Raw genomic sequence first — 70,652 nt, 5'->3', positions numbered from 1 at the left:
AAGCATGGAACTCTAGGGCTTCAGAGACAGATGAGGACAGCCCTCAACATGCCAAGGTCAGTTGGACCAGTCAGGCAGCCCCCAGGAGGCCAAGCCAAGCAGACCTGTTCTATGCTGGGGCCCTGCAGCACCACAATTGTCCCTTGGTTCCATGAAGCCCCATAGTATCAGAACAGATCTTTGTTTCCATGAGGTCCAGAAATATCACAGTGATCTCCTTGGATCCACAGTGTCACAATGGGCCCTTAATGCATGACACCTGGCAGTGTCACAATGGTTTCCTTGGTTCTATGAGGCCCTCTGATGACACAATGGCCCCTTGGTTCCATGGGGACTCAGAGTTCCAGAATGGTCTCATTGCTCTCATGAGGCCCTGCAGTGTCACAATGGTCTCCTGGGTTCCACAACGTCCTGCAGAGCCCCTTGATTCAATGAGGTCTCAAAGTGCAATAATAGTCTCCAGGATTCCATGAGGCCTTACAGTGTCACAGGGGCACCTTGGATCCCTGAGGCCCTGAAGTATGGAAAGGCCCCTTGATTCCATTGGGCCCCTCACTGTTACATGAGTCCTTAGTTCCATGGAGCCCTGCAGTGTCACAATGGTCTCCTTGGTTCCATGGTGGCACAGTGTCACAATGGTCTCCTTGGTTCTACAAGTCCCCAGAGTGTCACAATGGCCCCTTGCTGCCATGAGGCCATGCAATGTCACAATGGTCTCATTGGTTCCATGAGGCCCTGCAGTTCCACAGGGGCCCTTTAGTGTCACAAGGCCTTGAAGTGTCACAATAGTCTCCGCAGGTTCCCCCACCGGTTCACAACGGTCTCCTTGTTTCCACAGTCAGAATGTCCCTGTGGTCTCATGTAGCCCAACAACATCACTATGATCCCCTTGATTCCATGATGCCTTGCTGTGCTACAATGACCCATTGGTTATACAGGGCCCTACAGTGTCACAATGGACTTTTGGCTCCATGAGCTTTCATACTGCCAACAACAGTCTCCTTGGTTCCACAGTGCCACAAGGGACCCTTTGTTCCATGAGGTTCAGTGGTGTAACATGGACACCGTGATCCCATGAGGTTCTGCAGTGTCACAATGGACTCCTCGGTTCTGCAGCCCTGCTATGTGACAATGGGCCCGTTGTTCCATGAGGTTCCGTAGTGTCACCATGGTCACTTTGGTTCCACAAGGCCTGGCTGTGCCACAATGATCCCTTGGTTCCATGAGGTTCTGTACTGTACACAGATTCTCCTTGGTGTGGGAGGATGGATTTTAAAGAGAATAGAGACAGTGCTGAAGGCAATCTCACCCCTGATAAATTGCAGCTGTACTAATTCCCAAGAGTGGGAACAGCCTTGCCCTTAATAGATCCCAGCTATGTCCAATGAGAGTGAGTGTTATAACACAGTGGGTGAGCTGGTCAAGAGTCTGTTGGAGTCTGCAGGCTGTGTTGTGAGGAAGAAGGGTCAAATATGTGTGTGAGGGACAGAGAGGGTCTGGTGCTCATGCAAGAGACAGGAAAGTGTTAGCCAGTCCTGCAGGAATAAGAGAGGAGTCAGAAGGCTGTGTGGAGCTGCCTGTGGGTAGGTTAAAGAGAGAAAGGTATGAGAGGTTTTAGATAATATGGGACAGACACTTGCATCAGTCATGGCTCCACTGTCAACTGGTGCCCTCTATGAGGACCAAGTGACAATGAATGGTGACCCCAATGTGATCCTGGGAGATGACTACAGGCCTAAGAGCAGTGAGACTGTGGGGCCCAGCCAAACTGAGCCAGGCAGATCAAGAGCCTGAAGAGCCGAAAAGGTGGACCTGAGAGCAAAAGAGGCAGACCTGAGAGCCTAAAAACCCAGATGAGTTGCAGCCAGGTGAACATGAGAGCCTAAGAGCAGTGTAGGCAGACCTGAGAGCCCAAGAGTCCAGATGACTCATGAGACCCCGACCCCAAGTTACGGCTGCAGTTTGCGGGATCCTGGAGCGGCACGTGCCAGTGCTCACGGCAGCACGGCGTAGCTGGAAGCAGCGGCTGAGCGCTGAGAGGCTGAGTTGGAGCTGCAGAAAAGGAATGTAAGAAAAGCTAAAAACTAATGCAAAAAAAAACCCAATAAAGGAGGTGACCATACTAAAAGAGAAGAAACATCAAGAAAATGAGTTTAGAACTACACGAGGAGCAGCATTGAAAAGATCAAGAGGGAGAGGAACAGCAAGAAGAGATGTTTCTTCAGTGGAAGAACAGAAATTGCAGAAGACAAAAGTGATAAGAATTTAAAAATAAACAAGAAAATTTACTAAAGCAGCAGTGGGAGCTAGAGAGAGATTAGTTCTGTTATTCAGTTCAGTGTGTTTATTTACTGTTGAAACATGTATTCTGTTCAAAAGTTAATATTCCATAGGCATAGATATCAATAGGCATAAGTGCAAAAGCTAGTATTTCATAAAAGAGACTGATGTTCTATACTGTTAAAAGCAAAGCAAACGAAGAGAGAGTTCACAATTAATGAGAAAGGAACAGAAAAGGTTGTTATGCCACTGTAAACTTTCTCTGAGTCTACGTTTCAAATACCAGAGGAAGGAGGATTTCTCCTCAGGAGAAATGTCTTTTTGAAACTTTGCTTGGTTGCCACGAGCAGCCTCTGTGCCAGGAGCCTGGCCCAGCTCAGCAGCCCAGCATCAGCAACAGAAGTTTAATGACCCTCCTGTGGATTTGGTGTTGTTTACATTCGACTCAGTCCCTGAGAATGTGTTCAAAAAACTTCTCAAGAATTCCAAAGTTTCTTCAAGTTTTAATGGGTCTCACAGAGCAACCTGACGGAGAAAGTGTCCCCAGGTTCCAGTTGAAGAAGAACACTGCAGGCAGTGATGACAGGTGGGGACAAACAAGGCAAAGATGTCTCTGATGCTGAGCAAATCTTCCTGTGTTTCAGGAATGCAAAGGGCCAAGGCCTGAGCCCCAGCCCCTGCCAAGGCAGATCCTGTCCCTCCCTCAGTGCTCAGGGCTCTTCCTGGGGCACTGGGATGTGGGGATGTGCAATGCCAAGGGCAGCACCATGGGGCGGCCCCTGCCAGGCTGCTGAGCAGGGACAAGGAGGCAATGAGGCCCCAGGCCTGCCAGGGTCACTTGTCTCCTGCTCATGGCTCAGGCCCAGGGCCAGCAGCCATGGCCCAAGTGCTGCAGGAGTTGGCTGTGTCAGGGCCTTTCAGCTGCTGCCCATCCCTGTGCCCTCTCCAGCCCAGGCTGTCCTACGGTGTCCATGCCCTGCACCTCTGTCCCTGCAGGCTGTCGTCATCCCCCGGCTGCCCCACCTCGCTGGCCCCTTCCTTTGCTGACAGCTCTGTGTCCTGCCTGCCTCTGCAAAGCTTTGGGCTTGATACCAAAAGGGTAATTCCATTTCTACCCTGCCTGTGAAGTTTTAGCCGAGAAACAAGTCACGTAAAGGGGCTGCTTTTCATATGAGGATGGTTGGAAGACAAAAAGAAGACATCTGGCTCGAGAGTGTAGTGATAGAAAAACCAAGGAGTGAATCTGGGAAGTTCAAGTGGGTTTTATGGAAATGTGTAACTATAAATACACATTGAGTGACTGTATGTAAGCAACACCCTGGTAGAATTACATGTTCATGTAAGGTTAGGAGTTAACCCTCACTAGACCTGAGGCCTGAATCAAGGATACCCTCCTAAATAGCAATTTAGTGTTGATGTCTTATTCTGATATTTCAGATGTTTGGTGATGGTGGGGCCTCACTGAACCAAGGAGTCTCCTGTGACACTGTGCAGACTCATGGAACAAAGGGTCCATTTGGACAGAGTGGAACCTCATGGAACTAAAATCCATTTTGGCACTTTGGGGCCACACTGAAGCAATGGTTCCCTGTGATACTGCAGTTCCATGGAGACCACTGTGACAATGAGAAACCTCTTGGAACCAAGGAGCCATTTCTGACACAGCAAGGCCTCGTGGAACCATGGGTCCATTGTGACACTGCGGAGCCTCACAGAACCAAGGTGACCATGGTATAGTACAGAACCTCATGGAACCAAGGGTGCATTATTAATGTGTGTGGCCCCATGGAACCATGAGCCACTGTGACACAGTGTGGCCACATGGAACCAAGGGGCCATTGTGACACTGAGGATCCAAGGAGCCCATTGTGACTGAGGAACCTCATGGAACCAAGAATCATTGTTACACTGTGGAGCCAAGGGGACCACAGTGACATTGTGGGGCCTCATGGAACAATGGAGACTCTTCTGACACTTTGGGACCCACTGGAACCAAGGGGACATTATAGCATGGCAGAGCCTACAGCAGTGGCTGGAGAAGAGGATCTTCTGCAAATCAATCCTCAGAGCCTGACACAGGGACAAGGGGCTGGGCTGTGTGACCAGGACACCAAGGACCTGCATTATCCAGGTCACTGTGGCCTGGCTTGGGTTCCCCAGGGCAGGAAAGAGGTCTGGCAGCTGCAGCAGGGTTAGGGAAGGGCCTCAAGGTGGGGCTGGAGCCCTTTGGCTGTGAGCAGAGGCTGAGGGAGCTGGGCTTGTCCAGCCCCGAGCAGGGAAGGCTGAGGGGCTCCTCATGCCAGCCTGGCAGTGCCACCGTGGAGATGATGGAGAACACAGAGCCAGGCTCTTCACCAGGGGCCTGGTGGGAGACAAAAGACAATGGAGAGAAGAGGCAAGAGAGGAGCTTCAGCCAGGAGGGGAAGAGATAAAATGAATCAGGCTGGTTTCTTTTTTCCTCAAGACCAAAAGCAGCCTGATCCCCTTCTCCATCCATGACTGGCACCTTTGCAAATAGGGCACTGTTGGAGCTGTTTTGACCTCCAGTCCAGGCAGAGCATCCTGATACAACACCTTGATTGTTCATATCTATCTGAGCATCATCTTTGTTTTAAAACTGGTGTTGCACAGAAATCCCTTGTGGATGGGGGATGGGGTATGGCGGATGGACATGCAGCTGGGACATTGCACAGAAAGCTGAGGGAAGAATTGTGATGGGTATGAAATAGCATCATGTTCACCTTTTGTAATCTGGCAATGAAGAGAAACTTTCCTCAGCTGCTCTGAGTCCCAGGGATTGGATGAGGGAAATGGTGGGGTGGGGGTAGGGACAAAGTGTGATTGATTGTCAGCCATGAAGGGTCTGGATTTTCAGATCTATTTGGAATGCATTAGGAGGTGCTGGGGATCAATATCAACTGGAGATTGCTGATATCTATCTGTAAACAAGAAAAGAAAACTAAAGAGGACAAAACAATTATTTCTTCATTGTTTTAAATATAGTATATTCACTATGAATACACTTCTGAAATGTGTCTAATTAACCACAGAAGAATTGAAAACCTCAGTTATTCCCAGGGGCTTGTCGTGTTTGGGTGTTTTCAACAAATGTTAATGAGTTTTTTTCAATGAATTTCTCAACTGAAGAACTCACACAAGATGAGGCCTCTGGAAAAGTAAAATTCACCAGCAGCTTCTAAGTAGCTGAAGTTGCATCCTCATTCGAGCAGCAATGAACAGAAATGGGCACAGCCTTCTGGCTGATCCAGCTTTGGGATGGGCTCTGGGCCTGGAGCAGGAACAGTTCCTGAGGACCAGGTATTAGAGATGGGTTGGACTCGATGATCTTGAAGGTCTCTTCCAACTTAAAAATTCTGTGATTCTGTGACCACAAGACCGGGTCTGTTGTGCTGGCCTGGGCAGATGAGATGGCAGCAGGGGCTGCAGAGCTCTCAGGATGTCCTGGAGAGGAGAGCAGGGCACCCAGGGAGCCTCCTTTTCCCTTGGCCAGGCACCTTCCCCCATGGCTGGGGCTGAGCCCTCTCTGAGCTGCAGCTGCTGCTGTGCCCTTCCGAGGGGCTGAGGCCGTGGGGCCCCTGCCCAGAGCAGCCTGCCCTGAGCAGAGCTGTGGGGCCAGAGCCGGCTGGGCTGTGCTGGGGAGAGGCCCTTGGTGCTGCAGAGAGCTCAGGGCAGCTGGCAGAGCTTGGAGGGAGCTGGGCTGGGCTGAGAGAGCCTGGCACAGAAACCATCAGTGTCCATCTCAGCCTGTGTGAGTGTGCAGGGGCAGGACTCAGCCCAGGCCTTGTGGGGCCGGGCTGCGCCTGTGGAAGGCATTGAAAACAGGCAAGTGCCCCAGAGAGGAGACTGCTCTGTGCCCTTGGTGGCATGGACAGAGCAGGGAGGGGGCCCAGGACATTTGTCACTCCCAGCCTCTGTCCCCAGCCATTGCCAGCCCTGGCTGCTCAGCCCAGGTTGGCGGGGCAGTTTGGCTGTGGCCCAGCTCCATCCTCCTGCGGGGCTCAGGGCCTGTTCCCGGCCATGGCCAGCCCTGCCTGGCCTCTCTGCTGGCCCAGAGCCCGGCAGAGCCCGGGGCAGGGCTGTCTGTGCAGCCCCACAGGTGCCACGGGCTGTGCAGGAGCTGGCAGAGGCTGCCCAGCAGGGAGGCCATGGGGCACAGAGCCCCAAGGCTGCTGTGGGCACCACGGCACAGGGGCCGTTCCCACCCGCAATGCTCCTGTCCTGCCCTGGGCCTGCACAGGGGCTGTGGCACCATGGCTGGGCCAGCGCGGCACAAAGGGGCCACGCAGCCGCTGCCGGGGCTGACAGCAAGGCCAGGCACAGACAAGGAATTGCTGGGCATTGCCTGGGCTGGGCAGGGCTGACTGTGGGAGGGGCAGAGCTCAGCCCCTTGCTTCCATGAGGCCCATCGTGTCACAATGGCTCCTTGGTTCCATGAGACCCTGTAGTGTCATAATGATCTCCTTGGCTCTGCAGTGTCACAGTCGGACTCCTGGTTACATGAGACCCCAAAGTGTCACAATGGATCCTTGTTTCCATAAGGTCTCACTGTGTCACCATATTCTCATCAGGTCAATCAGGCCCCACAGTGTCCCAATGGCCTACTTGGCTCTGCAGTTTTAAAATGGCCCTTGGTTCCATGAGGCCCTGCAATCCCGCACTGGCCCTTGGTTATACAAGACCCCACAGTGCCACAAGGATCCCCCTGCTTTCACGAGGCCCTGAAGTGTCACAATGGCCCCTTGCTTCCATGGGGAACCCCAGTGTCACAAGGGTCTCCTTGGTTCCACAGTGTGTCAATGCACCCTTGGTTACAGGAATGTAACCAATGTCACAATGGACACTTGCACGGCTACAACACCTCTGCTCTGGAGCCAGGCTGAGAGAGCTGCAGCTGTTCAGCCTGGCTGTGAGAAGGCTCCAGGGAGACATTAGAGCCCATTCCAGCACCTAAAGGGGCTTTGAGAGAGCTGGAAAGGGACTTTGGACAAAGGCCTGGAGTGACTGGACAAGGGGGAATGGCCATGAGGGGAAGAAGGGCAGGTTTAGATGGGATATTGAGAAGAAATTCTTCCCAGTGAGGGTGGTGAGTCCTTGGCACAGGTTACCCAGAGAGGCTGCAGACTCCCCACCTCTGGAGGTGTTCAAGGCCAGGTTGCATGGAGCAATCTGGTCCAGTGGAAGGTGTCCCTGCCCATGGCAGGAGATTGGAACTGGATGATCTTTAGGATTCCAACCCAGGCCATTCCATGATCCTAGATTTGCCCCTCCATTACCTCATTGAGCAGCAGGTTGACATGTTCCTTTTGCAGCCATTTACTGCAAACACAGCAACTGAATTAACTTTGCTCTGGATGTTGCCTGCAGCCTCCATCAGCTCCAGCTGAGCTTTGGCTTTCCTAAACACATGGATACACGTTCCCATCAGATTTCTGAATTCTTCCTCTTCAGCTTGTCCTCATTTTCACCTCCTGGTGGTTGTGTTGTGGCTCATCCCTGTCATTTATCCCTGAGGCAGCACAGTTCCCCTGCCCAGCACAGGCCCCACATTCCCCTCATCAGGCATGGTACAGCACAGGGTGTGTTTTGGGTGGGCAAATGTTCCCCACCAGAGTGTCCACACCAGACCTCAGTGTCGAGTTCCAACACCCACATCCCATGGCAGGGTTCACAGAGAGCCCTGCCCTGGAGTCTGCCAAGGGCTGGGTGAGGAGGGAGCCTGGGACAGGGTGGCTGAAATCATCAGGAGGAAGAAGATAACCACAGAACAAATAGACCAACAAACTAGGGTGAGTTTCCAGGTCTGAAAGAGGCTGCTGGAAGAGGCTGGAGGGATGGTCAAAGCCCTGGGGCACCTTCTCAGACTGGCCATGCCACCAAAGCCACAGACCAACCTCCTCAGCGCTGCACCTGCCTGTGTGAGATCCCTGCCAGGGGACTGGCACAGCCCCACAAACCTGCTGGAATGTGTCCTGGCCCTGCAGAGTCACACAGCTCATCTGACGTGGGTGGGTTTTATCTCCTGGGAATTTCCCAGTCTCGCCCAGCTTCTGTCCAGCTCTGCCCACCTCCCCTGCCCTAACCCCAGTCCAGCTCAGCCCAGCCCAGCCCAGCAGCCAATTCTGAGTGAGCCCCATGGTAATGCCCTCTCTGGGGTGCTCCAGCATTGGGTGCACTTAATATGTGGGACGTAATGGATGTGAAAATTCAAGATTTTAGCAGCAGCTTTTGGTGATTTTGTAGAAGTAAAAACCAGTTTGTACTGATAACACATAGAAGACTAGCTATTAAGCTTGGCTGCTAGGTAGTTACTAGGTAGCTACTAACATATAGCTGGGCTATATGTTAAGATGTATAATGTTGAAACTTAGGAAAGCTGCACCTAGGCATTTGTCAAAAATTGATAAAGAAGAACTTTGTGGCTTGGGAGCCAGCAAGAACAAGGCTCCTGTTTTGGCCAGGGCAAACTGACCTGGGAACTAGCCAAATCCTTACTGTTCCTGCCCAGTCAAGAAGAGGACATTTGGAGGAAGACTATTTACTTCATTAGAAGACCCTGGCCCACGACCACCAGAGGGGACTCTGCAGCTGCGGAAAGGTCTTCTGGCTAATTTTAAAACAAAGTGAGGTTAGGCGGACGTAGGTAATGTATAGGTGTGTTGTGAAATTGAATGCATACACTTCAAATGCATAATACTTCAAAAGATAGATAAGAGAAAGTCACCAGAGCACACACAGTTTGGAGGAAATGTCCCCCTCTGTGTCCCAGCTAGAAATTAAACATACCCACTTTAGAATTTTCTAATTAAAGTCCTTATTCTACTCTTTATTTGGTGTCCTCGATGGGACTTCATCTGGCTGCAGAAGCACTTGGGAGGCTGGACCCCCCAAGGTGCACCCTGGATCTATTCCAGAGGGGAATCTGCTCCCTGCCTGCTCCTGCAGGGAAAAAACAAGGACCTTCCACATGGCAGAGAAGGTATATTTTATTGACTATTAAGGGGACCACCCAAGGTAAGTCTATAAGCTGGAAACATCTGCACAAGGTTAAGTATCTGTCAGAGACATCTGGTATAGTAATTTTGGAAATATGGAAAAAGGGAATTTCTGGTGACCCCACTGGGTGGCCCCTGGCAGATGCAGGTGTAATAGGAGCAGAAACCAAGGTATTATCAGTATTATTTATTACTTGGTTGCTATACCATAAATATCCTGTAAAATTGTGTTTAAGATTTTGTTAATGAGTGGTGGGAAAAAGGCTTTCTGTAAGATGATTTATGTAAGGTGATTTATGTGGGATGAAAAGCCAGTGATATATGCTGTGTGGGATATGTGGTTTTGATGTAGTGCCTTTTGAAAGGAATTTTGGAGTTTTTGCAATAGCTGTATTCATTTTTGTGGAAACACTCCCCTCTTGTGACACCAACTATAACTGCAATTGAGTTACTGTTCCTGTATTTGTGTGACTGTGATTGCTAAGTTTGAACATTTGATTGTGTGAGTGAGACGTGCCAGCAGACACAGAGTGAGTGCAGAGCCCCGAACTGCGTTTCCTTCCCTGGGTGACCGGAACAGCCAGAGACAGGCAAAGCGTGGGAATACAGAGTGGGAGCACAGGAGAGTGTGCAGTGTCTGAGTGTGCTGTGCCTGAGCGTGTGGTGATTACTGTGTGTTTTATTGGGTGTGTTAACTGTGGCTAGATGAGTGGAGAGAACTCTTCTCCCTCAGTGGTTTGGACTTGGCTTGTGGGAATATGTGAATCGAGCACATTGCTGGGTAAAAACCAAAATAAACGAACAGGTTTTATTAGAAGGTGTATGTAAGACCTCTGCAGGAAGGCTGGTAGCCTTGGATTGGAAACAACCTGTAGTAGAGGATCTGGATCTTCCAAGAGAGAGGAACTGGATAACTGGGTTTTGTGGAAAATTCAGGACAATTTCTTTGTTGAGAGAGTGGCATCCTGTGTGGGTGTTAATATATTGCAAGATTTGTGCAAGGTGTTTGTATTATCTTTTTGCAAGGCAACAGAGTGTATGTACTTGGGTGTGAGCAAGAACAGCACCTTAAGCAAGTGGATTTGGAACCCAAGATATTAAAGTTTGTGTGTGGAAAGTCACATTTAGTACCTGAAACCAGGGGGATTCCACCCCTGCAGATCCACTGGTTATAAAAATGAAGCTGGGAAAAGAGGCAGAGAAGGTGAAACTCATGGTGGATACAGGACCAACATATTCAGTTTTAAATAAAGCTTTACTGCCAGCGGGGAATGACTATGTTATAGTGAAGGGGTGTCCTGGTTTAGGGCAAATTTGGGAGGAAACCTCCAAATAGGGTCCCTCTGGGAAGGAAACCCAAACGGCCCCACCTCCAACTGGTCTGAGAAAAAATCTCCTTAGAGAAAAGTAGAAAAAATTATTTATGTAACAAAGTGCCCACAAGCAGAAAGAATGAATAATATAAAACAATAAAACTTCTCACCACTCTGAAGAGATGTTGTAGCTCAGCTGACTCCATCTCTTATCATTCCCTCTGATTCTGGAAAATGCTGTCCTGGGCTCTGGTGGGGTGAAGGTGCTGAGCTCCTGGTGCTTTTCTGGGTTTTTCAGACCAGAGCAGGTTTAAACAAGTCCCAAGAAAAAGGAAAAAAACAGTCCAGGGAACTTCTCTGCCTCTAAAGCGAGCTAAAACTAACTAAAAGCACAGGAGATCTCTGTCCCGCTGTCTGTCCGTGCTTCAGACAAACACAGTCCAGTAGCCGGAATGCAGAGGAGTGAGTGCAGTTTCTGAAAACAAACTCGGCCCTTCTCTGTCTCTCTGCCTCACACTCAGAACCAGGCTTAAAGGTACAGAACACAATATCCAACACAAACAGAACAGACAACTGGAGATACAAGCACCATAAAGTCACCCTAGAACAAGGGGGGCAACTGGCTAATCTAAAATAGCACATTTTTGTAAGCCTTTAAAATATAAATATGGAAAACAATGGGCCATCCATAAGTTTTTATACCTGCCTAACTCCCCAGAGTCACTCCTAAGGAGAGATTTATAAGAAAAAATATAAGCAACCATTTATTTAAAATTTGGGAAATTACACTGGAAGTAAATGAACAAAAATATGTGGCCTAGAGTACAGGCTTCCAATACACCAGGGAGAGCAAAAAATGCATCCCCAATATAATTCAAACCTATGATGGGAAACAACTAGTTAGAATCAAAGAGTATCCCCTGGGAAAAGAGAATAGGGAAAGAATTAACCTGATCATTGAAAACTCCTTACAGCTGGGGTTGCAAAAGGCATGTCAGTCTGATTTTAACACTCCTACCTGTCCAAAAGCCTGGTGGGTCATATCGAGTCGTGCAGAATTTATGAGCTGTCAACAAGATAACTGAGGATCTTTACCCCGTAGTGGCAAACCCATACACCTTATAAATGTGTTTAACACCAGAGTTAACTTGGTTTACCATTCTAGATTTAAAGGATGCCTTATTTTTCTGCCCTCTCCATGAAGCCAGATAGAAAATTTTTGCATTTGAATGCGAAAACTCAGCTCATGTGGATAGTGCTTTAGCACAGGTTCAAAAATTTGCCCACCTTGTTCAGAGAACAACTTGCAAAAGACTTGGAATCCTGGGAAGCAGCACCAGGAGAAGGGAAATTGTTGCAGTATGTAGATGACATCCTAATAGCTACTCCGACAGAAGAGGGGTGTGTGGCCTGGACAGTAAGCCTTTTAAATTTCCTGCGGCTTTAGGGGTACAGAGTATCAAAGAAAAAGGCTCAAGTGGTAAAGCAGAAGAAGGTGATTTACCTGAGTATTGGACAACAGAATTTGGAAAAAGAGCGCACAGAGGTAATATGCCAAACCCTGAAACCCCAGACAATAAAGGATCAGAGAACCTTTTTGGGAATGATGCAGTAGTGCAGATTATGGATCTACAATTACAGACTATTTGTGAAACCTCTGTATGTGCTCACTGCAAACTGAAACAAAGACCTCCAGTGGACAAAGGAAGCCACGTGGGCCTTTGAACAACTAAAGGAAGCTCTCATGTCAGCTCCAGCTCTGGAACTTCCAGACGTGAGTAAACCATTCTTTCTCTTTTCCCATGAGAAACAGGGGATTGCCCTGGGAATACTGGCACAGGGCCTGGGCCCATATCGAAGGGCAGTTGCTTACTTTTCTAAGCAGCTGGATGCAGCAGCCAAAAGACAGCCAGGTTGCCTTAGAGCTGTTGCAGCTGTGGTGCTGAACATCCAAGAGGCATGCAAGTTCACCTTGGGCCAGAAAATGACTGTGCTAGTGTCTCACACAGTGTCTGCAGTGTTGGAAGTAAAGGGTGGCCACTGGCTTTCCCTGTGGGATTGCCTGGCTCTTTCCTGCTCCAAGATCAGGGCAAATAAAACTCAGGAGATGTTTTTGAAGTCTCACTCTGAAATATATTATCCTTATCTATTACAAACACACAAGATGTGAGCTCTCTCTAACGACTCAAGAAAGTGAGCTAAAATGGTGTCTATTCAAGGCTATTTAAGTCCCAGTTATCCAATAAACAGTTGATATCTATACTATTTATTCTTCTAATCCAGTTATTATCACTGAAAACCCACAATATGGATTTCTTTCACCTGATTACAGAAAACCACCCAGATTTGTGAACAAGAAGGAAGAAGAAGGTGAAGAAGGACAAAGACAACACCCCAAATCCTCCATCTTGACTCACATGCACTACTATACACTAAAACCCCAAACTCTAAGTTTCTAGGACTCCCACATTTCCCCTCAGCAGTTCCTGAAATACCAAGCTATCATGATAGAGCAAGATAATGTAGAGATAGTCGTAACTAACATTGTCACCCCGACCTCTTTTCTCAGTGGAAATCAAGGGGAGCCGGTACATCATGACTGCCTGCTGACTATCAAAGCCACTTACTCTAGCTGCCCAGATTTGAAGGACGCCCCTTTGGATGATTGTTTCTGTCCCATCTGGGGTGCCAGTTGTTTCTGTCCCATCTGGGGTGCCAGTTGTTTCTGCCCATCCCAGAGATGCCAGTTGTCTCTGCCCATCCCAGGGACAGCAGTTGTCAGGGGCTCCTTTTAAGGAGCTTAAATTCCCCGGCATTCAGGTGGTTTTAGAGTTCTGGCCCTCTGCAAAGCTCTGTGCCAAACGCAGGAAAAGACAGAGTCCTCAAGGTTACATGCTTCATTTATTAGTCCTTATCTTACAATTTTCTCAGTGTCCAAAAGATGTTTGCCACGGCTCGGACATCTGGTGACTCCCCCCGTCTCTGGGCTGTCCTTATCTTTTATACTAATTGCTACGTATTCTTTATTTACTATTTATTACCAATGTCTATCACTATTACTAAAAAGGTCATCTTTACTCTGACCCAATCCTCACTAACTACTTTGTGCCAACGTCACTGCAGAAATGGAGTGAGGGAACAAGAAGGAAGAAGAAAGAGACAACGCCCCAAATTCTCCATCTTGTCCCCATTCACTTCAATGCCAAAAATCCCAAACCCACTGTTTTTTCACCCTGTGATATACTAAACTATTATTTTTACACTCTTGTGGCCTGCAGTGCTTCCTGCAGTGCAAGAAGCCTCTCCCATGGACTGAAATCAAATCCAGTGTCTCTCTGAGCCCTGGGCTCTGGGCTGGGGTCCCAGACCCCCCTGCCCAGGTCTCTGACCCTCCAGGGCAACCAAAGGAATGCCCTGGACTCCAACATTTTTCTTTATAGCAGGTGCTTTTCACGTTTAGAAACCACAGCGTCCTCTTGGGGACGGGGAAACACTCCCACGTACAGATGAGGGAACAGGCCCCTGAGAGGATGCAGCTGCTTGAACAAGATGTAAAGCAGAAAGTGAATCCAGACCATTTGTCTCCACCTTTGTCTCTCTGTTGGGCAGAACAGCACTCGATGATCTTCACTCGCATCCAGCCATTTCTTAAAACCTTATTGGCTCCAGCAGCCTCCTTAAAAAAAGCAGTTTGTCTGCCAGAGGTGTCCTGTAGCCCCTGCCACGGGGACAAGGTGTCTGTGGTCTCAAAGCTCTGATCAGCCTAGGCTCTTCCTTCCTGTCTGTGCATTGTGCTGGGCTTCCTGCATGGTTCAGAGAAACCAGAGAGTTTGGTGTTGGAGTCCAGGGCATTCCTTTGGTTGCCCTGGAGGGTCAGGGACCTGGGCAGGGGGGTCTGGGACCCCAGCCCAGAGCTCAGAGAGACACTGGCTTTGATTTCAGTCCATGGGAAAAACTTCCTCCACTGAGAGAAGGTTTACAGGCCACAAGAATGTGAAAAATAGTAGTTTAGCTTATCACAGAATGAGAAAATAGTAGTTTTATGTTCCTAGCATTGAAGTGAATGGGGACAAGATGGAGAATCTGGGGCGTTGTCTCCTTCTCCTTCCACCACTCCATTGCTGTATTGACGTGGCACAAAGTAGTTAGTGAGGATTGGGTCAAAGTAAAGATGACCTTTTTAGTAATAGTGATAGACATTGGTAAGAAATAGTAAACAAGAAATACGTAAAAATTAGTATAAAAGATAAGGACAGCCCAGCTCGGGGGGGAGACGTGAGGAATCCATGCAGCTGCGAACATCTTGTCGGACTCTGAGAAAATTGTAAGATAAGAAACAATAAACGAAGTATGCAACCTTGACAAATCTAAACCTGAGAACTCCGTCTCTTCCTTCGGCTCGGCTCGGAGCTGTGCAGGGGAGCAAGGACCCTGAAAACACCTCCATGTTGGGGTAAGCCCCCGACATCTGGCGTCCCTGGGTGGGCTCGAACCACCAACCTTTCGGTTAACAGCCGTAAGCCCCCGACATTTGGGAAACTGGTTCTGGATGTACTGATACTGTTCTGGAAAAAGAGAGAGAGAGAGTCAGAGACTTGCTCTTTTTGTATGTTTCTTTATTATCAAGCTTGGCCTTGGGGGAGAGCTTGCTTGCTCCCTTGGCAACGCAGAGGAGGAGGTACACACAGCTTCGCTTCACAGCAAAGCTGGGGACTCCCACCCCCCCTCACGGGCTTTTTCCCCTTGCCAGGGAGTCCATTTCGCTTCACTGATCAGGGGTCATCCAGCGATGGGGGACTCCTTCTCAGGTCACGGCGACTAAATAAAACTGCTTCGGCGGACCCCCGTACTTTTTGCACTAGTCTAAAGTGCGACTTCAGTCCTGAATTTTACTTTGGTTCTCTGCTTTTTGGAGTCTCTTGTTCTTGAGTCGTTCCCAGAATTCCAGTGTTCTTTTTATTTGCATATTCAGACACCATCCAGCGAATGGGAGCAGAGATACAGGTAATAAGGTGAATTCTTAATTAACAAACAAGTAAATAAGGTGATAAATCAATATTAAAACAGGAATAAGGCAAATTCTTTATACAGAACTAGCATTAACAATCTTAATGAAATTACTTAACAATTAAGTAACTAAAACATAGATTATTTGAATAGAACTTATTTATAACAGACACCAAACAGGCGCTGTGCCACAGTATGCAATAAAGCAGTTAGTGTGTGTGGCATCGAGCAGAACCCAGGCAGAACCAGGGAGAGCTGAAAAACTTCTAATTACATCTGAACTGCCTGTTCCAGGGATTCTGTACTTGAGTGGAAGCCTGGGAACCAGGGGAGAGGCCTGAAACTACAGAAACCAACTAATGAAACACCTTCTCTTTTTCAGACAGCTTGCAGGAGAGGGAAGGATGATGCTGGAGTTGGGATCCAGAGACTAAAGGGCACCTGCTCCGCCTCAGTGTTATCATCACTGCAGCTGCAGGGTGTCTGGGGGTCCTTTGAGGCAGGTGGGGCTTAGGGAAACGCACAGAGCTACACCATGTAGCTATTATCATACAGCATCAATGCCAACAGCAGAGAAGGCAAAGAGACACAGGAGATGATGCGTTTTTCCTTGTCAGCCTGAGGAATCCATAGGAATCTCCATTTTTCCCAGCTTCCCTACAGCATCGGTGTACAGACATCACCGTGCCTTGGAGGATCCTCAGAAACCTCCCTTTACAGTGAGCAGAGAAACTGGCATTTCTCTGGAAGTGACCACGATCCCCCTTGGCAGTGCAGCTGTAACTGCGGTTTTACCTTGGGGAAGTTAAGTACCAGTCTCGTCTCTAAAAGCATCTTCAGTCACTTTACAAAGTGCCCCAGGAAGGGTAAAGAGGCGCTTCAACACCAGCACACCCCCCCCTCAGCCATGCTGTTAAATGCCAGGAGGCAATCCAGGGACTTACCTTCTCCGCCCGGAAAGAGAATTGTCTGGCTGATACTTTACAGAGGGATCAATAAACTCGCAGGTAATGATTGTTTCTATTATCTTCTTCGTCACGCTGCCTGTCCCGGTGACAGCTTCACACCTCACACAATCCCACACCGCCTGCGTGCAAGAGTCACTTGTCACCAGTGGCTGGTGGCAGGGCATCCAGCAAATGCCCTGCATTGGCTCAGCACCCACCACGGGCCCTGTTCCTGCCACAGAGTTACGGTCACTGCCCGCTTTTCTTCCTGTCATGCAGCTCATTTATCCTGCACTCAGTTGTCTGTAGCACTGCACCCCAACAGCCACAAAAGGCACTTGTGAGAAACTCCCTCCCTTCGCGTGGCTTTTGCTTTACTCTGTGCTCACTCCAGATAAACCACTTGGCGCTGTTTATTTCACTTTCTTTTTGGGCTTCTAGTCTAAGTGTAACTTAGTTCTCTGCCCTTCTTTGATGACTAAGCATGCAACACTGCCCCAAAAGAGCAGTATTTCCTTCCATCCCTACTTTGGGATCAGCACTGCGTTTTGGTGGCTGCGGAATCACAATAAAGCCTCACTGGTCTGATGGTGGCCAGCAAGGAAAGCAACTGGTGCCACCACAGAAACGTGTGGCCTTAAACCAGTTTCCTGAAGGGCTCTGCTCCTTCCCCCAGGCAAATGTCAAGGGACTGTGGAACAAGCCCAGGGGAGGGGATCTGATGGTTCCCCAGGCCCAGCCCGTGGTGAGGACCTCACCTGTGGGACACGGGAGAAGCCTCGCAGCACCATGTCCACAGACTCTCCTGGCTGCAGGTCCATCGACGGTGGCTCCAGCCCGAACACGGGGCGGGTACGTTTGGGGCTCTGGGAATCATCTTTGGCCTCGGGGCTGCTGGGGGCTGAGGTGCTCTGGCCCTCCTCCTCAGCTGGGCTGTTACATTCCACCTTCCGGAAGAGCCGATGGAAATGGTGGCCCCCGTTTGTCAGTTTGAACCAACGAATACAGGGAAGGAGGCTAGAATGGAAGCCAGGATGGAAAAGAGTATGAGAGCAGCTATTTCCCTGGTCATCATATTGCACCCAATGAGCAATCTGAGGTGTCAATAGCTTGGAGACTGTCTTCATTTCCAGCTCTTAATGTGGGCCAGAAATAGTGTCTGATAAGCTGCTCTTCTGATGTCATTATTGCCAAGAGAAATACGTTTAAAATGGTAATGTAGCATTTTCCAGATGAGGCTAACAGGACCTGGTGTTTTCCTCCAAAACGTTTGTTCTGGGGTGATTCTTACTCTTACTGTATTTTGTATTAATCTGTGCCCGAAATGGTTACTGAATCTCCCAGAACCTGCACTTGGGGCCCTTGTGTGTGGGGCATGATTGCAGGCCTTTTTGAAAGCCGACTCACAGGCAGTTTCTGGATGATCCCAGCAAGCTGCTAAAAATCATCTGTCTGCTCCAGGAGAGGAAACCAGGGGAGCAGGGCCTCTCTCGTTCGTAGCAGCTTTGGCTTTGCGCTGGTAGCCTTTTGCAGAAACTTCATTTTGCAATCAGAAACTGTTTTGAAGTGAACTTTGCAAACTCTGCTGGCAGCGGAAAAACGAGCGAGGTCCTGGGCAGGCAGGGCAGCAGCAGAGCCCGCGAGCAGCGCGAGGAAGCGGCGGCAGCGGCGGTGCGGACCCCACACACAGCAGCAAGTTTCCATCTGCCTCTGGAACTGCTCTGCGGGCTCCTGCCTTCCCGGAGGGGGCTGTCACCCTCCTGTCTCTTTGTTCCCGGGGCCCCTGCCTGCCTGGGAGGTGCCGTTTCGGAAGGGAAGGGAAGGGTGATGCCATCCTCCCTTGGTCCCTCAGCCACACGGAGGGACCGCCTCATCCAGGCACCATTTCGGGAACCTTTTGTTCTAGGGGAGCCTGCAGGTCATTGCTTGATCAAGTGAGGACATAATCGTGTTAGAACTAGAGACAATTCAGTGGCAATTCAGCACCTGGTTTCCCTTTCAGTGGTTTTTGAGGGTATCTAGCAACGTTCAACTGCCCACCACGTGTTTCTAAAGGAATCTCTGTCTTCAGGGAAGGAGCCAGGGCTTTGAACACTGAAGAAGATCTTGCCTGAAGGACTACAGGAAAACTGCCTCTTGCTGACACAGGAGGAGAGGTGGGAGTGGAGAGATCTCCTACCTGAACTGGTATCCCAAGTTGAGCTCCGGGGTGAACGGTTTGTCTACGACAATTGTGGTGCCAATGCCCAAAGCCTGGAGCATGAGGGTGCTCCAAAGGCTGTTCCCGATGAACAGCTGGATAACATCACCAAAAACCCCAGTGTCATCCAGGGTTGCTGTGACAGTCACAGGAACTGCACCCCTAGCAGGGATCACTCCTTCTCTGGGTTCAATAACGTAGCAGTGGTGTCACCGAGACACACAAAGAAATCACACGCAGACAAGAGATTTTCGCAGAGGTTCTTCTGATCCAGCTCCCAGCTGAAAGAGCGGAGAGAAGAGAGCCCCTTTGTTTATTCTTTTACTTTTTATACATTTGTGGGTCTAGCAGAAGATTGGCTTTTTGGGGTTTCCACCCCTCAGCCTCAGTGGCCAGACCAATTGTCAGTTACAATTGTTTTCAGGTTAGAAATATGCAAACAAAGGACAGAGAATGAAAAACAAAGGATTTGTTTATGTTACATCTGTGGGAAAGGTAGAAAACTGCTCTAATATTCTACAGTAACTAAAAGATCTGACTCCATTGATGAAAATCAAAAGGCTAATAAAGAAACTCAGAAAAAACAGGGTAACACAGTGGGGTTTACAAACCTGTAAGACAAGCATCGTGTGCGTTTAGGGTGGAAACCATACACCCTGGTCTCTTGTGGGATATAAGAAAAGGGAAGACTAAAGAGGGAACCATAAAAATCAGAAAGGCATAATTTCCCTAAATTTAAGCTACGGTATCAGGCAACAGCAGAGCTTATACAACCTGTATTCTCCTCTTCTTTAACAGACCTAATTAACCCAGTTTTGCCCAACCCAAGGGACGCTTATCCTCAAGAGAGTGTTCCTTTCCAGTCTTTCTCTGGAGCGTGTGCCAAGGAAGCTGCTTTCTCTCTCCTGGCTTCTCACAAAGGCTCAGGGCCAGAGGAAGTCATGACTGCTCAAATCCCACTCCAGAAACCACACAGCTGAGAGCCTGAAGAATATCTCTGCAACACCAGTTGAGCAAAATCCCAGCACCAAACTCTTCTTTCCCAAGGGGCCGTCAGTGCTTCTCAACAGCTCCTGAAGGACTGAAGCCCTCACTTCCCACTGATCATCAGCTGTAGAGAGGTGCCCCAGTGCCCTCTGCTTTTGGAACAGTCAGCTCTAAATGGTTACAGCAGAGCAGGTGTTGGAGTCCAGGGCATTCCTTTGGCTGCCCTGGAGGGTCAGGGACCTGGGCAGGGGGGTCTGGGACCCCGGCCCAGAGCTCAGAGAGACACTGGCGTTGATCTCAGTCCATGGGAAAGGCTTCCTGCACTGCGGGATGGATTCCAGGCCACAAGAGCGTGAAAGATTGTAGTTTAGCTTATCACAGGGTGAAAAAACAGTAGATTTAGGTTTCTAGCATTGAAGTGAATGGGGGCAAGATGGAGGATTTGGGGCGTTGTCTCCTGCTTCTTCTTTCTCCTTCCCTCGCTCCATTTCAGCAGTGACGGTGGCACAAAGTAGTTTAATGGGGATTGGGTCAAGGTAGAGATGACCTGTTTAGTATTAGTAATAGGCATTGGCAAGAAATGATAAATAAAGAACACGTAGCAATTAGTATAAAAGATAACGACAGCCCAGCTTGGGAGGAGTCGTCAGATGCCCGAGCAGCTGCACAGATCTTTGTTGGGCACTGAGAAAATCGTAAGATAAGAGAAATAAACGAAGCATGCAGCCTTGAAAAATCAGAACCTGAAGACTACGTCTCTTTCATCCGTTTGGCACAGAGCTGTGTAGAGGGCGAAAGACTCTAAAACCACCTGAATGTCGGGGAAATCCCCCGACAATGCACTGGCCCATCCAACCCTCTGCTTTGAGTTCTACCCTCATGTTTTTCAGTGTTTCTGAGTTGCTCACTCAAGGCCACCATGAAGGTGGTCAGTGTTTCCTCCCCAGTCTGGGAGGATATTCCTTTCTGTACCCTACATGGTCTTCCATAAAGGATTTCAAAAGGACTGAACTTTTATTTTGTTCTGGGTTTAGTCTGAATTCGCAGCAATGCCAGTGGGAATGATTGAGGCCAGGGTAAATAATCCCTAGCTACACTATTTTTGAAATAAAACGCGGTCCTCTCTCTGAGGATACTGTTACCTCTCGAGGTTTAGCAGTCCTTGTGGGGAAAGCTTCTGGCCACCCTGAAATGGTATCAGGTAGTACCAAAAAATATTGGTACCCCCCTTTACGTGAAAGTTCTGAAAAGTCAATTTTTCACTGCTTCCCGGGCCCATGACCTTTTCCAATTTGCCCAGGTTTTGGATTGGGGGTATTATTTGGTTTAGTCTGGAGGCAAAAATCACATTGTCAAGTCACTTGGACAAAGGTAATCTTTTCAGTTAAATAGTTATGCCGAGCATCAATTCCCCAATGTGTTTTCTAATGTTCCTCCCTTACTGGTGACCACAGTAAATGGGAGGGGATAGCTAGCTTCCCTTCTGCTGCTACAGCCCATCCCTCCTGGTTATATGTTCTCCCTTGGCCCTTAATTAGTTTTCTGTCTTCTTTATTATATGCTGGCTTACCTTTGGGGGAAATCCAACCATCTGGAATCAAGGCTCCTTCTACTGTTATCTCACATCTTGCTGCTTCTTTTGCCTCTCTGTCTGCCAGCTCATTTCCTTTCTCCAGTTCTGAGCTCACCTTCTGGTGTGCCTTAATGTGCATGATTGCCACCTTCTCAGGCATCTGGACTGCTTCCAATAGTCACATTATCTCTTGTGCATGTGTGATGTTCTTCCCCTGCAAATTCAACAGTTCCTTTTCCTTTTACTTGGCTCCATGGGCATGTACAAGCCCAAATGGATATCTTGAGTCCATATGGAGGTTGATTCTCTTTTTCTTTGCTAATTCCAAGGCACGGGTTAAAACAATTATCTTGGCCTTTTGTGCAGAGGTACCTGCTGCTAAGGGTCCAAATTCAAAAGCCTTTCTGCAGGTGGTAACAGCACACCCAGCATGTCGCTTTCCACTGACAATGTAAATAACTGCTCCCATCAGTGACCCAGGTTTCTGCATCATCCAAGGGTGGGTGCCCTTCAAATCTGGGCAGCTAGAGTAAGTGGCTTTGATAGTCAGCAGGCAGTCATGATGTACCGGCTCCCCTTGATTTCCTCTGATAAAAGAGGCCAGGTTGACAATGTTAGTTACGACTATCTCTACATTATCTTGCTCTATCATGATAGCTTGGTATTTCAGGAACTGCTGAGGGGAAATGTGGGAGTCCTAGAAGCTTAGAGTTTGAGGTTTTAGTGTATAGTAATGCATGTGAGTCAAGATGGAGGATTTGGGGTGTTGTCTTTGTCCTTCTTCTTCACCTTCTTCTTCATGAATCTGGGTGGTTTTCTGTAATCAGGTGAAAGAAATCCGCATTGCGTGTTTTGGGTGATCATAACTGGATTAGAAGCATAAATAATATAGACGTCAACTGTTTATTGGATAACTGGGACTTAAATAGCCTTGAATAGACACCATTTCAGCTCACTTTCTCTACTTGTTAGAGAGAGCTCACATCTCGTGTGTTTGTAATAGATAAGGATAATAAATTTCAGCATGAGACTGCAAAAACATCTCCTGAGTTTTATTCGCCCTGACCTTGGAGCAGGAAAGAGCCAGGCAATCCCACAGGGAAAGCCAGTGGCCACCCTTTACTTCCAACACTGCAGACACTGTGTGAGACACTAGCACAGTCATTTTCTGGCCCAAGGTGAACTTGCGTGCTTCTTGGATGTTCAGCACCACAGCTGCGACAGCTCTAAGGCAACCTGGCTGTCCTTTGGCTGCTGCACCCAGCTGCTTAGAAAAGTAAGCAACTGCCCTTCGATATGGGCCCAGGTCCTGTGCCAGTATTCCCAGGGCAATCCCCTGTTTCTCATGGGAAAAGAGAAAGAATGGTTTACTCACGTCTGGAGGTTCCAGAGCTGGAGCTGACATGAGAGCTTCCTTTAGTTGTTCAAAGGCCCGTGTGGCTTCCTTTGTCCACTGGAGGTCTTTGTTTCAGTTTGCAGTGAGCACATACAGAGGTTTCACAAATAGTCTGTAATTGTAGATCCATAATCTGCATCACCCCATCATTCCCAAAAAGGTTCTCCGTTCCTTTATCATCTGGGGTTTCAGGGTTTGGCATATTACCTCTGTGCACTCTTTTTCCAAAGTCTGTTGTCCAGCACTGACCTCATAACCCAGGTAAATCACCTTCTTCTGCTTTACCACTTGAGCCTTTTTCTTTGATACTCTGTACCCCTGAAGCCCCAGGAAATTTAAAAGGCTTACTGTCCAGGCCACACACCCCTCTTCTGTTGGAGTAGCTATTAGGATGTCATCTACATACTGCAACAATTTCCCTTCTCCTGGTGGTGCTTCCGAGGATTCTAAGTCTTTTACAAGTTGTTCTCCGAACAAGGTGGGTGAATTTTTGAACCTCTGCAGAAGCACTGTTCATGTGAGCTGAGTTTTCCCATTCAAATGCAAAAATTTTCTGTCTGGCTTCATGGAGAGGGAAGCAAAAGAAGGTATCCTTTAAATCTAGAATGGTAAACCAAGTTAACTCTGGTGTTAAACACGTTAACAAGGTGTATGGGTTTGCCACTACAGGGTAAAGATCCTCAGTTATCTTGTTGACAGCTCATAAATCCTGCACGACTCGATATGACCCATCAAGTTTTGGAGAAGTAGGAGTTTTGAAATTGGACTGACACTCCTTTGGCAACCCCAGCTGTAAGGAGTTTTCAATTATCAGGTTAATTCTTTCCCTATTCTCTTTTCCCAGGGGATACTCTTTGATTCTAACTAGTTGTTTCCCATCCTTAGGTTTGAATTGTATTGGGGGTTCATTTTTTGCTCTCCCTGGTGTATTGGAAGCCCATACTCTGGGCCACATATTTTTGATCATTTACATCCAAAGTAATTTCCCAAATTTTAAATAAATGGTTGCTTATATTTTTTCTTATAAATCTCTCCTTAGGAGTGACTCTGGGGAGTTAGGCATGTATAAAAACTTGTGGATGCCCCATTGTTTTCCATATTTATATTTTAAAGGCTTTCAAAAATGTGCTATTTTAGATTGGCCAGTTGCCCCCTTGTCCTAGGGTGACTTTATGGTGCTTGTATCTCCAGTTGTCTGTTCTGTTTGTGTTGGATATTGTGTTCTGTGCCTTTAAGCCTGGTTCCGAGAGCGAGGCAGGGAGACAGAGAAGGGCCGAGTTTGTTTTCAGAAACTGCACTCACTCCTCTGCATTCCGGCTCCTGGACTGTGTTCATCTGAGGCACGGACAGACAGTGGGACAGAGATCTCCCATGCTTTTAGTTAGTTTTAGCTACCTTTAGAGGCAGAGAAGTTCCCTGGATGTTTTTTCCTTTTTCTTGGGACTGTTTAAACCTGCTCTGGACTGAAAACCCCAGAAGAGCACCAGGAGCTCAGCACCTTCGCCCCTCCGGGGCCCAGGACAGCATTTTCCAGTGTTGGAGGGACTGATAAGAGATGTCATGAGCTGAGCTACAACCTACAGCAAGGACTTTCCTCAGTTTTGCCTCTCTCTTCAGAGTGGTGAGAGGTTTTATTGTTTCATATTATTCATTTTTTATGCTTGTGGGCACTTTGTTAACTTAATAGATTTTTCCTCTTTTCTCTAAGGAGATTTTTTCCCTGACCAACTGGGGCTGGGACCATTTGGGTTTGCTTCCCTGAGGGACCCTTTTTGGAGGTCTCCTCCCAAATTTGCCCTAAACCAGGACACCCCTTCACTATAACATAGTCATTCCCCACTGGCAGCAAAGCTTTATTTAAAACTGAATATGTTGGTCCTGTATCCACCATGAGTTTCACCTTCTCCGCCTCTTCCCAGCTTCATTTTTATAACCAGTGGATCTGCAGGGGTGGAATCCCCCTGTTTCAGGTACTAAATGTGACTTTCCACACACAAACTTTAAGATCTCATGTTCCATATCCACTTGCCTAAGGTGTTGTTCTTGCTCACACCCAAGTACATACACTCTGTTGCCTTGCAAAAAAATAATACCAATGCCTTGTACAAATCTTACACTATATTAACACCCACACAGGATGCCACTCTCTCAACGAGCTAATTGTCCTGAAATTTCCACAAAAACAAATTATCCAGTTCCACTCTCTTGGAAGATCCAGATCCTCTACTGCAGGTTGCTCCCAATCCAAGGCTACCAGCCTTCCTGCAGAGGTTTTATACACCCCTTCTAATAAAACCTGTTCGTTTATTTTGGTTTTTACCCAGCAACGTGCTCGATTCACATATTCCCACAAGTCAAGTCCAAACCACTGAGGGAGAAGAGTTCCCTCCACTCATCTAGCCATGGTTAAAACACACAATGAAGCACCACAGTAATCACCACACACTCAGGCACAGCACGCTCAGACACTGCACACTCTCCTGTGCTCCCACTCTGTATTCCCACGCTTTGCCTGTCTCTGGCCGTTCCGGTCACCCAGGGAAGGAAACGCAGATCGGGGCTCTGCACTCACTCTGTGTCTGCTGGCACATCTCACTCACACAATCAAATGTTCAAACTTAGCAATCACAGTCACACAAATACAGAACAGTAACTCAATTGCAGTTATAGTTGCTGTCACAAGAGGGGAGTGTTTCCACACAAATGAATACAGATATTCCAAAAATCCTTTCAAAAGGCACTACCTCAAAACCACATATCCTACACAGCATATATCACTGGCTTTTAATCCCACGTAAATCACCTTACATAAATCATCTTACAGAAAGCCTTTTTCCAATCACTAATTAATAGAATCTTACAACAAACACAATTTATACAGGATATTTATGGTATAGCAACCAAGTAATAAATAATACTGATAATACCTTGGTTTCTGCTCAGATTACACCTGCATCTGCCAGTGGCCACACAGTGTGGTCAACAGGAATCCCCTTTTTCCATATTTCCAAAATTACTATACCAGCTGTCTCTGACAGATACTTAACCTTGTGCAGACATCTCCAGCTTATTGGTTTACCTTGGGTGCCCTCCCTTAAAAGTCAATTAAATATACCTTCTCTGCCATGTGGAAGGGCTTTGTTTGCCCCTGCAGGAGCAGCCAGGGAGCAGAGTTCCCTCTGGAAAATATATGGGGTGCGCTTTGGAGTGTCCACCCAGACAGGTACTTCTGCAGCCAGACAAAGAAGTCCCTTTGTGGCCACCAAGTGAAGGGTAGAATAGGAACTTTACAATTAGAAAATTCTGAAGGAGGTATGTTTTATTTCCAGCTGGGACACACAGGGAGATATTTCCTCCAAACCATGCTTGCTCTGGTGACTTTCTCTCACTTATTTATCTTTTGAGGTATTATGCATTTGAAGTATATGCATTAAATTTCATAATACACCTATACATATTCATTACCTAGCTCCGCCTAGCCTTGCTTCATATTAAAATTAGCTAGAAGATCTTTCTGCAGCTGCAGAGTCCCCTCTGGTGGTCATGGGTTGGCATCTTCTGATGAAGTAACTAGTCTTCGTCCGAATATATTCTTCTTGACCCCTCCTTCTGGGCAGGCACAGGAAGGATTTGGCTAGTTCCCATGTCAGTTGGTTCTGGCCAAACCATCAGCCTGGTTCTTGCTGGCTCCCAAGCCACAAAGTTCTGCTTTATTGATTTTTGACAAATAACCAAAATCCTGCTTTGCTAAGTTTCAACATTTTATATCTTACCTATAAGACTTTGACCTAACAACTACCTAGCAATCAAGTTTATTAGCTAATCTTCTATGAGTTCTCAGTACAACCTGGTTTTTTACTTGTACAAAATCACCAAAACCTGCTGCTAAAATCTTGCATTTTCATATCCATTAACGTCCCCCATATCAAGTGCACACAATGCTGGAGCACCCCAGAGAGGGCACTACCATGGGGCTCACCCTGAATGTGCTGCTGGGCTGGGCTGAGCTGGACTGGGGTGAGGGCAGGGGAGGTGGGCAGAGCTGGACAGAAGCTGGGCTAGACTGGGAAATTCCCAGGAGATAAAACCCACCCATGTCAGCTGAGCTGTGTGACTCTGCAGGGCCAGGACACATTCCAGCAGGTTTGTGGGGCTGTGCCAGTCCCCTGGCAGGGATCTCACACAGGCAGGTGCAGCGCTGAGGAGGTTGGTCTGTGGCCTTGGTGGCATGGCCAGTCTGAGAAGGTGCCCCAAGGCTTTGACCATCCCTCCAGCCTCTTCCAGCAGCCTCTTGCAGACCTGGGAACTCACCCCAGTTTATTGGTCTATTTTTTCTGTGGTTATCTTCTTCCTCTTGATGATTTCAGCAACCCTGTCCCAGGCTCCCTCCTCACCCAGCCCTTGGCAGACTCCAGGGCAGGGCTCTCTGTGAACCCTGCCATGGGATGTGGGTGTTGGAACTTGACACTGAGGTCTGGTGTGGACACTCTGGTGGGGAACATTTGCCCACCCAAAACACACCCTGTGCTGTGCTGTGTCTGATGAGGGGAATGTGGGGCCTGTGCTGGGCAGGGGGGGCTGTGCTGCCTCAGGGATAAATGACATGGATGAGCCACAACACAACAACCAGGAGGTGCAAGTGAGGACAAGCTATGGAGAAGGAATTCAGAAATGTAACCTGAGGGCGTGTTCATGTGTTTAGGAAAGCCAAAACTGAGCTGGAGCTGATGGAGGCTAAAGGCGACTTCCAGAACAAAGTTAATTCAGTCACTGTGTTTGCAGTAAATGGCTGCAAAAGGAACATGTCAACCTGCTGCTAAATGAGGGCAGGAGGGGCAAATCTAGGATCATGGAATTGTTATAAATAAGTTCTATTTGAATAATCTATGTTTTAGTTACTTAATTGTTAAGTAATTTCATTAAGATTGTTAATGCTAGTTCTGTATAAAGAATTTGCCTTATTCCTGCTTTAATATTGATTTATCACCTTATTTACTTGTTTGTTAATTAAGAATTCACCTTATTACCTGTATCTCTGCTCCCATTCGCCGGATAGTGTCTGAATATGCAAATAAAAAGAACACTGGAATTCTGGGAACAACTCAAGAACAAGAGACTCTAAAAAGCAGAAAACTAAAGTAAAATCCAGGACTGGAGTCACACTTTAGACTAGTGCAAAAGGTACGGGGGTCCGCCGAAGCAGTTTTATTTAGTCGCCGTGACCTGAGAAGGAGTCCCCCATCGCTGGATGACCCCTGATCAGCGAAGCGAAACGGACTCCCCGGCAAGGGGAAAAAGCTCGTGAGGGGGGGTGGGAGTCCCCAGCTTTGCTGTGAAGCGAAGCTGTGTGTACCTCCTCCTCTGCGTTGCCAAGAGAGCAAGCAAGCTCTCCCCCAAGGCCAAGCTTGATAATAAAGCAACATACAAAAAGAGCAAGTCTCTCTCTCTCTCTCTCTTTTTTTCCAGAACAGAATGGCCTGGGTTGGAATCCTAAAGATCATCCAGTTCCAGTCTCCTGCCATGGGCAGGGACACCTTCCACTGGACCAGATTGCTCCATGCAACCTGGCCTTGAACACCTCCAGAGGTGGGGAGTCTGCAGCCTCTCTGGGTAACCTGTGCCAAGGACTCATCACCCTCACTGGGAAGAATTTCTTCTCAATATCCCATCTAAACCTGCCCTTCTTCCCCTCATGGCCATTCCCCCTTGTCCTTTCACTACAGGCCCTTGTCCAAGTCCCTCCACAGCTCTCTCAAAGCCCCTTTAGGTGCTGGAATGGGCTCTGATGTCTCCCTGGAGCCTTCTTGTGCCCAGGCTGAACAGCTGCAGCTCTCTCAGCCTGGCTCCAGAGCAGAGGTGTTCCAGCTGTGCAAGTGTCCATTGTGACACTGCAGGGCTTCCTGTAACCAAGGGTGCATTGTCACACTGTGGAACCAAGGAGACTCTTGTGACACTTTGGGGCCTCAAGGAACCAAGCAACCGTTTGAACACTGCAGAACCAAGGAGACCATTGTAACACTGTGGGGCCTCGTGGAATCATGGAATCCATTGTACCACTAAGGGGCCTCATGGAACCAAGTGTCCTTTGGCATACTCCAAACCAAGGGGCCATTGTGACACTTCAGGCCCTTATCGAGCCAAGGAGAGCACTGTGGCACTGCAAGGGCTCGTGGAATCAGGGAACCATTGTGACACAGGGGAGTCCAATGGAACCAAGTGGTCCATGGTGACATTTAGGGTCCTCAAGGAACCAAGGGGTCATTATGACAATTCAGGGGCTCATGAAAGCAGGGGGATCCTTGTGGCACTGTGAGGTCTTGTATAACCAAGGGCCAGTGTGGCACTGCAGGGCCTCATGGAACCAAGGGCCATTTTAAAACTGCAGAGCCAAGTAGGGCATTGGGACACTGTGGGGCCTGTGATTGAACTGATGAGAATATGGTGACACAGTGAGACCTTATGGAAACAAGGATCCTTTGTGACACTTTGGGGTCTCATGTAACCAGGAGTCCAACTGTGACACTGCAGAGCCAAGGAGATCATTATGACACTACAGGGTCTCATGGAATAAAGGGGCCATTGTGTCACACACTGCTTAACACCAAAGGAGCTGAAAGAAGGAGAATTCTTTATTCAGCCAGATGCACAAGGGGGAATTGCAACCCCCAAAGGTGTGCATTCTGAATTCAGGAAAGTTCCTGCTTACAGCCTGTATTTTATATACATATTCCGTGCTTGTCACAGAATAAACATATATATGATAACCATTTTCCTCAGATCAGTAACATATATTCCCTCCCCTTCACAGATATAATCTCTTTCCTGGGGTTCTCTTTGGTGGTCCCTGGTGGTTGGTGATGCTAGAGTCACACCTGAGTGCCTGCTGGACTGTTAGAAGTTGGCACAACTGGAGCTGGTCACTTTCCAATTCTCCTTCTTACACAGTGGTCATTGTGCAGTTCCATGGGCCAGAGGGTTTTGAAGAACAAGCATTGTGTGTGCTCAGCAGGTGGAGATGGTTTTACATCTGGTAACATCCTCCACTTTGAGGCATGTGAAACTTCTATTCTTCCAAGCCTTCCTAAGCCTCACATCAGTGTCTGCTGGAATTCAATCTCCCTCCCCATCCTGCAGCAGCCCTGCCTTTCCCTCCTCCAGCCTTGGTCTCCAGCACAGCCATGGAGGCTCTTTGGGCTTTGGACTTTTCCTGCAGCCACCAAGGGCAGCTGAGCTCTGCCCCTCCCACAGTCAGCCCTGCCCAGCCCAGGCAATGCCCAGCAATTCCTTGTCTGTGCCTGGCCTTGCTGTCAGCCCCGGCAGCGGCTGCGTGGCCCCTTTGTGCCGCGCTGGCCCAGCCATGGTGCCACAGCCCCTGTGCAGGCCCAGGGCAGGACAGGAGCATTGCGGGTGGGAACGGCCCCTGTGCCGTGGTGCCCACAGCAGCCTTGGGGCTCTGTGCCCCATGGCCTCCCTGCTGGGCAGCCTCTGCCAGCTCCTGCACAGCCCGTGGCACCTGTGGGGCTGCACAGACAGCCCTGCTCCGCGTAGAAAGTTTCTCACACAGTTTGACTATTAGAAAGTGTTCTGCCAATTGAGAGGGGTGATTTAAAGAACACAGACACCAATGGAGAGAATGATCTTATTTTACTATGAGCATAAAGGCAACACATAAGTAAAATTATATAATCCATGAAACTACAGACTTGGCTTTAGCAACAAGAAAAAGTGAGCAAAGTAATGAACCTAACCATTAGTAGATGAGAGAAAGACTGGAATTGAGAAAGATACATCACCAGTTGCCTAAATACTTTACAAATCATCCAGAGTCTGCAGTCACTGGAGAGCCTTGTTTCACAGCGAGGATCTGGAGAACCCTTTCCAGTAATTGGCAAAATCCTGTGATGAGTGTCCATCCATAGGTGAGATCTCCAATTACACTGTTAAAGTGGGTCCAGCTTTTAGAGGCCCAAATCAGTAACTGCACACAGATGGGGCTATGACATCACAGAGTGGGTTATGTGAGATCATTGATCAGCTATGGCATAATAGAGGAGGCTCTGTGATGTCACAGAGTGGCTGTGTGACATCAGAGAGCAGGCTTTGACAGCACAGGGCAGCTGTGTGACACAGTGGGGTGGGCTGTGACAGCACAGGGGCTGCGACATTATACAGCAGGGCTGGGTGAGATCACTGTGTTGGTCACTCTGCCCTGGTCCCCACTCACATTTCCCTCCCAGAGAAGTCTCCCCTGCTGCTCGTGCCCAGCAGGGTCCTCTGTCCCCCTGGGTCCCCCCTGCCCCCAGCACTGCAGCCTCCCCCAAGGATGTTCCACAAATCAACCCCAGAGCCTGACATGGGGACAAGGGACTGGGCTGTGTGACCAGGACATCAAGGATGTGCATGATCCAAGTCACTGTGGCCTGGCTTGGGTTCCCCAGGGCAGGAAAGATGTCTGGCAGCTGCAGCAGGGTTAGGGAAGGGCCCCAAGGTGGGGCTGGAGCCCTTTGGCTGTGAGCAGAGGCTGAGGGAGCTGGGCTTGTCCAGCCCAGAGCAGGGAAGGCTGAGGGGCTCCTCATGCCAGCCTGGCAGTGCCACCGAGGAGGTGATGGAGAGCACAGAGCCAGGCTCTTCACCAGGGGCCTGATGGGAGACAAAAGACAATGGGTGGAAGAGGAATGAGAGGAGGTTCAGCCAGGACAGGAGGAGATAAAATGAATCAGGCTGGTTTCAGCATTCCTTCCACATCAAAAGCATCCTGACCCCTTCTACATCCACCACTGATGGCTTTGCAAATCAGGAATTGTTCAGGCTGTTTTATCCCCAGTCCAGGCAGAGCATCTTGATACAATAATTTAACTGTGTTTATCACTGAATCATCTTTATCTAAAATTGGTTTTCTACAGAAATCTGTTGTGAATGGTGGACATGTCAGATATGTTGCTGGGAGGTCTCACATAGCGGAGGGAAGAGTTTCAAGGTTCCTTAATTGGTATTGTGTTTACATTTTCTATGTTGGCAATGAAGAGACATTTTCTGTGCCTCTGAGTCCCACCAGTTCCTGACTCCCAAAGGCCACAAACCTGATGAGTTTTGGTTCCCACTTGCACTACCCTCCATACCCAGAGCAAAGCTCCCTTATCCCAGAAAGTCCCTGGCAATGCAGGGATGAAGGGAACAGCACGGGCTGTGGGGATCAGGGGCAGGGCATGGCCAGGGATTTGGGGTGGTTTTGAGCCCAAGGCAGGAGCCGGCCCTTGGCCTTGGTGAACCTCATCCAATTGTCCTGGGCCCATGGCTCCAGCCTGTCCAGATCCCTCTGCAGAGCTTCCTGCCCTCCAGCACAGCCACACTCCCACCCAGCCTGGGCTCACTGGGAACTGACTGAGGGTGCCCTCAATGCCCTCGTCCAGATCATCCATCAAGAGATTTAACTGTCCTGGCCCCAATCCTGAGTCCTGGGGACACCCCTGGATGTGACTCCATTGCTCAGCTGCTCTGAGTCCCAGGGATTGGACGAGGGAAATGGTGGGGTGGGGGTAGGGACAAAGTGTGATTGATTGTCAGCTGTGAAGGGTCTTGATTTTCAGATCTATTCAGACTGCACTAGGAGGTGCTGGGGATCAATATCAACTGGGGATCGCTGATATCAATCTATAAACAGGAAAAGAGAACTAAACAGAACAAAAAAATTGTTTCTTCATGGTTTTTAATATAGTATATTCACTTTGAATACACTTCTGAAAATTGCAGAAACTTCTAATTAACCACAGAAGAATTGAAGACTTGAATGGTTCCCATGGGCTTGTCTTGTTTGCGTGTTTTGAACAAATGTTAATGAGCCTTTGTCAACAAACTTCTCAAATGAAGAGATCAAGAAGAAGCCTTTGGAAAAGTAAAATTCATTACAACCACAGGTTGCTGATGACCTATCCTCATCCTGTGAGGAATGAACAGAAATGGGCACAGCTTTCTGGCTGCCCCAGCTTTGGGATGGGCCCTGAGCCTGGAGCAGGAACAGCTCCTGAGGGCCACAAGGCCGGGGCTGTTGTGCTGGCCTGGGCAGATGGGATGGCAGCAGGGGCTGCAGAGCTCTCAGGATGTCCTGGAGAGGAGAGCAGGGCACCCAGGGAGCCTCCTTTTCCCTTGGCCAGGCACCTTCCCCCATGGCTGGGGCTGAGCCCTCTCTGAGCTGCAGCTGCTGCTGTGCCCTTCCGAGGGGCTGAGGCCATGGGGCCCCTGCCCAGAGCAGCCTGCCCTGAGCAGAGCTGTGGGGCCAGAGCCGGCTGGGCTGTGCTGGGGAGAGGCCCTTGGTGCTGCAGAGAGCTCAGGGCAGCTGGCAGAGCTTGGAGGGAGCTGGGCTGGGCTGAGAGAGCCTGGCACAGAAACCATCAGTGTCCATCTCAGCCTGTGTGAGCGTGCAGGGGCCAAGAAAAGCACCCCAGGGTCCACAGGTTCTCTGTGTGGGAGCTGAGCTTGTGACCCCTGGAGCCGTCCAAGTGCTGGGGCTGTACCTCCAGCTCCAGAGGAGATGGGACAGATGGGAGCAGAGACAAATCATTCCTGCTGGATTCTTTATTGTGCTTGCTTATACAGGTGACCTGGATCCATATGTAGAAGAGGTGTTTTGTGTTTCAGATAACACTGGCAGAGTGATAAGAATAATAGTTTTTTGGCTGAAATAGCATTTCATGCCCATACAAAATGGGAAGAAAAAGACACGTATGATCAGAAGAGCATCTGAGTTTTTCAGAGGATGAGAGACTCATTGATATTCCAGTAGTCAAACCTGTTCAAATCCTTTCCTCAGGTCTTTCTTGAGATGACAGGTGACCACCAGAGGCCATGGCCAGCCAGAGCTCTCTGTCCTGGCAGCTTTTTTTTCTGGGACAACCCTTGCATACAGAGAATTTTTCAGTGGGAGTGTCAAGTTTTGCTACAGGCACCAGGGAAGACAGATTATTGCTTTCCATAGGAAGGAAAGCACTATGCCCACCATGATGAGAGGCAGCTCTCAGCATTCCAAGATCAGCTGGACCTGTCAGGTGGCCCCTGGGAGCCCAAAGCAGCAAGATCAGTTCCATCCCCCCTTGCTCCCATGAGGCCCAGCAGGGTCACAGTGGCCCTTTGGTTCTGTGGGGCCCTGCAGTGTCACCATCGTCTCCATGATTCCATGGGGCCTTGAAATGCCATAATGGGGTCTTCATGGATCCATGGTGCCCTGCAGGATCACAGTGGCCCTTTGGGTCCACCAGGCCCTGTAATGCAACAATGGCCTCTTGGTTCCACAAAGCCCTGCTGCTTCACACTGGCCCCTTGGGACCATGTGGCCCAACAATGCCACAATTTTCCCCTTGCTTCCATGAATTCCCACAGTATAACAATGGTCCCTCAGATCCAGGAGGGCCTGAAGTGTCACCACAGTCTCCACAGGATAGAAAGCACAGAGCCCCAGTGTTTCAGGGGCTGATAAATGGCAGCCAGGAGAGGCCAAGGCAAACCAGAGCTCTGTGTCCCAGCAGCTTTCATCTGGGAGCAATGGAATAAATACCTTGGATTCTATATCTCATATATATGGAATTTTGAGGGCAGAATCCCAATTTCAGCCATGAACACCTGCATGAGCAGGCCAGTTCTTTCCCATAGGAAGGAAAACACTGATCCCCAGTATTTCAAGGGCAGATTAGAGGTGACCACCAGAGGCCAAGGCAAGCCAGGCCGATGGGTCGTGGCAGCTTTTGTCTGGGAGAAACCCTTGCTTACAGTGAATTTTGGAGAAGTACCAATTTTGGCCATGGGTGCCTGGGCAGGAGGGATGGTTCTTTTCCACAGAAAAGAAAACCTAGAGGCCCAGTGTTTCAGGGGTGCAGGAGAAGGGGCCCCCAACATGCTAGGGTCAGCTGAGTCAGTCAGGCCAAGTTATCCAGACGTGTTCCCTGTTCCCTTGGATCCACAGGGCCCCACAGTGTCACAATGGTGGTGTTATATTGGATCCTTGGTTCCATCAGGACCCACTGTGTGACACTGGCCCTGTGTTTCCATGGGGCCCCACAGTGTCACAGTGGTCCCTTTGTTCTTTTGGGCTCCTCAGGATCACAATGGCCCCTTGGCTGCATGAGGCCCAGCTGGGTCACACACAAGCTGTGTGCTTCCATTGGGCCCCGTTGCAACACAATTGTTCCCTTTGCTTCCATGAGCCATTGCAGTGTCACAGGGGTCTCCTTGGTACCACAGTATCACAAAGGACTCTTGCTTCCACAGGGACTCACAATATCAGAAGAGGCTCCTTGTTTCCACAAGGTTCTGCAGAGCCTCTTGGTTCAACGAGGCCTCAAAGTTTCATAATAGTCTCCAGGATTCAATGAGGCCCTGCAAAGAAACAATGGACCTTTTGTTCCTTGGGGTCCCGCACTGTTCCATGAATCCTTAGCTCCATGGAGCACTGCAGAGTCACAATGATCTCCTCGGTTCAATGGTGCAACACAGTGCCACAATTGCCCCATGGTTCTATTAAGCCCCACAGTGTCACTATGGCTCCACAAGGCTCTGAAGTGCCACAATGGCCCTTTGGTTTCACAGGGCCTCAAGGTGTACAAATGGCCTCCAGGGTTTCATGAGGCCCTGCTGTGTCACAATGGAGCTTGGGTTCCATGATGCCCCATGGTGTCACAATGGTATCCTTGCTTCCACAGTGTCAGAATGGACCCTTCATCCCATGGACACCCACAGTGTTCACTGCAGCCCCCTTGATTCCATGAGTCCCTGCCATGCTATAATGTTCCCTTAGTTCCAGTGGTTCCCAAACTGTCAGAAGCGTCTCCATTGTTCCATGAGGCCCTGCAATGTCACTGTGGTCCCCTTGGTTCCACAGGGCCCCACAGTGTAACAATGGACTCTTGGTTCCATGACATCTTTATCTTTCACACTATACTTTTGATTACATGAGTTTCCAGAGTGTCACCATGGTCTCCTTGGATCTGCAGTATCACAATGGACCACTGGTTCCATGTGGCCCTGCTGTGTCAAAAAGGATTTTGGTTCCATGAGTTTCCAAGGTGTCCCAGTAGACTCCTCGATTCTGTGAGGCCCTGCTGTAACCAAATTTACCAAATATCAGAAAAAGGGTCCTTTAACACTAATTTGCAATTAAGAGGGTATCACTTATTCAGGCTTGAGGTCTGAGGTGTGGTAACTCATCACCTTCCATGGACATATGATTCTAAAAGAGTGTTACTCATATAGACTTGCTACATGTGTATTACAATTTAGCCATTACCATAAAACCCACCCCAAGTTCCCAGACTGACTCCTTGTTTTTTCTATCACTACACTCTCGAGCCAGATGTCTTCTACTTGTCTTCCCACTGTCCATGCTGGGAAAGCAGGCCCTGCCTGCCTTGTTCCCATGTTAAAACTTCACAAGCATGGTAAAAGTTGAATTAATCCTCCTGGTATCAAGCCCAAGGCTTTGTGTGCCCAGGCAGAGGCAGGCAGGACGCAGAGCTGTCAGCAAAGGAAGGGGCCAGCGAGGTGGGGCAGCCAGGGGATGACGACAGCCTGCAGGGACAGAGGTGCAGGGCATGGACACCGTAGGACAGCCTGGGCTGGAGAGGGCACAGGGATGGGCAGCAGCTGAAAGGCCCTGACACAGCCAACTCCTGCAGCACTTGGGCCATGGCTGCTGGCCCTGGGCCTGAGCCATGAGCAGGAGACAAGTGACCCTGGCAGGCCTGGGGCCTCATTGCCTCCTTGTCCCTGCTCAGCAGCCTGGCAGGGGCCGCCCCATGGTGCTGCCCTTGGCATTGCACATCCCCACATCCCAGTGTCCCGGGAAGAGCCCTGAGCACTGAGGGAGGGACAGGATCTGCCTTGGCAGGGGCTGGGGCTCAGGCCTTGGCCCTTTGCATTCCTGAAACACATCCAGGTTTGCTGAGCATCAGAGACGCCTTTGCCAGGTTTGTCCCCACCTGTCATCAATGCCTGCAGTGTTCTGCTCTAACTGGAACCTGGGGACACTTCAGAGTCGTGTCCCTCAATGGGACCCATTAAACCTTCAAGAAACTTTGGAGTTTCAAATTCACTTTGAGTTCTTAAAAAGTTTTTTGAAGACACTCTTGGGGACTGAGTCTGATGTAAACAGCACCAAAGCCCTGAGAGGGTCATTAAAGTCCTTGTGCTGTGTCTGTGCTGCTGAGCTGGGCTGAGCTCCTGGCACAGAGGTAGCTCCTGGCAAGCAAGAAGAGCTTCAAAAAGACATTTCTCCTGAGGAGCAGCTCCTCTCCCAGCCCAGCCGGGCTGAGGGCACTGCCTGCAGATACATGAGAGTAGTGAAGCAGACAGAGGCTTAAATCAACTGGAAGGATATTTCTGAGATTATTCAAGGAGAAATGTTCACAACTTTTGAAAATTCTGAGTGTATTCATAGAAAAATCTTCACCACTTCTGACACAGTAAGTCTCTGGCTGCAGGGATCTCCTCAAGCTGACCCAGGACAGGACTGACATGACTGTAAGGATGGCTCTGCTGCCCTTTCTGCTTTGGGGGAGGATGTGCTCCAGAGCGGGGCTGCCCTGGGCACCGTCAGAGGGACAGGGCAGGATGGCTCCTGCTGCCAGGGACGGCTGCAGGGGCTGAAGCTGGGGCTGCAGCCAGGGGTGCCCAGGGCTGTCGTGCAGAGCAGCTCCTGCAGCCCTGAGGGCTCTTGGCCAGGCCAGGGGATCTGCCACCTGCCAGGGGCAGCTCTCAGCCTGCCTGGGAGCTCCCCATGGACTGTGGGGAGAAGTTGGAGGTGGAAGGAGCGACCCCCACCAGGGCAGATTCCTCCTGCTGTGGAGATGGTGCTGCATGGCCAGGGCTGCTCTCAGCTTTCTCATAAAGGAAAGGGAAAGGGGCTGTCAGGTTTGTGTGTGTCACTGAGACTCCTGCATTGTCACCCTGGGGATCAGCAGATCTGCCTCAGAGCTCCCTCAGAAAGTGCCTCCTCTCCCTTCTCTGCCTACAGACAGCACCAGCAGCACCTTGGCTTGCAGCATCTCTGTTTGTCTGAGCTGCCCTTAAGGCCCTGCTGCCAGGGAGCTGGCCCTGGGCAGTGCCCTATGCTGGGAGGGGTGTGCAGGGCAGAGCTGAGCCCCAGGGCTGGGCTGGGCTCTGGGAGCACTGGCAGGGACAAGGCTTGTATAGAGAGAAACAGCTCCCAGTAGGCAAAACTCCAGCCAGCAGAGAGCCAGACCAACCCTGTATATCACTTCCTTTCCATCAACACAGGAAAAAAAAAAAAAAAAAAAAAAAAAAAAAAAAAAAAAAAAAAAAAAAAAAAAAAAAAGAGAGAGAGAGAGAGAAGAGTTTAGGGATTTTTTTTTGATTATTATTATTATTATTATTTTTATTTTTTATTTCAGATACTCCACTTTATTTTTCCATAAAGTTTTAAGTGTGATCACCCTGAAAGAGAGGGAGGTATAATGAGCAAATGGCACCTGTGTGGGACCAGCAGATCTGACTGCAGTGGGGCACAAGGAGCTCTATTTTCCCTCTGGGCTGCCCAGTTTTCAGACTGAGAGCAGTGCTGAAGATGAGGCAGTAGCTGCAGCAGCACAAACCTGTACTGAAAAACGTTTAGCAAAGCTCCCTCAAGGGAAGAGAAGTGATTTTGAAGGAATTACAAATACATTATGAAGGACTGACTCAAAGAAATATGTCCCAGCTTGTCAATGTCTTTTTTCAACAACCCATGATGCCCAGAGTGAAGAAATGTCCAACAGCAGCTCCATCAGCCACTTCCTCCTGCTGCCATTGGCAGACACACGGCAGCTGCAGCTCCTGCACTTCTGCCTCTTCCTGGGCATCTCCCTGGCTGCCCTCCTGGCCAACGGCCTCATCATCAGCGCCGTAGCCTGCGGCCACCTCCTGCACACGCCCATGTTCTTCTTCCTGCTCAACCTGGCCCTCACTGACCTGGGCTCCTGTTGGGGGTTACGTTTTCCTGTGGAATTTTTCCCTCCCATAAGTTGCTAGGAGACTAAATACTGATAGTTAAAGGGTGCTTAACCTGGACAAAAGGGAGTTGATCACTTAGTTTAGGGGGAAGGAAAGGCTCCCGGGAGATGAGGGTGGGGGTTCCTTTTTCGGCTCTCGTTTTTTTCCGGGAGGACAGCGGTCGAGCGACTGGTAGCTGCATGGATTCCACGGTTAACATAGGGGTTCAGTCCTGAGAATTCTATCATCTGTTGGAGCGCCCAGGAATTCGGAGGTTTTTTTCACCTGCCCTGCTGGATTTCGGGTCAGCCCGGGGCCAGCTGCTGCGGCTTCTTTGGCACTGCTCACTTCACCTGCCAAGACACCCCCCTGCCTGCTGGGGTCAATGCACCACTTCCAGCCATCAGCACTGGAGTTTCCACCGTTTTCCCCTCGGGGTTCTTGGTTCTGTTTTACTATTATTATAATTGCTGTTGTTGTTTGTCTGTCCTGTTATAGTTACTAGTAGAGGACTTTTATTCCTTTACCCCATAGCTCTGACTGAAAAGTGTTGGGTTGTTTTTTTTTTTTGGTTTTTTTTTTTTAATCTTCCAAATTATAATAACACGGAGGGAAGGATTTGAATTCCCCATTCCTAGAGAAGCCTGCCTCTCCCTAGCAGATACCTGTCTTTTTCAAATCAAGACAGCTCAATCAACAGCACTGTCCCAAAAGCCATGCACAATTCCCTCTGGGACACCAGGACCATCTCCTACACAGGATGTGCTGCACAGGTATTTTTCTTTGCTTTTTTCATTTCATCAGAATTTGCATTTCTCACCATCATGTGCTACAACCGCTACGTGTCCATCTGCAAACCCCTGCACTACGGGACCCTCCTGGGCAGCAGAGCTTGTGCCCACATGGCAGCAGCTGCCTGGGCCAGTGCCTTTCCTTACGCTCTTATGCTCCTTATGCTGCACACAGCCAATATATTTTCTCTGCACCTGTGCCAGGGCAATGCCCTGGGCCAGTTCTTCTGTGAAATCCCACACACCCTCAAGCTCTCCTGCTCCCACTCCAGACTCAGGGAACTAGGGATTATTGTGCTTGGGTCCTGTTTATCATTTGGTTGTTTTGCGTTCATTGTTTTCTCCTATGTGCAGATCTTCAGGGCTGTGCTGAGGATCCCCTCTGAGCAGGGACGGCACAAAGCCTTTTCCACCTGCCCCCCTCACCTGGCCATTGTCTCCCTGTTCCTCAGCACTGGCTTTTTTGCCTACCTGAAGCCCCCCTCCATCTCCTCCCCAACCCTGGATCTGGCAGTGTCAGTTCTGTACTCAGTGGTGCCTCCAGCCCTGAACCCCCTCATCTACAGCCTGAGGAACCAGGAGCTCAGGGCTGCAGTGTGGAGACTGATGACTGGACAAGTTCAGAAACATTCAAGTAATGGTCAATTTCAGCAAGTCACTTGTAATAAAAGTCATGTTTGATAGCACTTGTTGTCAGGTGGTTTTTCTTTGTTTTTGTTTTCAGCGGTGTTGACAAAGCAAGGCTGTTGTTTGTGCCCTTTCTTGTTTTGTTTCTCTCCACCTTTACTGTGGTTCCGGAGTGTGTCAATAAGGAGCTCTGCTCTCAGTGGCTTTAAATGAACTAAAGGAACTCCCAGTAAAGTTTGCATTGAGGTCCCCCTTTTGTTCCTTTCTCTGGACCTGCAGCAGCAATGTCTGTGTGCAGAGCTGGGTGCAGGTCAGGGGTGGCACAGCAGCTCTGCTCCTGCTGGCCACACCATTCCTGATCCAGGCCAGGTGCCATTGGCCTTCTTGGCCACCTGGGCACACTGCTGGCTCATGTCCAGCCTGCTGTCCATCAGTGCCCCAGGTCCCTTTCTGCCTGGACACTCTCCAGCCACTCTGTCCCCAGCCTGTAGCACTGCAGGGGTTGTTGTGGCCAAAGTGCAGGACCCGGCCCTTGGTCCTTTTAAACCTCCCACTTTTGGATTTGGACCCTGGATCCAGCCTGTCCAGGTCCCTCTGCAGAGCCCTCCTACCCTCCAGCAGATCCACACTCACACCCAGCTTGGTGTCATCTGCAAACCTGCTGATGGTGGACTCAATCCACTCATCCAGATCATCAATGCAGACATTGAAATCCACGCTGGCTGGGTCTGATCCCTCAGCCATCCTGTGGGTGCCCTGTGATGGCACTCAAGGTGATCTGTTCCATGACCTTGCTGGGCACCGAGGTCAGGCTGACAGGCCTGGAGTTCCCCAGATCCTCCTTCCAGCCCTTCTTGGGGATGGGCTCACACTGGCACCTCCAGCCCTCTGGGACCTCCCTGGTGAGCCAGGACTGATGAGAAAGGATGGAGAGCAGCTTGGTGAGCTCATCCACCAGCTCTCTCAACCCCCTAGGATGGATCCCATCAGTTCCCAGAGACACCTGTGAGCATCTGAGTGGCTCAGCAGGTCACCAGCTGCTTCCTCCTGGATGACAGGGGGGCTGTTCTGCTCCCTGTGCCCATCTACCAGCTCAGGAGAATGCTTGTCCTGAGGATAACCTGTCTTATTGTTTAAAACTGAGGCAAACAAGGTGTTAAACTATCGGAGTACAGGGCATCCCTTTGGTCACCCTGGAAGGTCAGAGACCTGGGCAGAGAAGTCTGAGACCTGGACAGGGGGGTCTGAGACCCTGGCACAGAGCCCAGGAAGACACTGGCTTTGACCCCAGTCCATGGGAAAGGCTTCCAGCATTGCAAGATGAGTTACAGGCCACAAGAGTGTGAAAGATAGTAGTTTAGCTTATCACAAGGTGAAAAAGCATAGTTTTAGGTTCTTTAGTATGGAAGTGGATGGGAGCAAGATGGAGGACTTTGGGCGTTGTCTCTTGCCTCTTCTTTCTTCTTCATTCATTCCTTTTTCTGTAGTGACGGTGGCACAAAGTAATTTAAGGAGATTGGGTCAGAGTAAAGATGACCTGTTTAGTATAGGTAGTAGGTATTGGCTAGTAACTAAATAAAGAACATGTAATAATTAGTATAAGAGACAGCAAACTCCCAGCCTTGGGGAAATCACCTGGTGCCCAAGTAGCTGCACAGACCTTGGATGGGCACAGAAAGAATTGTAAGATAAGAAATAATAAACAAAGTGTGCAACCTTGAGAAATCAGAACTTGAAGACTCCGTTTCATTCTTGCATCTGGCTCAGGGCTTTTCAGAAGGCAAAGGACTTTAAGACCACCTGACTCTCGAGAGAAACACTTAAGAGCCTGAGAAAGTGGCAATCATGCACATTAAGGCACATCAGAAGGTGAGCTCAGAATTAGAGGAAGGAAACAAGCTATAGGACAGAGAGACAAAAGAAGCATCAAAAGGTGAGGTAACAGTAGAAGGAGCCCTGATTCCCAGTGGCTAAATCTCCCTAGAAGGTAAGCCAGTGTATGATAAAAAGGACAGAAAGCTAATTGAGGATCAAAAGGGAACATGTAACCAGGAGGGATGGGCTGTTACGGCAGAAAGAAAACTGGTTATCCCTTCCCATTTACTATGGCCATTAGTGTAGTATCCTTTCTCCATTTGCCCTGCAACTCAGGCTAACTTGGTGGTTTGCGGAGGAATACTACCAGCGTGTGGGGAACAGAGCCCCAGCAGCAATGCCTTAAGGAACCCTGAACCTGTTGAGGCTCTTTAGTCCCAGGTTGACTCCCGCAAGGACAAGGATGAAGGCGAAGGGAAGACTGATTCGAGGAGAAGATCCAAAGGGTTTATTGAAGGGAAGTCTGTGGGAAATACAAACTTCAGAGGGTAAAAGGAGGAGAGGGAATGGAGTGATCCAAGGACCAGAGCCCTGAACCCAGGCTGTGCAGGAGCTTAAGTACTGAGGGTGGCAGAGAGGGGTGGATACACTCGAACAACCAATGGGAATAACTGGGGAGGAGTTAGGGGAGGAGAACTTTAACATGGGAGCCAATAGTATTCTGGGGTAGGAGGGATTACATTACCAAGCCCAATGGTGCGTCGAAGGAAGATTGATTAACACAGAACATTCTAGGAAAAAGGGAAAGGTTTACAGTGATGGATAAGGGAGGGTAGGTTGGGTTTGGTTGATGGAGAGAGGAGTGGTTTGCACATATAAAGAGATAGATAGGAGGATACAACTTCGGGAAAAACCAACTCTTACAGAAACAATATGGGAAAGTGGATTGAACCAAATTAATGAAATACAACACATTGGTAAGAGAAGAATATCAGAAAACACACCGGGGAATTGATGCTTTATATAATTACTTGATTGGAAAGATCACTGCCAGGAACTTATATGCCACTATCACTCAAGTGGTCTGGCAGTGTGAACTTTGCCTCCAGACTAACTACAAGAACACCCCTAAACTAAAACTTGGCCAAATTGGAAAGGGCCATGGACGGGTCAACAGTGGCAAATTGATTTTTTGGAATTACCAAGAAAAGGAGGGTATCGATATTTGTTGGTACTAACAGATGCCTTTTCAGGATGGCCAGAGGCTTTCCCCGCCAAGACTGCCAAAGCCTGGGAGGTAACCAAGGTTCTGTTGCAAGAAATAATACCACGCTTTGGAGTTCCAGCCACAATATCTTCAGCTGGGGACCACATTTTATTTCAAAAATTGTTCAACAGATCAGTCAACATCTGGGCAGACTGGGAACATCACAAGCCATACCGTCCCCAGTCAAGCGGTCAAGTTGAGAAAAAGAATAATTTGATCAAGCAACAAATTGTGAGGCTAGGACAAGAAGTTAATTTGCCTTGGCCCCACATCCTCCTGTTAGCATTGCTGTGAATTCAGACTAAGCCCAGAAGTAAAGAAAAGCTGAGCCCCTTTGAAATGCTTTATGGGAGGCCATATGGTGTGCAGAAAGGGATATCCACCCAAATTGGGGAAGGAAGGCTGACTGCCTGTATGATAACCTTAAGTAAACAACTCAGAGAAATTGAAAAACATGTTGCTGGAACTCAGAGCAGAGAGCTAGATGGGCCAGTGCATGACATACAGACTGGGGATTATGTGTATGTCAAGTCTGTTACAGAAAAAACTTTGGAGCTGCAGTGGGAAGGACTATTCCAAGTGCTTCTCACCACTTTCACTGCAATTAAGATCCAAGAGCAGAATGCCTGGATTCACCACTCTTGAGTAAAGAAAGATCCTGAGGCTCTGTGGAAAGTAACACCGGGCGATAATGAACTGGAACTAAAATTCACTCGAACAAAATAAGTACATTGCAGTTAGAAATGTCTTGTAATCTAAGTTTCAAGAATTTAGTTGAGAAAATTGTTTTGTTCATAACCATAATTGCAATTCAAGAACTGGGAAATACCTCTGGCCAGAAAAATGCTGAGTGGCCTTGGTCCCAAGCTTTTACTTTGGCACACTGGATCCATGGGGGAATATTCTAATATAAAAGATTTAAGCCGATCAACTGTAGTCATGCAGAAAAATCAAGTATATGAAAGGCAAGAATGGCAAAGACAAAGGTTGTGGTCACTCCAAGGGACTATAGGAAAGAAAAATAGAATAAGGTGTCGGAAGATTAATGGAACCACTCATAAGAAAGCAGCCCAAATCAGTGCTTCAACCACTCCCACAGGCAAACACTGGGAGGTTTGTAGTCGTTCAAGTGAATTGGACTGTTGGTATAACTTTATGTTAGTACAGACCATTGAGGTCGTCTGTCTCTGGGTCCATGATAATATTGGGCTCTCCTTCAAATTTAAAATAAATGCCACAGCTAAGCCCATCGCAACTTACACCAGCACCCCAGCCAGAACCCAAATCACGCCACCTAAGTTTGGGCCCAAATTTTATTAAATAGGCCCATATGTAATAAGAAACATGAGCCAACAACAATTATTGTCTAATCCAGAATGGTCTCTCAAATGCTTTGAATTGCTAATGCAAACATCTCTGAAGTTCAACCGGCCTGCTCTTTCTTCCTAAAGATATCCTTTCAGGGCTGGACAACATGTTTGCAAAGGCAAGCATACACCAGGGGTAGCATGCGGAGAGATCTGACTGGAATACTAGGGACAGGGCTGGGAGTTCTAAACTGAATTGATTCAGAAATATTAATGAATAAATTGGCCACTGCAACAAGTGATCTAACAAAATTAAAACAACCCTTTGTCTTGGTTTGAAAGACAGGTATCTGCTAGGGAGGGGTGGGGCCTCTCTAGGAATGGGGAATTCCAATCCTCTCCCTCCCAGTTATTATAATTTAGAAAATTAAAGGGGCTTTTCAGGCAGAGGTATGGGGAAAGGAATAACAGTTCTTTACTGGTATATATAACAAGGCAAACAAAAAAAACCACCCAACTACAGCATCAATAATAAACAGAACCAAGAACCTCGAGGGGCTTTGTTTCACAAAGCCCAGGGCAGTCTGATCTCTTGAGACCCCGAGAGCACCAAGCTGGAATGTTGGAAACTCTTGGGCTGGTGGCTGGAACTGCAGGATGTCTCAGGGGAGATGTCAGGGGAGATGTCCCAGCAGGAAGCGGGGTGTGGGGCTACAGCATACCAAAATAGAGCAGTGCTGAAGAAGCCACGGCTCCCAAGCAGGGCTGGCCCAGCTCCAGCAGGGCAGGCAAAGGAGCTCAGAATTCCTGAGCACACAGGCAGATGATGGCAGATTTCCCAGGACTGGACTTTCTGTTGACAGTGGACTTCTCCCACAGGAAGCAGCAGCTTGCTCGTCCTCTCCGATGCCTAGGGCAAGAAGAGCCCCCAGCTCACCCATCTCTGTCCTTTTCCCGCCTCAAAACTCATGTGATCTCCCCCCTCCCAACTTTTGGCCACCTCCTTTGTGTTGGTCAAGCACCATCGAAGCACCAGTACTTAGTCTTCTAGCAACTTATGGGGAAAAATTCTATAAGGCAAAAAAAAAGGAACAAACCTAACCCCTAACACCATTTCAGTCATCTTTGTTGGCATAGGGAACTAGTCAGGGGCAGGTTTCAAAAATGTTGCCAAGTTGGGAAAAAGCAGAGGACCAAGACCACAGGTTAATCATAGATTCACTTGCTATGGTTCAGAGTAATGTCTTTGACTTTTAGCTGTATACAGGCACAAATATGGTTGCAATCAACAGCTGCCTTGATTATAAGAGAAGGAAGTGAAGGAGCCTTTCCGATGGAAATCTGTAAAGCTGTCTAGGACAATGTTACTGATTTTGAAAAGAAATTTCAATCTTGATGGACTTTGGTAAACTTTACCTATGATCCAATTGCTACCTTGGCTACTGCTTTTGTGCTGACTGTACACAACTCCATTGTTTATGTCATTCACACCATTATGGCATTAGGACTGAGTCATGAGAGGTCAGTGCTCTACCCTTCAGAGCATAGAACATGGGCATGGAGAGTAGATGAGAAATGGTAAACTGTGAATCTGGAATCTTGCATTGACTTATTAAAGAAATACGGGTATTGATCTAGTATCGATACTCGACTGTGATGGACAAAAACTCTGTAACAGTTTAAAGTTAGAAAGTGTATGTTTATTACGGCGGGGCAGCATGCGGGATAGCTCCCTAATACACACAGCGAAATTCACAGGTAATTACAAAGCCTTTTATTTACAAAAGTCTTGAATAACCAAATACAAATACATGTTCATACCTCTGTCACCTCCCATTTCTCGCTTCGTATGCTAATTGGCAAAAAAGGCTATTAAGCATGCGTACTTTGTTTCCTAAAATGAGTTGGGGGTCTATTCTGGGGAGGGGTCACCCAAAATGAGGAAGTAAGATGAGTCTTCCTCGTCCTGACCTTTCTACCTTTTCAATGCATTTGTGACAAATGATTCCTTGGTAGAACTTACAGTTTCCTGTGTTGAATGGCTTCTTTAAGCAGGAAATCTGCAGCTATCTTATGTCCTATTTACCACATTTTGTTTCTCATTACAAGCACAGCTACACAAACATAAAGCTGACAAGCAATGAGTTACTAAATCCGGGACAGCTTATCTAAGATTCAGCTTCTGTTAAGTGTGAACAGAGCGTACCTATCTACTTCAACTAATTCAGCAATTTATTATCTTAACTTTCCTAAAAATCCCTAATTCTTCAAAACTAATGTCTCAGTATTACCTGGGAACAACAGGGGTTCATTTGTGAAAGTAACACAATCAATGCTCAAAGCATGTGTCTTGATACTGAACAGGATGTTTGTCACTTTGAAATTCATCTGAAAACTTGTCAAAGGACTGTACTTGTATATATTGGTCAGGGTTGTGTGTATTTAAGAACTGCATGTGCTTCTATAGAAATAGACAGTGATAATGCAACTTTGCTTAACAAGAAATCATTCTAACCTCTGTATTTGTAACTTTTTCAAAATTTTAGGGTGCGACTTTTCTGTATTCAGCGCCAGTTATGTCCCACCAACTAGTTAAGTCTGACAATACTATGTATCACAGGGTGCCACCCACACCTATTGGGATGAATCTCGCTTTAGTAAAACAATTAGTTAATCATAAGGACCTTGTAAAAATTGTAAAAAATATTCAGGAAACTGGAGAAAAAACTTTAATTACTGTCCACCGGGACAAAAAGGAAACAAGGTTCTGCAAAGAGTGAAACAAGATGCAAGTCACAATTGGTGGGACTCACTCTTTGGATGGACACCTGCCGAAACATTAAATTTGAAGAATTACTTCCTCATTTTGGGTGACCCCTCCCCAGAATAGACCCCCAACTCATTTTAAGAAGCAAACTATGCATGCTTAATAGCCTTTTTGCCAATTAGCATACAAAGCAAGGAATGGGAGGTGACAGGAGTATGAATATGTATTTGTATTTGGGTATTCAACACTTTTGTAAATAAAAGGCTTTGTAATTACCTTTGAATTTCACAGTGTGAATTAGGGAAATATCCCGCGTGCTGCCCGGCCGTAATAAACTTACAATTTCTAACTTTAAACTGTTAGAGAGTTTTTGTCCGTCACAGTCCAGTATCGATACTAGATCAATACCCATATTTCTTTAATAGGTCACTACTACAACTGGGATCCTAAATACATTGTGTCACCCCATCATTGTTTTACTAATATTAATAAGTGAAAGTTTAGTGCTGTCTTTTGTAATGCTTATTTGGAATAGGAAACTGTTACAATGAATAGCAATATTAACCTCTTTATCCCAAGCACACAACAAGACATTGAGAGACACATAGTGTAAGGATTTGAATTTGTACTGAGTAAAAGAATTTACTGCCTTATTGAAAGGGGGGGACTGAAACATGAGGTTGAAAACTAGAGGATACTGATCATAGGAATTAGGAGATATCTATTAAGAATGGGCATTCAGATGATGTGTATTGCTTAATACTTGCTGCTGTTTGTACTGTATTAGTTACCTAAGGAGGCAAGAGGCAGGACTATGAGCAAGAACAATAAGGAGGAATACAAGGATGTCTGACAAGGGGAAGGATGTTTACCAGAACAGGAGACAAGAATACAAGATTACCAGAGACTCTGAGATAACGAGGCTCTTCAGGCCCCAGGACCAGATAAGGCTGGTTTCATAGCTTGGACTATGATCAGAGGATCAGTGAGCATACACAAGGCAATGGGTCAGAAGTTCATCTCAGGAGGAAGACAACTTTACTTCATCCTTTGGGACCCCCGAGACGAGCACCAGACACAACTGCGCAGGCGCAAAGGACTGATAAGATGATTAGCATACAAAGCGGAGGGCGGGGAGCCAAGGAATGAATATACATAAGTGTATTGTGAAACTTGATGAATATGTAACATTCTAGAGGTTAAAAGAAAACACAAGTGAGTGAGGGGCTGTGGATGCCTTTGGAAGCTATCCCGCATTGCTGTCCAGCATTGAATAAATCACATACCTACTTTAAAACTCACTTTGTCTCTGAGTTTTAGAGTCTTTCCATGTGGCATGGTCACTCAAATTCCCCTTTTGGGGCCCAAATTTTCCTTTTTATTGGCTAAATTCTCCCTTCCTTGACCCAAATTCACCTTTTCTGGGGCCCAAATTATCCCTCTCAGCACCGAAACTCCCCTTTTGGGTCCAAACTTTCCATCTGGCTGCCCAAATTCCCCTTTTTTTGCGCTCAAATTCCCCTTTTTGGGGCCCAAATTTCCCTTTTTACATCCCAAATTCTCCGTTCTTGGAACCAAACTCCTCTTTTTGTGTCCAGAACTCCCATTTGGCTGCCCAAATTCCCCTTTTTTAGACCCACATTCTCACTTTTGGGCCCAAATCATCCCTTTTTGGACTCAAATCTCCCCCTTTTCTCGAGCCCAAACTCCTCTTTTCCATCCCGAATCTCCCTTTTTGCCTCAAATTTCTCCCCCTGGATCCCGTTGGATCCCCTGGGTTGACCTGTACTCCCAGCTTACTTCTGGGACTACATTTCCCATCACCTCCTTCACCAAATTTCGGCAGACACCCAGAGCCCTCTTCCTTTATTCTGAGGTGACTTCCGGTCACGGGTGCACCCGGCGCCGCCATGTTCCTGTAGTGCTACATCAACGAGCGCGGGGAGCGCGTTTACACCCTGCGGGTACGGGGGGAATTCGGGGGGCTTGGGGGATGTTTAGAAGGGATTTCAGGTGGCGTTTGGGGCGATCCTCGGTGTTTGGGTGTTCGAAGTGGGGCTTGGGAGCGATATGGGGGAGTTCTGATGTCCTAGGGAGGGGGAGACCCAGGGGAATTTGGGGGGAATTTTAAGGTGCTGTCAGTGTCCTCCTGACCCCATTCCCCCACAGAAGGTGCCCCCGGACAGGGTTCCCCACACGCTCGGCCCCCTCCCGCCCATTTCTCCCCCGATGATAAATTCTCCTGGCACCACCTGGCCTTGAAGCAGCGATTCAGGGTCCTGCTAACCCGGCAAGGTCGGACCGTGCTCTGAGAGACCTGAGACATTAAATTTGAAGAATTAGGGATTTTTAGGAAACTTAAGAAAGTAAGTTGCTGAAATAGCTGGAGTAGATAGGTAAGCTTTGTTCACAGTTAACAGAAGCCGGATCTTAGATAAGATATCCCGGATTTAGTAACTCATTACTTGTCAGCTTTATGTTTATGTAGCTGTGCTTGTAATGAAAAACAAAGTGTGATAAATAGGACATAAGATAGCTGCAGATTTCCTGCTTAAAGGACCCATTGAACACAGGAAGCTATAAGTTCTACCAAGGATTCATTTGTCACGAATGCATTGAAAAGGTAGAAAGGTCAGGACGAGGAAGACTCATCTTACTTCCTCATTTTGGGTGACCCCTCCCCAGAAGAGACCCCCGACTCATTTTAGGAAACAAACTACACATGCTTAAATAGCCTTTTTGCCAATTAGCATACGAAGCGGGGAATGGGAGGTGACAGGGGTATGAATATGTATTTGTATTTTGGGTATTCAACACTTTTGTAAATAAAAGACTTTGTAATTACTGTTATGGAGGAATTTGGGCAACAAATAGGTCAGACACTGTTGCTCAAGTCAATCAGCAATTTTATTGCTTACAGCAAGCGTAGCGATAAGGCAATGCAGCGCTGGGCGACAGGGGGGGGGTTTCACCGTCCCGCCAACTGCCGCGCTTTTCTGCTTCAGACCCTTCTTCTTATACAGTTCTGTTTCCGGGATCAAGGGTAATACTCTGCGTATGTCCTGTTTTGTTGCTGGGGCTTCTTCTGCTACGTCGGCGGTTTCAGGGTTCTGGAAAACATTGCTTAACATATCTTTACATAGCATACATCCTGTTTCCGCATCCTGCATTATGAACAAAACATGTTTATAACAATTCCCCCCTTTTCCTCTTAGGTCAATTTGTTTTGTTCATTAAACCTTTCCAATTCCTTTCTACTCCATTCCAGATCCTCTTCCTTTTCAGTATCACCTAGGGCCTCATATTTGGCTTTGACTAACAGCAGATGTGCGGCTTCTAGTCTCCCCCTCACTATCTCGATAAGTTTGTTAAAGATACATGGCCCAAATGTTAATCCTAGAACTAACAGAATGACTGGTCCTGCTATTGTGGACAACAAGGTAGTAAGCCATGGTGAGTGATTGAACCAGTTCTCATACCAATTTTGGTAAGATTCTCTTTCTTTTTCCCTTCTCTCAATCTGCTTTCTTAGTTCTCCAAGAGTGTCAAACACTATGCCAGTCTTATCTACATATGTGCAACATTCTTCCTTAAGAGCTACGCATAAACCACCTTGTTGCCAAAACAATAAATCTAACCCACGCCTATTCTGTAAGACCACTTCAGATAACGATCGTACTGAATTAGTAAGGGCGGTTATGGACTCATCAATTTTGCGGAGATCTTCATCCACAGAGCTTCTCAAGGCACTTAATTTTCCTGGTTGAGTGATCAATGCCGTTGCTCCGGTTCCTACTCCGGTGCCTGCTAATGTTAATAGGACGGCTAAGGTTAGAGCTGTAAAGGGTTCTCGTTTAGCTAAGTGGTGGTTGGCAGTGTTCTGATGCTCGAGCACATATTCTTTTGGGTGATAAATCACTCGCGGGATTATTACTACTTGTACACAAAAGTCTTTAGTCTTGTTCAAGATGCTTGCAGACACACAAGGGGAGATTCCGGTTTTCATACAGACCCATTTGGCATTTCCAGCGGATATCAACCATTGAGATCCCTTAGGGGATACAGTTCTATTACATAGAGAACTCTTAGCAAGTGGGATGGTACCAATACAGGTACCGTTACCTGTAACCTTAGACATGGTGATACCGGGAGCTTCTTCAGTAATATTCCTACTGACCCATTGACACTCGGTGGGGTTAGAGTTATTAGATCTTTTTATTTTAGCACTTGATCCTATTGCTTCATAAAAAGGGGGTCGGATGTCGTAGCACAACCAACATTCTCGAGTGAGGTTAGGGTAGGTCCTATTAAGCACATCAAAGCTAGCTTGCATGATTTTCCAAAGGGCACTATAAGTGCGTAGGAATGGTACTTCCTGGTTAACAGGGGTTGGTAAGGAACTATTTTTGTTTGGTAGCGAACGAACTGTTTTTGGGACTCGGGCTACTACTATTAATGATGGGATCTGTACCTTCCTCTTCTTCTTCTTTTGCTACCGGATTTGGTCCTATTCCATGGCCATGTACTGTGGGTAATTCCTTCTTAATTAGGAAGTGACCTCCTCTGTCTTTCCCCGTTTCCCACAGTCGTACTCCCCAAGTCTTCCCTAGTAACCAGCCAGGGTCTTGAGGACTACTAACATTGATAAGAATACTTGTACATGCCCTTGGGTCTGGGTCTGCTCCACCAGCTTGCCACACCTGCGTGGGTTTGCAGTGGTTGGGCCACCCAAGTTTGATATATCTATCCGGCCCCCCTCCTGGGAGGAACCCATGTGATACAGTTTCACAACCCCAATACCCACAGTAATATTCTCCTGGGTAATTACAGTAACTCTTCCCTGGATTAGAGGCTGGGCAAAAATAAAAGCCCACTTTGTTAAGGCATGGCCATCCGGGAGCCCCAGGTAGGAGAGAACACAGATCGATTGGGAACGAGGGCATGCCCGGTGTTATTATGCTTTTTAAAATTTTCTGATCCTCCCACCTGATCAGGCTCCAATTGAAGGGCTGATGATGTGGGTTAGCTCTTGCATTTTTTACCCATATTAACAAAAATAGCAATAAAAGTCTAAGATAGGTAGCTTCCTCATTGTTTTTGGTCCTTGTGCAGATTCCAATTTTTCCCTCAATTTCATTCCCAGTCCCTGGGCATTTCCTGCTCCATAATTCCCTGGTCCCACCTATTCCCAGGGCTCGTCCTCCACTGTCTTTTTGCCCTCTGCCTCGCCCGTCGACTCGGTTGCTTCGAGCCACGGGGTGTCCCATCTTCTCGGCAGCAGGGATGATCTTCAGGAGGGGATAATCGCCCCTTCTTTATTGATCTTTGGATATAGGTGTTCCAGTTATGGTCTTTAATGTCAGGAGAGTCACACCTCAGGCTCTTGACCTGTTGGTGACACACTCCTTTTAGGATTTTTGCCACAAAGGGAGCTGGTTCGTTTAAGTGGTAGCAATATAGAGTAGGGTTAATTCCTTCTATAAAAATGTCCCACCACTCTTTTGATTCTAATTCCAAGGTCCCGTTTTCCACCCTTATTTTTAAGGCCAATTCAGTTGATTCTCTCTGGATCTCCCAACAGAGGTGACAGACACCTCTAGGGGGGATCCCTTTAACACAATGAGTCCACCACCTTTCTTTACACACTAAGCATTGATAACATACAAAAGGATAGCAATTATTCTGATTAACACAATGCAAGTTAGTGCATCTAATGCGTACGTCTTCTGCATATATGTTTCCCCTGGGATCAGTCTCTGCTTCTGGCAAAATTTCCACTCTGAATGTCACTTTATTCATTTAAATTAGCCTTTCGGCTCAGCTTAAGCTTCAGTTCTCCCGGGGTACTGACTATTTTCCACTCAGGCTTTTGGACTGGTCCTTTAATTCGGCTGGCATGTGTCCATCCTCGCTCAGCGGTTCTCACGGCGGTGTGGGTTGTGAGGAGAACTAAATATGGACCGTCCCAATGAGGTTGCAGTGTATTCTCCTTCCAGGTCCGGATTAAAACCCAGTCTCCTGGTTGCACCTGGTGTAAATTAATGTTTAAGGGAGGCCGTTGTACGGTTTGTCCTTTTTCCCATAGCTTATTCCTGAATGCCATCAACTCTGTTATATATAATTTCAATTCTCTATCTATAACTCCGGGGTGGTCTCGAGGTATGCCCGTGTCATATGGCATACCATAAAGCATCTCAAAAGGGGAGATTCCTAAATCCGCCCGGGGCAGTGTCCTCAGATTTAGTAGGGCTAACGGTAGGCATTTAACCCAATTCAATTTTGTTTCTAACATCAGTTTTGTCAATTGTCTTTTTAGCTCCCCATTCATCCTTTCTACTAACCCCGAGCTTTGGGGATGCCAAGGAGTGTGTTCTTCCCACCTTATTCCTAGGGCTTCTGATAGGGATTTTATGACTCTAGAGGTGAAGTGAGGCCCCTGATCCGAATCTATGCTCTCAGTCACTCCATACCTGGGTATGATATGTTCCATCAAAACTCTAGCGACTGTTTGAGCGGTTGCTCTTGCAGTGGGGAATGCTTCTACAAAATGTGTTAGGTGATCTACCAAAACTAAAACATACTTATATCTTCCTACCTTTGGAAGCTCAGTGAAATCAATTTGTATTTTAGAAAATGGTCTAACTGCTCCTGGACGTCCCCCTCTTGGTAACTTTCTCTGCACAGACCGGTTGACCCGCAAACAAATTTCACAATTGCGAGTTATTGATTTTGCTAGATCATGCACCCCTATACTCATATACTTAAGAGCAAATTGATCTACCAAAGCCTGACTTCCCCAGTGAGTCCTCTGATGTATTCTAAACAATAATTGAAATGCCATTGCCTTCGGTAACACTTCCCTTCCATCGGGTAATTTCCACTTTCCTTGGGCGTCCTGTAAAATTCCCATTTCCCTTAACTTCTGAGTTTCTTGCGGAGTAAAACAAATGGGGGATTTAGAAGGGTCTTCTGGTGACCCTATTTGCTTTATAGTTTTAATTTGGAGTGCTGCCTTTTTGGCTTCTATATCTGCCAGATTGTTTCCTCTAATTCTTAATTCTGTACCCGATTGGTGTCCTCTAATATGCACTACTGCAATCCTTGTCGGGCCTCTAAGAGCCTGTAATACTTCCTTAATTAGCTGCTGATGTATTAAATCCTTCCCTTGTGAGTTAATTAAACCTCGTTCTTCCCAAATTTTTCCAAATGTGTGTATTACCCCATAGGCATACTTTGAGTCTGTATAAATTGTTCCCGACTTCCCTTCTAGTCTTTTTAGAGCTTGTAGGATTGCATACAATTCACATGCCTGTGCAGACCAAGTTGGGTTTAAAGGTCCAGATTCTAATACTTCCAGTGTTTTCCCAGAAACTACTGCATATCCTGATTTACGTTTCCCTTCTACTACTCGAGAGGACCCATCTACAAACATCACCTCCCCGTCTGTTAGTTCCTCCTCTTCTAAATCAGGTCTAATCTTTGTTTGTTCTTCTATAGTTTGTAAACAGTCATGTGCTAGATGTTCTGTCTGAGTGGGTTCCCCAAACAAAAATTGAGCGGGATTCTGTAGTGAAGTTGTCTCTAGTGTCAAATTGGAAGCTTCCAAGAGAATTCCTTCATATTTTAAAAGTCTAGCATCAGAGATCCACTTCTCAGCTTTTTGGTTCAGAACATTTCGCACATTGTGGGGAGACAATATTTTAAGCGTGCTGTTAAAAGTAATTTTCCTAGCTTCTTCTACCATCAAAGCACATCCCACAATTGCTTGTAAACAGGTAGGCCAACCCCTGCTTACAGGGTCCAATAGTTTTGACAAATACCCTATGGGTTTCTTTTTCCCAGCCCATTCTTGGGTCAATACCCCATACACTGTTCCATTATCAATGTTCACAAATAAATAAAAGGGTCTTTTTAAGTCTGGGAGACTTAATACTGGAGCAGTTGCTAAATCCTTTCGTATTACCTGTAACTGTTCCTCATCTTTGGGTTCCCAAATTACACGATTGGATGCTGTGAGTTTGGCATATAAAAATTTTACCTTACTACTGTAATTTTCTATCCACAATCTGCAATACCCTAATAATCCTAATAGTTGTCTAACTTGCTTCTTGCTTCCTGGGTTTGGTAATGACAAAATCCCTTGGACCCTTTCGGGGTCTATCATCTTTTCTCCTTTTTCAATGTAGTGTCCTAAATATTTTACTTTTTCCTCAGTAAACTGTAATTTGGATTTGGAGACCTTTAAGCCCTTAAGTCCTAAGAAGTTTAACAGTTTTATGCTCTCCTTTCTAACTTGCTCCTCCGTTTGCCCTGCGATTAAAAGATCATCAACATATTGTATTAAAGTTAATCCTGAAGCAGGGACAAAGTCCTGGAGGATTTGTTCCAATGCTTGACCAAATAAATTAGGGCTTTCTGTGAATCCCTGAGGGAGTACTGTCCACCTGAGTTGTTGCTTGCGTCCAGTATCCGGGTCTTCCCATTCAAATGCAAAATAATCCCGACAACTTTCATCTAAAGGGCAAGCCCAAAAGGCGTCTTTTAAATCTATTACACTGTACCACATATTTTCGGGTCCTAACTTGCTTAAGAGTGTGTACGGGTTGGCTACCACGGGGAATCTGGATACCGTACGCTTATTGATTTCCCTCAGGTCATGCACTAACCTATATGTTCCATTAGGTTTCTTTACAGGTAAAATTGGGGTATTAAAGGGAGACATACAAGATTCTAGTAATCCCTGGGATACTAGTCTCTCTACTTCTGGCTTAAGCCCTCTTCTTCCTTCTAAAGATATGGGGTATTGCCTAAGTCGAATGGGTTTGTCTGGGTCTTTGAGTGTTACGGTAAATGGTGGAATATCTAATCTTCCTACTGTTTCCGGGGTGTACCATACTTCAGGGTTAACCTCTTGTTCATCCTCTAGTGTAAGTTTAAATATTTTAATTCCTAGTTCTCCTTGCCTAACTTCTAGTCCTATTCCTAATTCTACCATCAAGTCCCTTCCTAGTAGGTTGAAGTCAGCCTCCGGAACCAGCAAAAAGTTACCCATTCCCATCTTGGATTCTGTTTCTATTAACACTTGTTGTATGACTCCTACTTTAAAAGGTTCCCCTTTAGCTCCTATTACTTGGGCAGTCTCCCTGGATAGTTTACATCCAGGGGGTACTTGTTGCAAAGTAGATCTCTCTGCCCCAGAGTCTACCAGAAATTCCACTTCATGTGCTTGGGGACCTAATTTCAGTTTTATCAAGGGCTCCTTGTTCGTACGGGTCCCCAACAGATAGAGCCCCTGACTTCCCTAATCTTCTTTAAACACTGCTTCATCTTTTATTCTCTGCCTGCAATCCCTTTTTAAATGCCCAGGCTTCCCGCAGTAGTAGCAACTAGGTGTCTCCCTCGGACCTCCTTGTTTCTTTCTGGGTGGTGTTTTTGGAGGGGGTCTGCTGGGTTTTCTTCCTTCTTGCACCGCTGCCACCATAATTCTTGCCTGCTTACGATAACTCTCCTCCTCTCTCCGTACATACACTTTCTGTGCTTCCCTCAACAACTCATCCAATCCTCTGTCCTGCCAATTGTCTAACTTCTCTAGTTTCTTTCTAATGTCTTCCCATGACTTGGCTACAAACTGTGTTTTTAACAAAGCCTGACCAACGGGGGAATCAGGATCCACCCCAGAATATAGTTGTAAATTCTTTCTCAGTCTTTCTAGCCATTCAGTTGGAGTTTCCTCTTTCTTCTGTCTCTCATTGAAGGCTTTGTTAATATTCTGTCCCCGTGGAACTGCCTCTCTTATTCCCTGTATAATGATTGTTCTCAGGTCCTGCATGTGGCCTCGATGTTCTCCATTTTGATGGTTCCAATTAGGGTTTTGTAGTGGCCATTTCAGATCTGCCTGTGGGCCCTGGACATGCTGGGCATCCCATATACGCATTCCTGCCCGCCTAATCATATTCTTCTCTTCTGAGGTGAATAGAATGCCAAGGATCGACTGCAACTCTTCCCAGGTATAAATATTTGGTCCAAAAATTGATCTACTCTTTCGGCAACTCCTAGGGGGTCTTCTAATAAATTACCCATATCCTTTTTAAAATCCCTCACATCCCCTGAGTTAAGGGGGACTGATATAAATCCTATTCCAGGTTGTGGTCCTCCCATGGGCATTTCCCTTAGAGGGTAAAGGTTTTGTTGTCTTGCCCGCTGCCTAGTGACTGGCCCTCTAGGTACGTCCTCCGATATTTCGCCCACACGGTTTTGTTCAGGTTCCTCTAATGGAGGGGCTTGTGGAGGTATATAGGGAGGCGGTATCAGGGGTACCTCCTCCTCCTTCTTGTCCCTTCTCCTGTTCTGTTGACTGTCATTCCCCTCTTTCAATGCAAACACTGCGACCCCCGGGGTTTCTAACCAGATCGCAGCATAATCACTCTCTTCCGGGTTAAAGGGTGTTTTGGAATTCACCCACAAATTTAGCTTTTGCCTTACCCAATCCTCTGATGACCCAAACAGGGGCCAAAAAACATTTTTAGATATTTCCTTCCCACCCCATACCTCAACGCAATAATGTATCATTTTTACCTTATCTTTGTCTCCAGTCCCAGGATAGTGCTTCCATTCAGCTAGCATAAATCCCAGAGGACTATTCTTAGGTACATGGGGGGTTTTTATGGGTGGAGGGGGCTTGCTTTTCCCCTGTCCCATCTTCTGGAGCACCTTCTTTCGTACGTGTGTGCGTACACTCGCTTCCCTTTTTCGTGGCCCAGTCCCTCGCGGGAGATGGGAACCGCACTACTCAAGGGTCCTCACTCACTTGGAGAATCTGGCTGCCAGTTCTCCTCTCAGACACACTCACACTCACCGTGCTCCAGGATTCCCGACCCAACCCGAACGGATCTCCCTGCGCAAAGGGCAGTTACTTACGCGTCCCAGCGTCTTCGTCCAGACCTCAAGTGCACTGAGCTTATAGGGTTCTTCCTTGCCTTATCGTTACAATTTAGGTTCGTCGGTGAGAGTAGGGTCTCGACTTTGGGGCTTGGGGCCACCCATAAGGGTGGGGCGCCTCCCCTGGCTCCTCAATCGGACTGTATTCTCATCCGAGTCACGGCACCAAATTGTTATGGAGGAATTTGGGCAACAAATAGGTCAGACACTGTTGCTCAAGTCAATCAGCAATTTTATTGATTACAGCAAGCGTAGCGATAAGGCAATGCAGCGCTGGGCGACAGGGGGGGGTTTCACCGTCCCGCCAACTGCCGCGCTTTTCTGCTTCAGACCCTTCTTCTTATACAGTTCTGTTTCCGGGATCAAGGGTAATACTCTGCGTATGTCCTGTTTTGTTGCTGGGGCTTCTTCTGCTACGTCGGCGGTTTCAGGGTTCTGGAAAACATTGCTTAACATATCTTTACATAGCATACATCCTGTTTCCGCATCCTGCATTATGAACAAAACATGTTTATAACAATTACCTGTGAATTTTGCAGTGCAAATTAGGGAAATATCCCGCGTGCTGCCCGGCCGTAGTAAACATACACTTTCTAACTTTAAACTGTTAGAGAGTTTTTGTCCATCACAGTTGGGTATCAATACTAGATCATTACCTATATTTCTTTAATAAGTCAGACCCCAAATTCCCCCTCGCCCCCCCCCCCCCCCCCCCCCCGGGACCCCCGGAATGAGCCCGAGGTTCTCGGAGTGATCCCTGCCAGGAGAGACCCGCAAAAACCCCCAAAGACCCCCGAGAGGAGCAAGAGGAAGGAGGCGAAATAAAACCAAAATGTGGGCGAACTGAAACAGGATGGGAGGAAGTTTTCTAAGAGGAGAAAAATTTAAATATTAAAGGATTGGGTGCTGGAGGGTCTCTGAGTTTTAGTGTCCAACTAAATTGGGAGTTTTGTCCTGTTTTGGGGGCAGTTTTAGGAGGGAATTTAGGGAGAACTTGGGGGTCTGGAGGACACTTGGGGGTCCAGGGAGGGGAATCTGGGGGCCCTTCGGGGTCCGGGCGGGCACTTGGGGGGCTCTGACGGGGCTCTCTGCGGCGCGGGGGATGATGGGAGTTGTAGGCGCGGGTGTAACAAGGTTCAACGGGGCCGCGGAGCATCACGGGAGATAGAAGAGCTGCTTGAATGGTGCTATGGGGGCCGCGAGGCATTCTGGGAGCTGTAGTCCCGTAAGTCGCTGTAATGGAGCGTTTAGGCAATCCGAGCGGATACTTGTAGGACCACAGGGCTCTTAACTGTTAGCTAAAAGCCTACTGTCTTATAGTTTCCTTGTTAAACCCCACTTCCATGCCTTAGCTAATTTTTAAAACTCTTCTTTATAATAATCCCATGGTCTCTGTCCACATTGCTCACAAACACACATACCTAGGTGGGTGCTATTTAGTTGACATGAATCACAATCCGATTTCTCACACTGGGGGGATCCTTTGGGGTCGGGAAGCCCTTGGCGGGTGCTTGAGGAGCTCTCATCGGTGTCCTTGGGGCGCGGGACGTGGCGGGACTTGTAGGGCCGGGACTGGGTTGTGAGGGCGCTCTGGGGCCGCGGGGGGTGATGGGAGTTGAAGGCCTGGTATTGTTAGGGTCGATGGGCCGTGGGGCATGACGGGAGCTGTAGGCCCGGCTCTATTGGGCTGCGGGGCATGACGGAAATTGTAGGCTAAAAGTGACCAAAATACCTCTGACCCCAGGTCCCGCCCTACGTCTTGTTCACGGGAGATAATTGGCTGAGAGCGAAGATAGCCAGGGCCCACGACCAATGGGACACAGCGAAGGCGGGAACAACCCATTCAACCCTTCCCATCCCTCCCAGTATAGTGCAGTTCATCCCCAGTCCCTCCCAGTTCTCCCAGTATAGCCCAGTACCCCCCAGTGTCCTTCCACTGTAGCACAGTATCCCCCAGTGTGTCCCAGTCCATTCCAATGTCACTTGCAGTACGTCCCAGTTTGCCCCAGTGTCTCTCAGTCCATCCCAGTGCAATTCCCAATCTGTCTCAGTTTATCCCAGCATCACTCCCAGTCTCTCTGCTCTGGCCAACGCGGCCTCACCTGGCCACTCCCCTTTCTACCCTGACCAGCCCCTCCATTTCCAGTTTCCCGTGGCTGCTCTGGGAAGGTGAGTGGGCTTCCCAGTCCCCACCAGTAACCCCCGTCTCCATCCCAGTAACTCCCAGAAACCCCCCAGTTTCTCCCCGTTTGCCCAGTTGTCTCCCAGTAGCCCCCAAATTCCACCACCCCCCCCCAGTCTCTCCCAGTCAGTTCCAGTTCCCCTCAGTTTGTCCCAGTCCCGCCCTGCTCAGGAATCCGAGTGACTCATCCCCCCCAAACTGGGAGAGACTGGGAGAAACTGGGAGGGAACTGGGATGGACTGGGATGAACTGGCAGGGACTGGGAGGGAACTAGGATGATTCTGGGGGTTACTGAGAGGAACTGGGCCCAGTACCTAGCCCAAACTGGTTTAACTGGTGTCCCCTCACTCCTCCCAGTTCTGTCTCTGGCCAGAGGGAACCACCCCCCGTGAGTGACTGGGACAAACTGGGAGGAACTGGGAGGAACTGGGATGAACTGAGTCGTACTGGTCATACTGGGATAGAAATCCCATACTGGTTTATACTGGGTGGGGGTGGTCTGTACCAGGTCATACTGGTCCATACTGGTTCATAGTAGTTTATACTCATTTATACTGGGAGGGAAGATCCAAACTAGCCTATAACAGTCCATAGTGGTTTATAGTGGTTTGTACTAGTCCATGTTGGTTTATACTGGTCCCTACCAGTCCATACTGGTCCATAGTGGTTTATACTGAGAGGAGGGGTCCATGCTGCTCTGTACTGGTCCATACTGGTCCATACCACTCTATACTGGTTTATACTGGTCCCTCTAACCCCTCCCTTCCCCCCTCCAGATGCCACCAGTCCCTCACCAGTACCGTGAGTGCGGGGAACTGGGAGGGACTGGGAGGGACTGGGAATGTCCCCATAGTATCCCCAACTGTCCCCAAGGTGTCCCCAGGTGTCCCCAATGTCCTCAGGTGCATCACAGATATCCCCAGGTGTCCCCAAGTGTCCCCAGCTGTGTCATAGATGTCACCAAGGTGTCTCCCAGCTGTCCCCAGGTGTTTCACAGGTGTCCCCAGGTGTGTCCCCAAGTTGTTCCCAGCTGTCCCTGGCTGTACCCCGTCCCCTCCCCAGACTGATGTTACCTGCACATTGGTGGCCTCGTGGTGGCCACAATGCTGAGTGTGGTGGGGATCATCGTCCTGTTCAGTGAGTGCCACCCCTGTCACCTGTATCACCTGGGTCACCTGTGTGTCCTCAATATCACCTGTGTGTCACCTCTGTCACCTGTGTTACCTGTCACCTGTATCACCTGTGTTACCTGTGTCCTCAGTGTCACCCCTGTCACCTGTGTCACCTCAATGTCACCTGTGTGTCACCTCTCTGTCACCTGTCACCTGTGTGTGTCACCTCAATGTCACCTGTGTGTGTCACTTCTGTCATCTCAATGTCACCTGTCACCTGTGTGCTACTTCTGTCACCTGTGTCACCTGTCACCTGTGTGTCACCTGTGTCAGCTGTCATTATCATCTGTCACCTGTGTCCCCAGTGTCACCTGTCATTGTCACCCATGTCACCTGTGTGCCACCTATGTCACCGGTGTGTCCCCAGTATCATTTGAGTGCCCCTGATGTCCCCTCTGTGTCCCCTCAGGTGGGAAGTGTAAGTGCCGGAGCAAGGCCAGGTGGAACCTTCTGACATTTGGACATTTGGGACATTTGGGGACACTGTGGGGACATTGGGGGATTGGGGACATTTTGGGGACATTGAGGTGTCCCCATCCCCTGCAGCTGCTGCCACCTCACACCCCCCCAGAGTTGTCACCTCTGGCTGGGACAGTTGAGTGTCCCCTCCCCCCCGGGGACAAGGAGGGGACAGCGCCACCCTGACCCTCCCCCGTCTCTCCACAGGAGCCACCAACTCCTGCTGAGCTGTCCCCAAAATGTTCCCAAGAAGAGTGATGAATAAAAATGGGTGAAAAAAAGGGATTTTGGTCACTGGGGAAGACGACACAGGGACAGCGGGGGAGGGGACAGTGCGGAGAGCTGGCACCGGGAGGGGACACTAGGTGAAGGCGGTCCTGGGGACATCGGGACAATGGTAGCACCAGGAGGTGACACAAAGCCAAGAGATGGTGGCCTTGGGGACACTGAGGCGATAGTGGCACCAGAAGAGGACATGAGACCAATGATGGCACTGAAGTGACAGCAGCCTTGGGGACATTGGAGCAATGGTAGCACCGGGAGGGGACACAAGACCTTGGGGACACTGAGTCACTGATAGCCTTGGCGACATCAAGGTGATTGTGGCACCAGAAGGTGACCCTAAGCCAATGGTAACATTGGAGTGACAGTGACTTTGCGGACATTGGGTCACTGGTGGCCTTGGGAACATCAGGGCAATGGTGGCACCAGGAGGTGGCACAAAGCCAAGGGTGACATTGAGTGATGGTGGTCTTGGAGACATTGGATCAACAGTGGCACCAGAAGGGGACAGTGAGGTGATACAAGGCCTTGGTGACATTGGGTGCCAGTGGCCTTGGGGACATTGGCTCAATGATTGTGGCCCTGGAGACGTCGAGGCATTGGTGACACCAGGAGGTGACATTGAGTCACTGGTGGCATTGGGGACATTGGATCAACAGTGATACCAAGAGGGGACAGTGAGGTGACAGTGGCTTTGGGGCCATCGGGGTTATGGTGGCACCAGGAGAGGACTTTGACATGATGGTGGCCTTGGGGATAGTGGCTCCAGGAAGCGACATGAGGCCAAGGGGGACATTGGCTTACCGGCGGCCTCAGGGACATTGGCTGAGGGTGGCCCCAGGTCCCTGCTGCTGTCCAGTCAACGTCCCCACATCCCTCAGGTGACCACAGTGTCCCCTTGTGTCCCCCAGGTGTCCCCTCATGTCCCCACCTCCCCACTGTGGTGGTTACTGCTGCCATGTGCCCCCCCACAAGTGTCCCCAGAGGTGCCACTGTCCCTTCCCCCCCCCACCATGACATCTGATGTGTCCCCACTGCATCCCCTGACGTTCCCACAGTGCTCCCTGATGTCCCCACAGTATCCCCTGATGTCCCCATCTCCATGGTGACATGGTGGTCACCATCCCCACGTCCCTCCAGCTGCCACCACACATCCCCTTGATGTCCCTTCACGTCCTCAGCTCTGCCGTGCCCAATGTCCCATGTCCCCGTGCTGTCTCCTCATGTCCTGATGTCCACTGTGATGTGGTGGCCACTGTCCCCATGGTGTCCCATCATGACCCCAGCTCCATGATGCCATGGTGGCCACCATCCCCATGTCCCTCCAGCCACCACCATGTGTCTCCATGATGTCCTCTTATGTCCCCATTTCCAAAACACCATAGTGACCATTGTCCCCATGCTGTCCCCTCATGTCCTGATGTTCACAGTGACATGGTGGCCACTGTCCCCAGCTGTCCCCTCACATCCCCACATCCCCAGTGACATGGTGGCCATTGTCCCCATGTGCCTCCAGCCGCCACCATGTCTCCCCATAGTGTCCCCTGATGTCCCCATCTCCATGATGCCACGGCGGCCACCATCCCCACATCCCTCGAGATGCCACCACATGTCCCCTGATGTCCCCATCTCCACAACACCCTAGTGACCACAGTCCCCACGTCTCTCTAGCTGCCACCATGTGTCCTCATGGTGTCCCCTCATGTCCCCATCTCCATGATGCTCTTGTAGGCACCATCCACATGTCCCTCCAGCCACCACCACGCATTCCCACACTGTCCCCTCATGTCCCATGTCCTAGGTCATGTAGTGGCCACTGTCCCCAGCCATCCCCTCATGTCCTGATGTCCACAGTGACATGGTGGCTGCTGTCCCCAGCTGTCCCCTCACATCCCCACATCCTCAGTGACGTGGTGGTTGCCATCCCCACATCCCTCCAGCCGCCACCACATGTCCCCTTATGTCCCCATCTCCATGGTGACTCGGGGGCTGCCATCCTCATGTCACTCCAGCTGCCATCCCCATGTCCCCAGCTGACCCTTCATGTCCCCATCTATATGGTGACATGGTGACCACCATACCCATGTCCCTCCAGCAGCCACCACATGTCCCCTAATGTCCCCAGCTGCATGATGCCATGGTGGCCATTGTCCCCATGTCCCTCCAGCCACCACCACGTGTCCCCATGATCTCCCCCAATGTCCCCATCTCCCCAACACTGTAGTGATCATTGACCCCACACTGTCCCTGCATGTCCTGATGTCCACAGTAATGTAGTGGCCGCTGTCCCCTCACATCCCCACATCCTCGATGACATGGTGACCATTGGCCCCATATCCCTCCAGCTGCCACTACGTGTCCCCATGGTGTCCCATCATGTCCTCATTTCCATGATGCCATGGTGGCCACCATCCCCACATCCCTTGAGATGCCACCACATAGTCCCCATGCTGTCCTCTCATGTCCCCACATCCTCAGAGACACAGTGGCTGCTGTCCCCATGATGTCCCCTCATGTCCTGATGTCCACAGTGACACGGTGGCCACTGTGGACAGCTGTCCCCTCACGTCCCCACATCCTCAGTGACGTGGGCGTAGATCTGCGTGGCGCCCTTGAAGCTGGTGGCCAGCAGGAAGTGCCGGTGTCCGGCAGTGACGGGGACGAAGGCGCGTGGCGTGGGCGCAGGCAGGTCCTGTGCAGGCTCCAGGCGTCCGGTGGCGCCCAGGCGGAAGACGCGGCTTGGGGCAAAATCATTGCCCAGCAGGACGTAGCGGTGGCCAGCCAGGACCAGCGGCTGGAAGACCAGCGAGCCGCGCGCCGGCACCTGCTGCACTTCGCGGAACATGGAGCCCTCCCAGCGCATCACCTGGACAGCAGGGACAGGGGACAGAGGGGAAACAGGAGTCACGCAGGGGACACGTGGGACAGAGGGGACAGAGGAGTCACAGGGGACGCATGGGACAGAGCGGTCACGGGACACAGGGGACAAGGGACATGGGTCACGCAGGGGACACGTGGGACAGAGGGAACACAGGGGTCACATGAGTCAGAGGGGACAGAGGGGTCAGGCTGGGGGCATGGGGTCATGGAGCGGGACATGTGGACATGGGGTCATGGGGTGGGTGATAAGGTCATGGGGTGGGACATGGGGATCGTGGGGTCATGGAAGCATGGGGTGATTGGGTCATGGAGACGTGGGGTCAGACATGGGGGTGTGGGGTGATGGGGTCATGGGGTGAGACATGGCATCATGGGATGGGGTCATGGGGTCATGGGATGGGTTATGGGGTTATGCAGTCATGGGGGCATGGAGTGGGGTCATGGGATGGGGTCACAGGGTGAGACATGGGGACATAGGGGCATGGGGTTATGGGGTCATTAGGTCATGGGGTGGGACATGGGGTCATGGCATGGAGGATGGGGTCATGGGGTGGGACATGGGGTCATGGGGTGGGCAGGGGGATGGTGGGGTGGGGATGGGACCATGGGGTTATGGGGTGCGGGATGGGGTAATGTGGTGGGGTCATGGACTCATGGGGACATGGGGGCATAGGGACATGGGGGTGTGGGGTCATGGGGACATGGGGTGGGGGATGGGGATGATGGCCATCACGTCACCATGGAGATGGGGACATGAGGGGACACCAGGAGACACATGGTGAAAGCTGAAGGGACATGGGGTGGGTGTTGGGGTCATGGAATGGGGGATGGGGTCATGGGGTCAAGGGGAGGTGATGGGGTCATAGGGTGGGGGAAGGGGTAATCACTCCTGTTTTCCCCTTTTTTCCCATGTGGAGTCAGGGGGTCAGAGGTGGGGTCATGTGATCCTGATGAACCCCCGGAGTCATGTGGTGACCATCACAACCCTGGTGGCCACCACATGACCCTGATGACCTCCATGACCACATGGATGGACTCTGATGGACCCTTGATGACCCTCCACAGACCCATGACCTTGATGACCCCTGTGACCCTGATGACCATGCTAGCCCCCCATGACCACAAGACTTCAACTGACCCCCATAACCACAAGACTCTGATGACCCCCATGACCATGATGATCCCCCTCATGACCTCAATGGACCCCCTTAACATATGACCCTGATGACCCCCATAACCCCAATGACCCTGATGTTCAGAACCCCATGACCCCAAATACCCATAACCCCATGACCCTGATGACCACCCATGACCCCAATGACCCTTCATGACCACATGACCCTGCTGACCCCACAACCCCACGATCCTGACCAACTCCCCCTGCACCACCCCCCATCCCCATCCCCAACCCCAACCCTCACCACCTTGGCATCTCCCAGGAATCTGGTAAGGCACAGGAAGACCCCACCCGCGGCTCGGAAGTGCTTGGCCGCGTAGACGTCCGGCACGTGGGGGATGTCGGTGTGGGGCACAAAGCCGCTGCCGCTCCACCGGTACACCAGCGGCCTCCTCGCCGTGCTGCACACCACGAGCGCCGCCCGCCCGCCCAACTCCAGGAACTCCAGGTGGGTGTCGCGGCGCCACGGCCGCAGCGTCTGGTGCGGGTAGAACCCTCCGGAAGCCCAGCGGAACACGGTGCTGGTGCCACCTTTGGAGCTGTCGGCCACACCCAGGTAGAGGTGGCCGCCCAGGTGTGCGGCCGCCACAGCGTGGGGACGGCGCAGGTGGCCCGAGCCCAGCGACTGGTGGCGCACGAAGGGCGAGCCAGGGCCTCCCGAGCGCCGCCAAACCCAGGAGCCGCCACCGAGCTGGGCCACCACCACCAGCAGGGTGTCGCCCACTGCCAGGGGGTGGCAAGCCACCGGGGAGGAGCCTGCAGGGACAGCAGGGGGACATTTGCGGGTCATGAAGGACAGTGGGATGTCAGGGATATCAGGGGCATTGAGGAAAGTGGAAAGCCCTGGGGGCATTGGGGACCTTTGAGACATTTGGGGACATTTGGGGCTGTTGGGAGCCTTTGAGACATTTGGGGACTGTGGGGACCTTTGGGAACATCGGGGGCATTGGGGACATTGGGAGCACTAAGGGCACTGGACATCTGGGGGACACTGGGGACACTGGAGTCTTTGGGGACACTGGGGACCTTCGGGTCCTTGGGGGCACTGGGGACCTGTAAGATATTGGGACATTGGGGTCACTGGAGATCTGGGGGACACTGGGTACACTGGAGATTTTGGGGACCTTGGGAACATTGGGGGCACTGGAGGCATTGGGGACCTTGAGGACCTTGGGGACATTTGGATCATTAAAGACATTGGGCACTTTGGGGGATGTTGGGGACATTGGGGTGATGGCTTTGGTCTCCCCAAGGCCATTTTGGGAACTCTCAGCAAATTTCTGGGGTCCTCAAGGCCATTTATGGGGTCTCACTGTCCCTTTTGGTGTCCTCTGGCTCTATTTTGGTGTCACTCACCCCATTTTTTCCCATTTCCCCCATTTTTGTAGCAAAAATCCCCATTTTTTCCCCTATTTCCCCCCATTTTCCAATTATTTCTCCCCATCTCTCTCACTGATGGGGGCATGGAATCTCCCCCCCGTATTTCCCCCATTTCTTCCCTGTTTTTCCCCATTTTTTTTCCCATTACCCCCCTCCCCCCATTTCTTTCTCTGTTGATAATGGGGAGGGGGCTGGAATCTCCCTCCCATATTTCCCCCATTTTTTCCTCATTTTTCCCCATTTTTCCTATTTTTTTCCCTGTTTTTTTTTCATGTTTTCCCCCATTTTTTACCATTTCCCCCATTTTTTCCCCTGTTTCTCTCACTGTTGATGATGGGGGGGGGGGGGGGGGGCAGAATCTCTCCCCCATTTTTTCAATGTTTTTTCACTGTTTTTTTTCCCATGTTTCCCCATTTTTACCCCCATTTCTCTTACTGTTGATCATGGTGGAGACCCAGAACCTCCCCCTGAGCTGGTTCCACTCCCACCCCATTTTCCCCCTTTCTTCCTCAGTTTTAACCATGTTTCACTGTTTTTTCCCCCGTTTTTCCCATTTTCCAATATTTTCCTCCCCATTTCTCTCACTGTTGATGATGGTGGGGGCCCAGAACTGTCCCTTGAGCTGGTCCCACTCCCACCTCATCTTCCCCCATGCTTTCCTTGTTTTTAACCAGTTTTTCACTGGTTTTCTTCCCATTTTCCCAATTTTCCCCATTTTCCCCCCCTGTTGATGATGCTGGGGGCCCTGAACCTTCCCCCAAGCTGGTCCAACTCCCACCCTGTTTTCCTCCATGTTTCCCTGTTTTTCTGCATTTGTTCACAGTTTTTCCCATTTTTTTTCCCCCCTTTCACTCACTGGTGATGATGGTGGGGGCCCTGAACCTTCCTCTGAGCTGGTCCCACCCCCCATACTTCCCCCATTTCCCCCACATTTTTTCCTTGTTTTTTCCCCACTTTTTTCCTCATTTCCCCCCATTTTTTTCATTTCCCCCCCCTATTTTTTTCCCATTTTACCCATTTTTTCCCATTTTTCCCCCCAATTTCTCTCACTGTTGATGATGGTTGGGGCCCGGAACCGTCCCCCGAGCTGATCCCACTCCAGCAGGGCGCAGGCTCCGGCCGCTGGCTGGGCCAGGGCCACCCCCGGGTGTCCCCCAAGGGTGAAGGGCTCAGCCCCGAGCGATGAGAACGGGAGAGACTGGAACAGCCGCAGCTCTGGGGACATGGTGACAGCTTGGGGACAGCCCTGAGGACATGGGGACAGCGTGGGGACAGCGTGGGGACATCCCTGGGGACACAGGGACAGCTCTGGGGACACAGGGACAGCTCTGGGGACAGCTTTGGGATACTCCCAGCCACCTCCCAGTACCATTTTTACACCTAAAATCCCCATTTTTCACCTGAAAACCACCAGATTTTTGCTCTCCCAGTACCACCCAGTCCATCCTATATCCTTCCCAGTCCCTCCCATTCCATCCCAGTATAACCCAATCCCCTTTTTTACCCCTAAAATTCCCATTTTAACCCCTAAAATGCCCGTTTTTTACCCCAAACCCTCCAGATTTTGTCCCTCCCAGTATAAACCAGTATAACCTAGTATAAACCAGTACATCCCAGTCCATCTCAGTATAACCCAGTCTCTCCCAGTCCCCTTTTTATCCCCCAAAATCTCCATTTTTCGCCCTAAAACTGCATTTTTGTGCTTAAACCTCCTGGGTTTTTTTCCTCCCAGTCCCTCCCAGTATAACCCAGTAAAATTCCCATTCCCAACCCTAAAATCTCCATTTTTCACCCCAAACCTGCCATTTTTGTGTCTAAACCTCCCAGTTTTTTTCCTAACAGTCCCTCCCAGTATAAACCAGTATAAACCAGTATATCCTAGTTCCTCCCAGTATAAACCAATCCCTCCCAGTCCCTCCCAGTGCCATTTTTATCCCCTAAAATTCCCCTTCCCACCATAAAATCCCCATTTTTCACCCCAAATGCCCCAGTTCCCCCCCCAGTCCCTCCCAGTATAACCCAGTAAAATTCCCATTCCCACCCCAAAAGATCTCCATTTTTCACCCCAAACCAGTCATTTTTGTGCCTAAACCTCCTGGGTTTTTTTCCTCCCAGTATAACCCAATGCCTCCCAGTCCCCTCCCTGAGCCATTTTTACCCACAAAACCCCCATTTCCACCCCTAAAATCCCCACTTTTCACCACAAAACCACCAGATTCCCCCCCAGTCCCTCCCAGTATAAACCAGTAAAATTCCTACTTCCACGCCTAAAATCTCCATTTTTCATCCCCATACACCCAGATTTTTCCCCCCAGTCCCTCCCAGTATAACCCGGTATAAATCAGTCCCTCCCAATCCCCTCCTAGTGCCATTTTTACCCTTAAAATCCCCATTTTTCACCCCAAATCCCCCAGATTTTTCCCCCTTCCAGTCCCTCCCAGTACAAACCAGTATAACCCAGTCCATCCCAGTAAAACCCAGTCCCTCCCAGTCCCCTCCCAGAGCCATTCTCACTCCTAAAATTCCCATTTTTACACCTAAAATCTTCATTTTTCACCCCAAACCCCCCAGATTTTTCCACCCAGTCCCTCCCAGTATACCTCAGCATAAACCAGTATAAACCAGTCTCTCCCAGTTCCCTCCCAATGCCGTTTTTTCCTCTAAAAAAAATCCCCATTTTTACCCCTAAAATTCTCCTTTTTTTCATCCCCAAGCCCCCCAATTCCCGTCCCCAGCCAGTCCCTCCCAGCCTAACCCAGTTTACCGTGGCGCTGGCACTGGAGCTGCCGGGGGCTGAGCAGGGCCAGGGGCGTGTCCCGGTGGAGGGGGGGCTCCCGGCAGCGCCCCCCGCCCTCGGGGGGGCTGGGGGTGGGCCGTGTCCCCAGCCAGCGCAGGAGCCAGCGCAGGTGACAGTCGCAGC

At 49.1% G+C, this 70,652-nt stretch overlaps 3 protein-coding genes and 1 long non-coding RNA gene across 4 annotated transcripts in view; 3 read left to right on the top strand and 1 right to left on the bottom strand.

The window, feature by feature from the left end:
- Positions 1 to 1,431: 1,431 nt before the first annotated feature.
- Positions 1,432 to 5,298, top strand: LOC120747595 (uncharacterized). Its single transcript, XR_005699148.2, has 2 exons — positions 1,432 to 2,866; positions 3,718 to 5,298. It is a non-coding gene; the product is annotated as an uncharacterized LOC120747595 (long non-coding RNA).
- A 33,518-nt stretch (positions 5,299 to 38,816) lies between these two features.
- LOC131378779 (olfactory receptor 14I1-like) lies at positions 38,817 to 45,409 on the top strand. Its single transcript, XM_058424285.1, has 3 exons — positions 38,817 to 38,880; positions 39,373 to 40,113; positions 45,375 to 45,409. The coding sequence occupies exons 1-3, from the start codon at positions 38,817 to 38,819 to the stop codon at positions 45,407 to 45,409; spliced, it is 840 nt and encodes a 279-aa protein (XP_058280268.1).
- Positions 45,410 to 49,172: 3,763 nt separating this feature from the next.
- NOP10 (NOP10 ribonucleoprotein) lies at positions 49,173 to 50,038 on the top strand. Its single transcript, XM_058424284.1, is given in 2 exon segments — positions 49,173 to 49,275; positions 49,432 to 50,038. Coding segments are annotated over 2 exon segments (246 nt in total). The 3' UTR covers positions 49,575 to 50,038.
- A 13,278-nt stretch (positions 50,039 to 63,316) lies between these two features.
- LOC120747589 (leucine-rich repeat LGI family member 4-like) overlaps positions 63,317 to 70,652 on the bottom strand; it is a 16,268-nt gene continuing 8,932 nt past the window's right edge. Inside the window, exons 7-10 of the mRNA XM_058424286.1 lie at positions 70,497 to 70,652; positions 68,783 to 68,947; positions 66,597 to 67,108; positions 63,317 to 65,161 (exon numbers count right to left, since the gene is read on the bottom strand). The exon at positions 70,497 to 70,652 is cut by the window's right edge and continues 23 nt beyond it. Coding sequence (XP_058280269.1) covers positions 64,859 to 65,161; positions 66,597 to 67,108; positions 68,783 to 68,947; positions 70,497 to 70,652 — 1,136 coding nt within the window. The 3' untranslated portion in view covers positions 63,317 to 64,858. The remainder of the gene's footprint in view (positions 65,162 to 66,596; positions 67,109 to 68,782; positions 68,948 to 70,496) is intronic.

This window comes from Hirundo rustica, assembly GCF_015227805.2.
Source record: "Hirundo rustica isolate bHirRus1 chromosome 33 unlocalized genomic scaffold, bHirRus1.pri.v3 SUPER_33_unloc_1, whole genome shotgun sequence".
Lineage (NCBI taxonomy): Eukaryota > Metazoa > Chordata > Aves > Passeriformes > Hirundinidae > Hirundo > Hirundo rustica.
The sequence above is the reverse complement of the archived record's forward strand: the minus strand, read 5'-3'. Positions and strand labels throughout refer to the sequence as shown.

Bases quoted from the DNA above. Each gene is read 5' to 3' on its own strand.
- LOC131378779 (XM_058424285.1), top strand. From the start codon at position 38,817: ATGAGGGTGGGGGTTCCTTTTTCGGCTCTCGTTTTTTTCCGGGAGGAC. The intron at 38,881-39,372 runs GTAGCTGCATGG...TTTCAAATCAAG, and splicing joins GGACAGCGGTCGAGCGACTG to ACAGCTCAATCAACAGCACT. The intron at 40,114-45,374 runs GTAATGGTCAAT...CTTCTCCCACAG, and splicing joins ACAAGTTCAGAAACATTCAA to GAAGCAGCAGCTTGCTCGTC.